The sequence below is a fragment of the Triticum aestivum genome, chromosome 3D, assembly GCF_018294505.1.
Source record: "Triticum aestivum cultivar Chinese Spring chromosome 3D, IWGSC CS RefSeq v2.1, whole genome shotgun sequence".
NCBI classification, from domain to species: Eukaryota; Viridiplantae; Streptophyta; class Magnoliopsida; order Poales; family Poaceae; genus Triticum; species Triticum aestivum.
Window position 1 is genome coordinate 43869457 of NC_057802.1, and position 70794 is coordinate 43940250.

Below are 70794 nucleotides of genomic sequence, written 5' to 3' on the forward strand. Positions count from 1 at the left end.
CGTAGGTAAGAACGGTTCTTGCTAAGCCCGTAGCAGCCACGTAAAACTTGCAACAACAAAGTAGAGGACGTCTAACTTGTTTTTGCAGGGCATGTTGTGATGTGATATGGTCAAGACATGATGTGATATAATTTGTTGTATGAGATGATCATGTTTTGTAACCGAGTTATCGGCAACTGGCAGGAGCCATATGGTTGTCATTTTATTGTATGCAATGCAATCGCCATGTAATGCTTTACTTTATCACTAAGCGGTAGCGATAGTCGTAGAAGCATAAGATTGACGAGACGACAACGATGCTACGATGGAGATCAAGGTGCCGCGCCGGTGACGATGGTGATCATGACGGTGCTTCGGAGATGGAGATCACAAGCACGGTGCTTCGGAGATGGAGATCACAAGCACAAGATGATGATGGCCGTATCATATCACTTATATTGATTGCATGTGATGTTAATCCTTTATGCATCTTATCTTGCTTTGTTTGACGGTAGCATTATAAGATGACCCTTCACTAAATTATCAAAGTATAAGTGTTCTCCCTGAGTATGCACCATTGCGAAAGTTCTTCGTGCTGAGACACCACGTGATGATCGGGTGTGATAGGCTCTACGTTCAAATACAACGGGTGCAAAACAGTTGCACACGCGGAATACTCAGGTTAAACTTGACGAGCCTAGCATATAACAGATATGGCCTCGGAACACGGAGACCGAAAGGTCGAGCGTGAATCATATAGTAGATATGATCAACATAGTGATGTTCACCATTGAAACTACTCCATCTCACGTGATGATCAGACATGGTTTAGTTGATATGGATCACGTGATCACTTAGAGGATTAGAGGATGTCTATCTAAGTGGGAGTTCTTAAGTAATATGATTAATTGAACTTAAATTTATCATGAACTTAGTCCTGATAGTATTTTGCAAATTATGTTGTAGATCAATAGCTCGCGTTGTTACTTCCCTGTGTTTATTTTTGATATGTTCCTAGAGAAAAATTATGTTGAAAAATGTTAGTAGCAAAGATGCGGATTGCATCCGTGATCTGAGGATTATCCTCATTGCTGCACAGAAAAATTATGTCCTTGATGCACCGCTAGGTGACAGACCTATTGCAGGAGCAGATGCAGACGTTATGAACGTTTGGCTAGCTCAATATGATGACTACTTGATAGTTTAGTGCACCATGCTTAACGGCTTAGAAGGGACTTCAAAGACGTTTTGAACGTCATGGACCATATGAGATGTTCCAGGAGTTGAAGTTAATATTTCAAGCAAATACCCGAGTTGAGAGATATGAAGTCTCCAACAAGTTCTATAGCTAAAAGATGGAGGAGAATCGCTCAACTAGTGAGCATGTGCTCAGATTGTCTGGGTACTACAATCGCTTGAATCAAGTGGGAGTTAATCTTCCAGATAAAATAGTGATTGACAGAATTCTCTAGTCACCATCACCAAGTTAGTAGAACTTCGTGATGAACTATAGTATGCAAGGGATGACGAAAGTAATTCCCGAGCTCTTCGTGATGCTGAAATCGACGAAGGTAGAAATCAAGAAAAACATCAAGTGTTGATGGTTGACGAGACCACTAGTTTCAAGAAAAGGGCAAAGGGAAGAAGGGGAACTTCAAAAAGAACGGCAAGTAAGTTGCTACTCAAGTGAAGAAGCCCAAGTCTGTACCTAAGCCTGAGACTAAGTGCTTCTACTGCAAAGGGACTGGTCACTGGAAGCGGAACTGCCCCAAGTATTTGGTGGATAAGAAGGATGGCAAAGTGAACAAAGGTATATTAGATATACATGTTATTGATGTGTACTTACTAGTGTTTATAGCAACCCCTCGGTATTTGATACTGGTTCAGTTGCTAAGAGTAGTAACTCGAAACGGGAGTTGCAGAATAAACAGAGACTAGTAAAAGGAGAGGTGACGATGTGTGTTGGAAGTAGTTCCAAGATTGATATGATCATCATCGCACACTCCCTATACTTTCGGGATTAGTGTTGAAACTAAATAAGTGTTATTTGGTGTTTGCGTTGAGCATGAATATGATTTGATCATGTTTATTGCAATACGGTTATTCATTTAAGTTAGAGAACAATTGTTGTTCTGTTTACATGAATAAAAACCTTCTATGGTCATACACACCAACGAAAATGGTTTGTTGGATCTCGATCATAGTGATACACATAATCATAATATTGAAGCCAAAAGATGCAAAGTTAATAATGATAGTGCAAATTATTTGTGGCACTGCCGTTTAGGTCATATTGGTGTAAAGCGCATGAAGAAACTCCATACTGATGGGATTTTGGAATCACTTGATTATGAATCACTTGATACTTGCGAACCATGCCTCATGGGCAAGATGACTAAAACGCTGTTCTCCGGAACTATGGAGAGAGCAACAGATTTGTTGGAAGTCATACATACAGATGTATGTGGTCCGATGAATATTGAGGCTCGTAGCAGGTATCATTATTTTCTGACCTTCACAGATGATTTGAGCAGATATGGGTATATCTACTTAATGAAACAGAAGTCTGAAACATTTGAAAAGTTCATATAATTTCAGAGTGAAGCGGAAAATCATCGTAACAAGAAAATAAAGTTTCTACGATCTGATCGTGGAGAAGAGTATTTGAGTTACGAGTTTGGCCTTCAGTTAAAACAATGTGAAATAGTTTCACTACTCACGCCACCAGGAACACCACAGTGTAATGGTGTGTCCGAACGTCATAACCGTACTTTATTGGATATAGTGCAATCTATGATGTCTCTTACCAATTTACCACTATCGTTTTGGGGTTATGCATTAGAGATAGCTGCATTCACGTTAAATAGGGCACCATCAAAATCCGTTGAGACGACGCCTTATGAACTGAGGTTTAGCGAAAAACCAAAGTTGTCATTTCTTAAAATTTGGGGTTGCGATGCTTATGTGAAAAGGTTTCATCCTGATAAGCTCAAACCCAGATCGGAGAAATGTATCTTCATAGGATACCCAAAGGAGACAGTTGGGTACACCTTCTATCACAGATCCGAAGGCAAGACATTCGTTGCTAAGAATGGATCCTTTCTAGAGAAGGAGTTTCTCTCGAAAGAAGTGAGTGGGAGGAAAGTAGAACTTGATGAGGTAACTATACCTGCTCCCTTATTGGAAAGTAGTTCATCACAGAAACCAGTTTCTGAGACACCTACACCAATTAGTGAGGAAGTTAATGATGATGATCATGGAACTTCAGAGCAAGTTATTACTGAACCTCGTAGGTCAACCAGAGTAAGATCCGCACCAGAGTGGTACGGTAATCCTGTTCTGGAGGTTATGTTACTAGACCATGACGAACCTACGAACTATGAAGAAGCGATGGTGAGCCCAGATTCCGCAAAATGGCTTGAGGCCATGAAATCTGAGATAAGATCCATGTATGAGAAGAAAGTATGGACTTTGATTGACTTGCCCAATGATCGGCGAGCCATTGAGATTAAATGGATCTTCAAGAGGAAGACGGACGCTGATAGTAGTGTTACTATCTACAAAGCTAGAATTGTCGCAAAAGGTTTTCGACAAGTTCAAGGTGTTGACTACGATGAGAGTTTCTCACTCGTATCTATGCTTAAGTCTGTCTGAATCATGTTAGCAATTGCCGCATTTTATGAAATCTGGCAAATGGATAAACAAAACTGCATTCCTTAATGGATTTATTAAAGAAGAGTTGTATATGATGCAACCAGAAGGTTTTGTCAATCCTAAAGGTGCTAACAAAATATGCAAGCTCCAGCGATCCATCTATGGACTGGTGCAAGCATCTCGGAGTTGGAATATACGCTTTGATAAGTTGATCAAAGGATATAGTTTTATACAGACTTGCGGTGAAGCCTGTATTTACAAGAAAGTGAGTGGGAACACTACAGCATTTCTGATAAGTATATGTGAATGACATATTGTTGATCGGAAATAATGTAGAATTATTCTGCAAAGCATAAAGGAGTGTTTGAAAGGAGTTTTTTAGAAAGACCTCGGTGAAGCTGCTTACATATTGAGCATCAAGATCTATAGAGATAGATCAAGACACTTGATAAGTTTTTTCAATGAGTACATACCTTAACAAGATTTTGAAGTGGTTCAAAATGGAAAAGTCAAAGAAAGAGTTTCTTGCCTGTGTTACAAGGTGTGAAATTGAGTAAGACTCAAAGCCCGACCACGGCAGAAGATAGAAAAAGAATGAAAGTCATTCCCTATGCCTCGGCCATAGGTTCTATAAAGTATGCCATGCTGTGTACCAGATCTATTGTATACCCTACACTGATTTTGGCAAGGGAGTACAATAGTGATCTAGGAGTAGATCACTGGACAACGGTCAAAATTATCCTTAGTGGAATAAGGATTTGTTTCTCGATTATGGAAGTGACAAAAGGTTCATCGTAAAAGGTTACGTCGATGCAAGTTTTGACACTAATCTAGATGACTCTAAGTCTCGGTCTAGATACATATTGAAAGTGGGAGCAATTAGCTAGAGTAGCTCCGTGCAGAGTATTGTAGACATAGAATATTTGCAAAATACATACGGATCTGAATGTGGCAGACCCGTTGACTAAACTTCTCTCACAAGCAAAACATGATCACACCTTAGTACTCTTTGGGTGTTAATCACATAGCAATGTGAACTAGATTATTGACTCTAGTAAACCCTTTGGGTGTTGGTCACATGACGACGTGAACTATGGGTGTTAATCACATGGTGATGTGAACTATTGGTGTTAAATCACATGGCGATGTGAACTAGATTATTGACTCTAGTGCAAGTGGGAGACTGAAGGAAATATGCCCTAGAGGCAATAATAAAGTTATTATTTATTTCCTTATATCATGATAAATGTTTATTATTCATGCTAGAATTGTATTAACCGGAAACATAATACTTGTGTGAATACATAGACAAACAGAGTGTCACTAGTATGCCTCTACTTGACTAGCTCGTTAATCAAAGATGGTTATGTTTCCTAGCCATAGACATAAGTTGTCATTTGATTAACGAGATCACCTCATTAGGAGAATGACGTGATTGACTTGACCCATTCCGTTAGCTTAGCACTCGATCGTTTAGTATGTTGCTATTGCTTTCTTCATGACTTATACATGTTCCTATGACTATGAGATTATGCAACTCCCGTTTACCGGAGGAACACTTTGTGTGCTACCAAACGTCACAACGTAAATGGGTGATTATAAAGGTGCTTTACAGGTGTCTCCAAAGGTACATGTTGGGTTGGCGTATTTCGAGATTAGGATTTGTCACTCCAATTGTCGGAGAGGTATCTCTGGGCCCACTCGGTAATGCACATCACTATAAGCCTTGCAAGCATTGTGACTAATGAGTTAGTTGCGGGATGATGTGTTACGGAACGAGTAAAGAGACTTGCCGGTAACGAGATGGAACTAGGTATCGAGATACCGACGATCAAATCTCGGGCAAGTAACATACCGGTGACAAAGGGAACAACGTATGTTGTTATGCGGTCTGACCGATAAAGATCTTCGTAGAATATGTGGGAGCCAATATGGGCATCCAGGTCCCGCTATTGGTTATTGACCGGAGACGTGTCTCGGTCATGTCTACATAGTTCTCGAACCCGTAGGGTCCGCACGCTTAACGTTACGATGACAGTTTTATTGAGTATTGATGTACCGAAGGAGTTCGGAGTCCTGGATGAGATCGGGGATATGACGAGGAGTCTCGAAATGGTCGAGACGTAAAAATCGATATATTAGACGACTATATTCGGACTTCGGAAAGGTTCCGAGTGATTCGGGTATTTTTCGGAGTACCGGAGAGTTACGGGAATACGTATTGGGCCTTATTGGGCCATACGGGAAAGAAGGAAAAGGGCCTCAAGGGTGGCCGCACCCCTCCCCTTGGTCTGGTCCGAATTGGACTAGGGAAGGGGGGCGCCCCCTTCCTTCCTTCTCTTTTTCCCTTCCTCTTTTCCTATTCCATATGGGAGGTGGAATCCTACTAGGACTAGGGAGTCCTAGTAGGACTCCACACTTGGTGCGCCCCCTCCTAGGGCCGGCCTCCTCCTCCCTTGCTCCTTTATATACGGGGGCAGGGGGCACCCCATAGACACAACAATTGATCCTTGAGATCTCTTAGCCGTGTGCGGTGCCCCCCTCCACCATATTACACCTCGATAATACCGTTGCGGAGCTTAGGCGAAGCCCTGCGTCGGTGGAACATCATCATCGTCACCACGCCGTCGTGCTGACGAAACTCTCCCTCAACACTCGGCTGGATCGGAGTTCGAGGGACGTCATCGAGCTAAAAGTGTGTAGAACTCGGAGGTGCCGTACGTTCGGTACTTGATCGGTCGGATCGTGAAGACGTACGACTACATCAACCGCGTTGTGATAACGCTTCCGCTGTCGGTCTACGAGGGTACGTGGACAACACTCTCCCCTCTCGTTGCTATGCATCACCATGATCTTGCGTGTGCGTAGGAAATTTTTTGAAATTACTACGTTCCCCAACACCGAAGTGGGGCCCACCTGCATGGGGGGACCCACATGAACGTGGGTAGTGGGGGCAAGGCCCCACACCCCTGGTCAAGGCGCACCAAGATCCCACCTTAGAAGGATTAAGATCATATCCCAAAGGGATAAGATCAAGATCCCTAAAAAAGGGGGATAACAATCGGTGGGGAAGGGAAATGATGGGATTTCTTTCCCCCCATCTTTGCCAACGCCCCAATGGACTTGGAGGGCAAGAAACCAGCCCCCTCCACCCCTATATATAGTGGGGAGGCGCATGGGAGCAGCAGCCCAAGCCCTGGCGCCTCCCTCCCTCCCGTGACACCTCTTCCTCCCCGCTTGCGCTTTGGCGAAGCCCTGCCGGGATCCCGCTACTTCCACCACCACGCCGTCGTGCTGCTGGATCTCCATCAACGTCTCCTCCCCCCTTGCTGGATCAAGAAGGAGGAGACGTCCCCGCTCCGTACGTGTGTTGAACACGCAGGTGCCGTCCGTTCGGCGCTAGGATCATCGGTGATTTGGATCACGACGAGTACGACTCCATCAACCCCGTTCTCTTGAACGCTTCCGCGCGCGATTTACAAGGGTATGTAGATGCACTCCCCTCTCTCTCGTTGCTAGATGAGTCCATAGATTGATCTTGGTGATACGTAGAAAATTTTAAATTTCTGCTACGATCCCCAACATCACTCCTCCGCCGCCGAAGACGACGACGAGGAGGAGGAGAACAAATCTCCCCCTGAAGAGGGGAGGAAAAAGAGAGCGGCCTCCACAAATCTGGAGGCGGAGGCGCCCAAGAGGGGGAAGGGCTCCCTCGCGGATAACTCCGCGTGGGATGTCAACAGCAGTCCGAGCGACCTCCCCGGACCAAGCCCCCGGCTGCATCGTAAGTACTAAAAAGCTTGTGCACGTCCATGTGTCCAACCGTATAGTATTAATATGTTGAACTATACTATTACAGCCCGGCCTACGACAGCCTCCAGCGATCCTCATCAGAAGGTTCGCTAGATTCAAAGGAGATGGCCAATGTGTCACCGCCGGCCGCTCACTCTCCCTCGGCCAAGGGAGACGACGAGGTAGTGTCCCAAAGGACCTGCCCCGACCGGGGAGAGGTTCAGGAGGCCGTCAAGGTGGCGCCAAAGGATGACTCCTCGGCCGCCGGACACATGGGGGAACAGATCCCCATGGAAACTGGCGATGGGGGCCATGTTCAGTTCGGCCCCCAGCCGAACACAGCTCCGGAGACCTCTACGGCTCCGGAATCCGGTGAGCGATCTCCTTCGAAAGAAGGAGGTGTGCCTGTTCCGCCGGTGACCTCTGTCCAACCAGAGGCACCGGATAATCTGCTGGAAGCGCTACGAGGCGCTTCCATTGTGGATGAACACCGTATCCTTATGGGTACGGTGATTGAGAAGGTTCAGTCCGCCAAGAGCGGACTGACCGAAGCCTGCAGCAACCTGCTGACAGGTTTTGAGGTACGTGACGCAAGGGAGAAAATTCCAATATAGTCAGTAGCCCCTGAGACACTGTCCGGTGTTCGGAAAGAAAAGCTGGACAGAAGATCAATTAAATTTCGCAGAAAACTAACTAAAAGTGTGTGACATGAATAGGCGTCGTTGCTGGCCGCGACCTCACACACTGCCGAAGTCTCCAGACTAAAGCAGAAACTGGAGTGGGCCGGGGAGGAACTCGGCCAAGCAAGGAAACAGCTAGAGGACCAGCAAGGTATGTAATGATTTGTTATATAAAGTATAAATGATGTGTACTGACCGTAGTGTCATATGCAGGAGCGACGACCGAGGTCGAGGCCCTTAAAAAGGCCTTGGCCGAAGCCGAGGGAAAAGCTGCCAAGGAGCAGGCCGGCCGTAAGAAGCTTAAGGCCAGGCTTAACGAGGTCTAGCAAGAGCTCCAGGACGCTGTAAAAAAGTGCGAGACCTTGGAGTGCGATGCTTCGGCTCGAGAGGCCGAACTCGCTAAGGCGCGCCAAAGAGCGGAAGAGGCCCGGGTTGAAGCCCAGGGTGCCCTCCAGGAGACCCAGGAGGCCAAGAAGATCGCGGCGGGTAAGGCGTTTAGGATGCAAAGCAAGTATGTAAAGAAGAAGTATGTCTTACTAACCCGGATTCGGAGTTCTCTAGGGGCGTTTGCGAACCTGCCGCGCAGTGTGTTAGACGCTGCGGAGTTCTTCCGAGCCGAAGAAGGGAGCTCAACAGAGAAGCTGTTCTAGTCGCAATACCTTGCGCCCGAACATCCGGTGCCCTTCACCAATCAGCTCAAACAGCTGGTCGAGCTGCATAGGGTGGCCGAACTGGCCATGAAGGATTTTATAATCCGGTTGTGGCCTGCCGAAGCTATACCCGGTAGCTACTTCGGTCTCATGAAGCGGCTGGTGAATGCCTGTCCTCGGCTGGACGTCGTCAAGCGATCAGTCTGCATCGAGGGCGCGCGCATGGCCTTCGCCCGGGTCAAGGTGTGGTGGGCGAAGATGGACGCCGTCAAGCTCTCGACCGAGGGGCCGCCCGAGGGCAAGGAGTACCGCACACCCGAGGGATCCCGTATTGTGGCGGACCAATGTGCTGAGGATATTGTTTTTGAATGAATACATTTGTATTATCCCTGCCTTGTATGATAAAATAGAGCCGTTATATAATATAATATAATGCTTGTGTTTATGTTAAGATTTTTTACCTCCTGTGCGGCCGTTTTATTAAATCTGAGAGTTGGCCAGTCATCAGCTTCAACCCCCATGTAGGAAGTACCGGGGTGTTCGGTTGGCGCCAAAACACACTTGATCCAAAGATTTTTGGTCCGTTAAGGAGGTGTTAACGCTGCGAACCAGGCAATCGGACTATACGGCTTTATCACCCTCACTTAGCCATAGGAGTTTGACAAATAAAATAATTTAGGCGCAGCCCCTAGTGCTCGTAAGTCCGAACTTGGGATGTTGTAAACACCTGATCGGGTAAAAACCGATCCTTCGCTAAATGCGGAAAAAACCTCTATCGATTTGAACCTCTCGAACAGCTGACCAACTCACGCCGCATCATGACAGTCAGTTTTCGGCTTTCTCTACTGAGGTGCTCAGCCGGATGAACCAGGGCACAATCGCAGTAGTTCTCCTTTTACTACCCTAGCCGATATAGCGGAACTTAAGGTAGTAAGCACAGGAGCCGGGCAACCCAACTATTGACCAAAGACATGATTCGGAGCCGATGCATATAATGCTAAAGATCGGGGTGCTGAACTATAAAAGTGTTCGAACTCTGTTGCCGTATTATGGGGCATAATGAAGCCCCTGGCAAATGAAAGCGTACCAGAGTGTACAGGTGCAATTGATAAAAAATATCAGGAAAAAGGAAAGGGACAGTAAGCTGATGCCACAGAAATTGGGCCTGCGAACTATTTTCCATTATAGCGTAATTAATACGTCAAAGAGTATTGTACAAGTAGTGCGGCTATTTAACATGCCATAACCAAGGCAAAGCTGCGTGCGGGTACCGAAAACAGGTAGAGTGATCGTTGAAGGGACCGCCTAGAGCTTCCCTTATGCGTCCGAGCTGCTTGCCGCCTTGGTGTATTTATCCTTCGAAAGGGTAATTGATCAGGCCTTCAGGGGAGGCCTGTGGAAAAGAGACCTGAAAAGGAGAAGAAAGGGAAAAGTGAAGGTACGTGTGTATCCTGGATTGGTCGAGCCACATTGTGGATCACGAGCTAGCTATGCCTCCGTCGATGCCCATGGAATTTTGAGTGCGTAGTTATGTACGCGCGGTATGAATGCCGCTATTTGATCAGGACTGGGACGGAGGCCAAATTGCTAGTCGAGCTCTTGACGAGCCGGGCTGTCTTGCTGCAGAATAGTCCAGGCTCTCTTAATGGTGTCCGGGAGCTCGGCCGCCGAATTAAGGTTCTGCTGGAAAAGGCTGCGTTGTACTTCTGCTGCTAAGGCGGCGGTATGCTCCTCGGTACGGAGGGAGCGTTCCGTATTCCATTGACTGTTATGACGCCACGTAGTCCCGGCATCTTGAGCTTGAGATAAGCGTAGTGAGGTACCGCATTGAATCGAGCAAATGCAGTTCGTCCAAGCAGTGCGTGATAGCCACTACGAAAGGGGACGATGTCGAAGATTAACTCCTCGCTTCGGAAGTTGTCCGGAGATCCGAAGACAACCTCTAGTGTGATTGAGCCCGTAGAGCGGGCCTCTACACCTGGTATGACTCCTTTGAAGGTAGTCTTTGTGGGCTTAATCCGTGATGGTTTAATGCCCATTTTGCGCACTGTATCCTGATAGAGCAGATTGAGGCTGCTGCCACCGTCCATGAGGACTCGCGTCAGGTGGAATCCATCAATGATTGGGTCTAGGACTAGTGCGGCTGATCCGCCATGCCGGATACTGGTTGGATGATCCCGACGATCGAAAGTGATCGGGCACGATGACCATGGAATGAATTTTGGGGCGACTGGCTCTATCGCATAGACGTCCCTGAGTGCGCGCTTGCGCTCCCTCTTGGGGATGTGTGTAGCATATATCATGTTCACCGTTTTGACCTGAGGGGGAAACTTCTTCTGTCCCCCTGTGTTTGGCTGCAGGGGCTCCTCGTCATCGTCCTCGCTCTGCGATCCCTTTTCCTTGTTCTCGGCATTTAACTTGTCGGCTTGCTTAAAAACCCAGCAATCTCTGTTGGTATGGTTGGCTAGTTTGTCTGGGGTGCCATGGATTTGGCACGGACGGTCGAGTATGCGGTCCAAACTGGATGGTCCCTGATTGTTTCTTTTATACGGCGTTTTCCGCTCACCGGACTTGGAGCCACTGAATCCGGCGTTGACAGCAGTGTCATGGTGTTGTCGCCATTGCTTCAGCGTTTGTGTCTGCTGCGTCGGAGCTTGCCGTTGCCGTTTTTGGCCTCTAAGGGGCCTGCATCACTGGCCGTATTTTTACTATGAGCCAGCCAGCTATCCTCACTCGCACAAAAGCGGGTCATGAGTGCCGTGAGGGCTGCCATGGATTTCGGCTTTTCCTGGCCGAGGTGGCGGGCGAGCCATTCGTCACGGATGCTATGTTTAAAGGCCGCTAGGGCTTCGGCATCCGGACAGTCGACTATCTGGTTCTTTTTAGTTAGGAACCTAGTCCAGAATTTCCTGGCTGACTCCCTAGGCTGTTGAACTATGTGACTTAAGTCATCGGCGTCTGGTGGCCGGACATATGTACCTTGGAAGTTGTCAAGGAAGGCTTCCTCCAAGTCCTCCCAGCTGCCAATAGAATTTTCTGGCAGACTGTTTAACCAGTGCCGAGCTGGCCCTTTGAGTTTTAGTGGTAGGTATTTAATGGCGTGGAGGTCATCTCCGCGGGCCATATGGATGTGGAGAATAAAATCCTCGATCCATACAGCGGGATCGGTTGTTCCATCGTATGATTCGATATTCACGGGTTTAAACCCTTATGGGAATTCATGATCCATTACTTCGTCAGTGAAGCAAAGAGGGTGTGCGGCGCCTCTATATCGGGCCGCGTCACGACATAGCTCCGACGGAGTCCGTCTGCGGTTTTCGGCCCGGGCGTGACTAGGTTTGTCACGTCCGAATAGATAGCCGGTGTCGCGTGTCAAGGCACGTCCTCGCGATCCGTAGATTGATCTTGTATGTCCTGCTCTGCTGTCCAGGTCATGCCAAAGGTCATATGTGTAACCCCAAGCTGTTTTATCTCTGCCCTTACGGCGAGGTGGGGCAGTCTGGTGTTCGTATTGAGTTGCCGCTTTATCCCGACCACGTGGTGGTCGGTCAGCCGCGTTGCGCAATGATGGCACGGGCTCCGGCGCCTCATCATCGAACCGAGGTAGCAATTTGCGCTTCGGATAACTTTTGGTTGGGCGTTTAAGGCCGTATTCCTCAGCTACCAGAACATCGGTCCATCTGTCATTGAGCAGGTCTTGATCAGCTTGAAGCTGCTGCTGCTTCTTTTTCAGGCTCCTCGCAGTGGCTATTAGCTGAAGCTTAAAGCGCTCCTGCTCGAGAGGTTCCTCAGGCACGATGAAGTCTTCGTTGCCGAGGCTCACCTCCTCCTCGAAGAGCGGATGGTAACTACCGTCCTCCGAGTCTTCTTCTATGGCCTGTTCGTCAGGGCTGACTTGCCCATCTTCCCGATTGTCTCGTTCGGCAATTTGTTCATCGGGTTCCTCTGTGTCTTCGGCATCATCCGGAGTGTTGTCGTTTCCTGTGCCGGTGTTGTTGTCTCTACTGCGGCGCGATTTAGAGCGGCGCCGCTGATGCCGGCGCTTTGGTTGTGTCTTAGGAGGGTCCTCCTTCGCTGGGTTTTCCTTGTCATCGCCGCTATTATTTTTCGGCGTATCTACCATGTATGTGTCATATGAGGAAGTGGTCGTCCATCGTCTAATGTGTGGTCTGAGATTCCGCGCGGTAACGCCTGGACTGTTACCAGAGGAAACTTCTGCTCCCAGTCAACACTCGCGAGGACTCGATCTAGCTTCTCAAACGTCGGGTTTGGCAAGGTATTAGCTCAAGTGAATTTTCTACCCGAAAGCTCTATCTCTGTCAGATCCAAGCTTTCCATAATGGTATTAAACATAAACGACCACCTGCCGTCAAAATTATCATTGTTCTTTTCCTCTCTCCTTCTAACAATATTGAAGTCACCCCCAACTAAGATTGGAAGCTGCTCAGATACGCAGATACGGAGAAGAACCGCCAAAAAAATCTGGTTTGAGTTCTGGCTGCGCGGCCCCATATACTGCCACCAGTGCCCAATTAAACCCATCGGCCTTCGATCTAACCCGAAACTTGACGGCGAAATCTCCCATAACCACACTTCGGACTTCCATCGTCTCGCATCTAACCCCAAGTAAGATCCCACCTGATTTTCCTCTCGGGGGTAGGCAGTGCCAATCAAAATCGACACCTCCCGATAAAGTAGTTAGGAACTGTGGTGAGAAATTGCCCATTCCTGTTTCAGAGAGGGCAATAAAATCCAACCTATGTTCGATAGAGGCAACCGCTAGAAATCTTCTTTTAGCCAAGTCTCTCAAACCTCTGCTATTCCAAAAAATTCCTCTCATAATTCATCATGAATTTTTTTGGTCGTACGGATCCTAGCACTTCTACGCAGCGCCGAAGCTGGATAAACCTTTCGCTTCCACTTGCGTTTGGGCTTGTTTTGATCCTCCACCGGCCGGTCCTCACAACCGGGCTCCGTGGACCTAACATTCCGATCCTCGATGGGTGCAATATCCCCTAGGGATATAGAATCGTCATCCTCCTCTGTCTCAGGGGGGATGGGGCAAGATCTGCACAGAAAGTGTCTAGCACCCTGACTCCCAATGCATCAATGTCGAAATCGTTCATAGGTTTGACCACTGCTAAGTTGCGAATCAGTTCTAAAGCGCGTTCCACTTCAAGATCCAGGAGATCATTAACGGATTTAGAGATTTCACTATCATTACTACCTAGTGAAACTCCTAACTGATTTGCATTATGAATAATCTCATCATTAGAAAAATGCAGAATGGAGTTGGAAGTGTTGACCGACATACCAGTAGTGATCTCAATGTCACGAAGCTTGGCCGCCCGCTTGGCACACCTCAGCTGCATGTCATCAACATCCGGGGGTCCTGGAGACGGCAGCTCATCTGTCGCCCCTTAGAAACAGGATCCGTAATGCCTCCAAAAGCGACGACCTCCTCCCGAGTGGCCCCGTTTGGGGTAAGGCCTCCAGCCCCACCGCCAACGGACGGCTAGGCTGCAACACCCGGAGAGGCTCCAAGATCCGCCGCAAGCACCGGCGGGGTCCCCAACGCCCCCGGCTAGCGCGGGGGAAGAGAGTGCTGGGCCACCTGCCCACGCTCCCCTCCTGACCCGGCCCTCTGACTAGAGGGAGACGCGGCCAGCACAGCCGTCGTCCCACCCAAAAGCGAGCAAGGTGAAGTGAGTGCGGGAGCCGCCTTCCCCCGCTCCCCACCCAACCCGGCCCTCAGGCAGGAAGGCGCCGCGACCACCTCGGTCGGCGTCAGCTGGAGCAGCCCTTGCAGCTGAGAAGGTGACGGCCGGCTCTCGGGGCCCAAGGACGCCGCAGGCTCGGCCGCCCCGACCACCACAGGAGAGGAGGGAGCCGAGGCCACCTGCCCGGGTCCCCCTCCCAAACCGGTCATGTCGCTGGTCGACAACACAGACACCTCCGCCGTCATCCTCATCTGCGGCGAAACATCATAAGGAGTGGGAGAACGAGGGGCCACCTGCCCATGATCCTCCCCCTCCCCCCCTCAACCGAAGTCATCATAGTAACCGTCTCCTCCAGGCACCCATCCAGAGAGCCATCAGCCGCTGCAAAGTCTAGGGGAGCGAGCGTGCGTTCTAGCACGTCCTCAGACTCCACTCGATCGCTCCATAACATAGGAGGAGCAGAAGCTAGCTCAACAGAACCGAATCTCAGAGTGCTCATCGGCACCGTAGCTGAAGAAGTAGCCCCAGTCCCGGGCGTCTGTGAGGTGGAACTCGGGCCGTTGGACAACTCACGCGCAACATCCTCCCCTCGCGCTTCCGTATTACCCGATCCATCATCCTTATCATGCATATCCACATTCGTCCCTGCCAGAGCCTCAGCGAAAAGATCGGTATCCTCAAACTCAATCTCAAGGTTATATACCTGGCCCCTATAAGTCCACTTAACCACATCAGGCACAAACTCGATGTCTAGGACACTCACCAGCAGGCGGGCCACCCCGTTGGCTCGGGTGAAGGCCATATCCACCCTCTCGGTTTTCCCAACCAGTATCCCCAAGCTAGCAGCAACCCGAGCATCCTGAAGCGGCTTCGATGGAGCCCCTGAGAATCGCAACCAGACCTGAGTGAGAGGCTTGCCTTGTGGCTCTACATTCTTCCACTCATGGAACTCGAGGATGCACTCTGTGCCAGGTACTCTGCACAACCCAAAACTCAGAAGACGCTCCAAGTCCTCTGTTGTAGGGAACTCAACCTTATACATATTGGCCTCGAGACGAGTAAGCTCCCACTGAAAATTACCTGGAGCTAACTCAGTGAGCCTGTACATAATCTGCGCCTCAGACACATCACCTTTCGTGACTTTTACAATCCCCGTGGTCGTGCTCTGGGGTTCCTCTGGGATCTCCCTCGCACTAGGAGACTCAAAAAACATCAGCTCAGCACAATATACTCCATAAATGGTAATGCTCGGCACCTGATCACGCAGAATCGGGCACTCCCCTGTGTCATGCGCAGGCTTGAGGCAGGTATCACAAAGCTCAGTCACACATTCAGCTATAAAGTGGCCCCTCTCACCACAACGATAGCACAACATCTTCTCCTTTTTACGAGCCCACTTGGAATCTCTATCCGCATCTGTCTTGTCGGCGGCAGCGACGGCAGTCATCACTAAGGACTCAGTCTCGGGCACCTCCGCATTAGCCAGCGCCGTCACCACGTCCATGGCCTGACCGGACAATTCCAGCGTCTGACCGGAAGCAGCCACCTCCAAGGATGCCATCGGCTCCACCACGACTGGTGGTGGAGGTTAGCGGTAACGGTTCCTGCCACTGCGACCACCACGATAACCTCGATAGCCACCTCGCTGCCGGTGATCCGGGCTAGATGCCCCCTCAACAAAACCTCCCGGGGGGCGTAAAAAGGTCTTTCAGCTGATCCATCACTCTGCCATGCATAGCCACGCCCGCCGCCCGCCGACGATGAGCCACGATGTTGGGCATCCCCATAGGCATTGTAACCGTCGTCACCCCATTGTCCTCGAGGTGGTCCATTACCGCCGCGGTTACCCGGTAAACGAGCAACATCGGCGCCTCCGTCGCCCACATGCACATGTTGGGGTGGCGGTACGTGCGTCTGCATCGGCACAGCTCGTTTTTGTGGCGGACGAGCAACGTAGTGGGGCGGCGGCACAGCCCGCGGCTGCTGCCCAGGCGCCAGCGCCTGCTTGCGAGGGGCCACCATGGCCTCCCCGGGCGGCGGCGGCCTAAGCCCCTGAGTGTTGCCGCGCCCCGCAGCGGCTAGCGCGGGCGCCGGTACAACCGGCCCAGACGCCGGCGGCCTAGGCCCCAGACCACCGCCGCGACCCGCAGCAGCCGGCGCAGACCCAGCAGCCAGCGGAGGCTTCGGACCCGGCGGAGCACCGCCACCACGCCCGGTCTGCACAGCCCCGGCGACCACCGGTTGTTTCGGACCCGTCTGAGCAGGACCACCCCGCCCCGCCATGACCGGAAGCGGAGGGCTTCGAGCCGCGCGCCCGGGACCGCACGCAGCGAAGCCAGGAACCACATAACGTCGTCTAACCCTAGACGGCGGCGTAGACGCGTTCTGTGATCGACGAGCGATCAAAAACATGCACAGGTCAGCACAGTCCACAGCGGTTGAGACCGGTTTAGCCTGGGCCTCATACCCAGCTAAACCCGGCCCACCCTGTAGTGGCAATTGCTGGGCCATAAGCCCATCAGCAAACCGGCCCCCAATCGCTGCCACCACATCGGGCCCAACAGAGCCCAGCAACGAATTCAAACGCTGGATCCGTGCTTCGCGGATCTCAGCCGATCGGCTGGCGGCACCGCCGCCGCCGCCACTAGCTTTTTCTTCTTCTTTCTCTGAACCATCTTCCACGCACCGGCCTTGAAAAAATCTAACAAGGTAGGTTTGGGGAGACTCACCTTGGGTAGAGGACCGCGCCAAGGCCGGATCGCCGATGCCGCCGTGCGACGATGAACGACCCGACGAACAATCTCGACGTTGTCCTCCTCCTTCAATCCTAGGCTAGCCGGATCGTCATGAGGGATCGCCAAGTCGACAAGCAACGCCACCTCGTTCTCGGAGTATCCAACCCGGAACACCTCGCAGATCGCGTCCGACGGCGTCGGAGAACTTGCCGGCGGCTCCTCGCCGTCCGAGTCGCCATCCTCGTCATCCGTGTCTCCGGCGCCGTCCAATAGCACCCAGAACCGGCCCCCGACCCGCCGTTCCCCGGCGGATGAGGCCGCCCGTGGCGTCGGCCGTGGAGTCGCCCGCAACATATATTTTTGTTTCTATTGTTCTTCTTTTCAACACCGTTTTGATCAAAATACAAATCAGTGTATGTTGTCACAGACCAATTCGTTGCTTCCCTGTAAGCCATGTTCTGTACTTCTGTATCGCATATGTTTCCTATGGTATTGAATTTTTTCTCTTTGTATCAGTAGTATATGCTTCCATTGCCTGTCACATATGTTTTGATCATTGAAATAGCTGGTCCATGTAAACTATGGTTCCTACTTTAACGTTTCATATATGTTTCTGTAGCAATGCTTTTCTTTCATCCCAGTTTTCTATGCTTCCAGTACCTCATATATTCTGATAGAAAAAAAAATCTTGGTTCGTGTAATCCATGCTTATTTCTTTCTTGTGTTTCCACTGCATATTATTCATGTTTTGATATTCTTATTTTCTCATGGTGCTTCTATTGTATAGATGTTTTCCGCCAAACGACGCCAACCATGCATCCTCAGTTTCTCAAATGCCTTGCACCGACGTCTCCCCACAATGTCGGCGGCGTCAATCTGAAGGCGGCAGAGGAGGTGGTGGATACATGGGCAGAGATAGCAACCGAGGCCCTCCCTAAGGATGTGCTTGTCGGCGTAGTGTGTGAGCGACCAGGATATCGACATGTTGTGGTTAATAGCTGGCTCTAGCGTCCCTGCTGCTTGTTGCCATCATGCCAGTTTTCCTTCGGCAATACTTTGCCTAAGTGTTCCCTATTGTGCCGCTGCAAGCCTGCAACCCAAGACAATACCCTTGCTTCCCAGCGCCCTTTGATGTGCACCTCGTAACAGTTTTTGTTATAATGTAATTATTTTTTGTTGTTGTAATTATATTAAGCTTTTGTTGCATGGGAGCAAATTTCTTTCTCTTTGGTAAACTTTCATTTGTTAGGAAACAATGTACAATTTATGTTTCGGTGGAAATAAATGTAAATGTTTTCATTAGAAGAAAAATCGCGTTGCAATGGAAACAAATTTTCTAGTCGACAGAAACAAATTATTACTTAACTGGTTGGAGGTGAAACAAACATTTATAATGGACCCAAATTTCTGTTGGATCAAATAAATTTGGTTGTGGTTGAAGCAAATTAGTGAGTCGCTGGAAGCAAACTTAATTGTACAGAGTCTTGTTAGGAAACACACAACAAGGGTGGGATGCACGTTCCACTCAAAAAATGGGTGGGATGCACGTTCAGGATAAACCTGCAGCACACAAGTCTGCTTGGAGGAATAAACGGTAAGGCCTTGTACAATGCTAGGTACTTAGAGAAGTGCTTAGATAAATAAACCGGGTTTTTTTGAAGCACCAGTACCTATTTCTACACGAGAGACGCCTAAGGCCTTGTACAATACAAGGTGCTTAGGAGAGATGCTTCGACAAAATAAACCAGGCTTTCCTTAAGCATCGGTGCTTATTTATACAGGGCAGATGCTTAATTAGGCGTCTCCCGTGTAGTAATAGGCATTGGTGCTTCAGAAAAACCCGGTTTATTTCTCTAAGCACCTAGCATTGTACAAGGCCTAATTAAGCATCTGCCCTGTATAAATAAGCACCGATGCTTAAGAAAAGCCTGGTTTATTTCTCCAAGAACCTCTCCTAAGCACCTTGTATTGTACAAGGCCTAAGAGAGAGGGGGGCTAGCTGGGAAAGTCAGCGAGATTATAGGGAGCAGTTATACGAAGGAAGCAGTCAATTAACAAACCAAGGCAGCAAATCTTGAGCGCTCTGGCTAGCAGATCTGACGATCTCCACGCTTCTCATTGGACGGATAGATGCAAAGTGTCTATAGTCTGATGTCTAGCGGTGCCCCTAGATTAAGCACAAATAAAGGCCATCTAGATCAAATTATGTAGCAAGTTGGTTCTAACAATGGTTTTGATGGCGTCAGACCCCACATGGTTGTTGAAGATCCGTAACCAAACATGGGTAGATTCCGTACACTGTCCGTACTGCTGGACTGAATCAAACATATGGTGGTGAACAAGTAGGCGTAATGGTTGAGAACCATATTGGTTAACTTAATGGAGTAAGTTACTCTGTTCCTACTACTGAAAATAGTATGTGTCGCGTCCCATCCGGCGGCTTTCTTAAAATTTCGTAATTTATTGGATGATGACTTGTACAAATGTACGTATGGCCAAAACAAGTTATCATACGTAGGGCTTGTGCGTATGGGCACAATAATTCACGCTAGTGTGTGCGGCTATAACTGGTTAGCAACGAAAAACTATTAACTCACAAATCAGAACTATAGTATCGAAGAAGTAGACATAACTATATAAGTCTAGGTGGTGAACTTAATGGAGTAACTTATTACGATCCTTTTATGGTAAAAAAATATGCAAGGCGCTCCACCAGGCGGCTTTCTTGAAATTTCATATTTTATTCAAAGAAAACCTATACAAATGTATGTATAACTAAGCAAGTGGACATATCGTGGGGCTAGTACTTATGGCTACAACAAGTCTCAATTAGTACGTATTGCTATAACTGGTTAGTACTTGCAAAAACCGCTTGACTGAATCAAGCCAAAATATAGTATTGAAGTAGGTGTAATTATGTCTAAGGCGGCTACCTTAATGGAATAAGTTATTGCGATCCTACTATTTAAAATGAAATATTCAAGCCATTCAGTCGGCATTCTCGAAATTTCATGACTTATTCTAGGAAGACTTTTACAAATGTACATGTTGATAAGCGAGTGGACATACATGGGGCTATAGTATGTATGGCTACAGTAAGTCGCTATTCTAGTACACATGGCCATAACTGGTTAGCACTTTGAAAAATTGCCTGACCGAATTGAGCCAAAAATATATAGTATTGTTTTCGGGAACAAAAATATATACTCTCTCCTATTCATATTACTTGTCGCTTAAATGGATGTATCTAGACGTATTTTAGTGATAGATACATCCGTTTGAGTGACAAGTAATATGGATCGGAAGGAGTAGTTGAACAGGTAGACATAACGACAGTGGTTTATATGGTAGCGAATTTAATGGGGTAAACTGCTATGATCTGGCTACTGTAAAAATGAATGTGAGGCATTCCATCAAGCGGCTTTCTTCAAACGTCATGACTTTGTTGGAGATGAAGATTTCCACAAGAGAAATGTCTAACAGCTCCCAGGTGCCCCTACACCCTCATGAACAGTAAATTCATATTAAATTGAAAACAAAATCAAAAAAATCTGAAACTTTCAGGGATCAAAGATTATCAAAGGTTTGATGTTCATGCAAAGTTTTAGAAACAAATAACCTTCGTGAAGCCCTCACCCAAAAAAACAAAATCACTGCTCAAAAATGTACATAAACTTTGAACAATGATTTTGTTTTTTTATTTGAGTGCTCTTCGAATGTTATTTTTAGCTAAAACTTTGCAAGATCATCAAAAGTTTCATGATGTTCGATGTCCCAAAGTTTCAGATTTTTTTTATTTGTTTTGAATTTACTGTTCATAGAGGGTGTAGGGGCACCCGGGTGCTGAAAATCCTATCTCTTTCCACAAATGTATCATATGGCTAAACAAGTGGACAAAAGTGGGGTGTGGCTACAACAAGTGGCGCAAGTATGTATGGCCATAACTGGTAGGTACTTGGATTACTAGTGTATGGCTACAATATGTGGTACTAGTACGTATGGCTATAAGCCTACTTGGAATGCATTCCATGCAAAACAAAACAAAACAAAAATGGATTACAGGCACTTAGCCGGTTCTTCTTAAGTTCATACTCACTTTTTCCATTTGCATGATTTGACAACTTGCAAACAATATGGATTGTTTATGTTTCTTTTTACCAACAGAAGGACTAGAGTATAAATTGGCTTGAGTAGTATCTCTATATATACCAGCACTTCCGTACTTCAAGTACACCTCTCCTGTGCTCCGACGAAACAGACAGTTCAATGGCAGCAATTCAAGAAGACTGCTCTGGCGAAGAGACGAGGACAACTTTTCACCCGACTCTGTGGGGTGATTACTTCCTTAAATACAAGCCACAATCTTCAGCGCAGGTTAATACTCATACTTGTACTTCAACGTTGTCTAAGATCCTCGTATCTTTAAGCTTCCGTGTAAACAGTGAAATAACGCCTGCGTTACATATTTCTAGATGATGTTGTTCATCAGCTGTTTTAAATCAAGACGAAGTTGAACAACGGAGTGTGTAATTAATTGCATAGTATTATCTGCACATGGGGTACCTCCCCATCTATTGTTTCTATAATCTCAACATGTCGAGGTAGAAGTTTAATTTCTGCATAATATCCAAGCTCCACTTCTCCGAAACTCCATTCATGAAGCACCGTCCGGTTAGTGTATGCAGTGGTTCTACAAATGATGTGGACACAAGATAATCAGCACATAACTGAAAGAAAGGTAAACAAGGAAATAAAACTGAATGAAAGATAAATGAGGAAATAAATTAGTTAACCGGAACTGGAGGTCCAGCGTAACGCATCAACATCAAACTGCAGTACCCTTAAGTGATACTCCCTCCATTCACAAATATAAGATGTTTTGGATATTTCAACATGAACCACATACAAACTTAAATGAGTGAACAAACCCACAAAAATGTGTATATATCCATTTACAAAAAAGTTGGAACATCTTATAGTTGTGAATGGAGGGATAGAGTACCTTTTTGAAACCTCATAATGAAACCTGATGTAATAATCATGCAGCAAACTGTTAGAATTAGAAGCACGGCATAGAATTTTAGATACTAACATGTCGTACACTAACTATATATATTTAGGTAGAAGCATCACATCTAGTGTGCAGCCTGAAATTGGTATGATGCTTCAAATCTTGTGCAGTATTTCCTGGAAGACTCACCTACAAATACCCACTTGTCACACTCCACAAAATAGGCGTGTTGAATAAATTCTATAGAGATATAACACTTAAAACAAGAACAGTACTAGTCATGTCCTGGCTTTGCTTGGAGGACTCGTAACCTCTATAGGAAGGAAGCAGGGACCTAAAGCACATGTCAGTAGCCATATGCGCCTTCTGGTTTATGAGGCATGTACGTATTTCTGGATCATCAATTTGACTAACAAAATATGAAGTATATTTCATAAAAATTAAATCATTAGAAACTTTTTTCAAATATGCAATTAATGGTATATTTTCATTAGCCATATAAACGGGAAATACAATATATCATAGCATATAACTAGTGTATGTCATAATTATAAGGATGTGTAATAAAACTTATATCATCAATAGTGTCATAATTATAAGGTACGTGTAATAAAACTTATCATCAATAGCATATATATAACTCTCTTATTTTGTTGGTCAAATTGGAGATCTAGAAATACATGTCGACCTTATAAACTGGAAGAGAGTGAGTATTAATCTTGGTCCATAATAAAATCATTCGACATCGGACATCCTTTGCGGAAACATTTTTGCATGACATGTGCATTTATAAAAAAACGAATAAAATAAATGTGTCAAACCAATACGACAACCACATGCATGTATGCACATGTCAACCTAATTTAAAATAACTACTTGGGTTATACTTTAGTCAAACACATGATTTAGCTCTTTTGTGGAAACATGACAATACAGCATGCCACCATTGTACACATACAACATAATATTTGTGATATGCAACACTATATTATGATTTACTTTTTCCATGTGAAAATCCGCACTACTGTGGCGATCAAATATCACAAGCAGTTTCCACCTAAGAACTGCCAAAACACTCCGGATTTTTTTAATGCTATGAAACATTTTCATGTGGTGGAAACCAATTTTTAACTAAATGGAACATCTTTACTTTTGTAGGAGTCGCATTTACTTTTATGTGAAATAGAAATATTTTATGGTGGAAATATGTTTACCATAATATGTTTTGTACACCATATTATGTATGCATTAATTTCACCATTATTTGTACTAATGAGTATTTGTCTTCTTCTTATGGGATTGTTATATATCAGTTGTATGAGAGCAATTAGTATTTCTAAATTGACCAAATAGCATATCATAAAACGTAGTGTTCTACATAAATTTGTGTGGTTTTTATTTGTAAAACCATACATTTGCCTCATTGCATATTTCTAGAAGTAAAGTGGTATATAAAATATGTAGCTATAAAAATTTCATTACATAAGATTAAATGGTTAAGACCATCAACTTAAACATAAGATTCATCCAACTTAGAATAGATGGACTTCTACTCTTCTTTGCTTAATCAGGTATGCTATTGTCATCTTATATTCATAGCAGTTGGTGGACTGTAGCATTATGGCTAATATGACACAATCACACGAACCATTAAGGGTCCACATGGTTAACTAATATATAATGGCCGTTATGTCCTTGCAGCAAGCTCACATGAGAGAAAGGATGGAAATACTATTGGAGCAAGTAAGAACAGTGATGAAGGAGGCAAATGAAATCCCCAAAATACTAGAGCTTGTAATCACGATTGAGAGACTTGGTTTGGGCTACCATTATGAGAATGAGATTGCACAACTACTAGATGTTGTTTTGAACTCTGATTATGATGATAATAATCTACACTTGGTTTCCCTTCGATTTCATCTTCTACGAAAAAATAGATATGATGTTTCATCTGGTAAGACCTTATAGATTGATGCAACCTATATAGCAATTGTTTATCTTTTACTAATGAAATGGAAATTGTCGGTATCCATTCCCAATCAAATTTGCAGATGTATTCCATAAATTTGAAGACAAACAAGGAGGTTTTGTTCAGTCAGATACAAATAGTTTGTTGAGCTTATATAATGCAGCACATCTGAGTATCAAGGGGGAGGATGTATTTGACATGGCAGTCTCTTTCACGAGAAGACACCTCCTCGGGGCATTAGAAAATTTGGAATCACCATTTGCAGGGGAAGTTTCCTCTTCCCTTCTTACACCTCCTTTTAGAAGGGTTGGGATATTAGAAGCAAGAAACTACCTACCGTGTTACACAAACAAGGCTACACGAAATGAAGCCATATTGGAGCTTGGCAAATTGAATTTCAATATTCTGCAACTTCATTTTTGTGAGGAGTTGAAAGACGTCACAATGTAAGTTTTATTATTAATTCATTTTGAAATTAATCTAGGTTGCTCTTCATTTTTCTAATAAAAAACTTCACTGGCTTATTTTTATGCACATGCAAGGTGGTGGAATAAGATCAAAATGAAGTCAAGGTTGAGTTTCGTAAGAGACAGAATTGTAGAAACTTATTTTTGGATAAATGGGACTAGCTACAACCTTGAATATTCTTATTCCCGAATCATAGCTACAAAGGTCACCGCTTTCATGACTATAATAGATGACATATTTGACACATATAGCAGCACTGAAGACAGCATGCAACTTGCGGAAGCAATTAATAGGTCAAATCCTCCTTCCCTTCCCGAGTTGATTTTGTAATAGTTGTAATATATAATGGTTTTATAATAATTCCAATACATGAAAATTGACTTGTTTTCTATCAAAGAACAAAGTGGCAAATATTACTAACGATTTATACATTGGAATTAAGCATGAAGCCACAAATATTAGTAACGATTTATACAAACTAAAAAGGAACAAAGTGAAGTGTTGCATTAAGAGGAATTCATTGCATTAATTGTTTCTATGCTCATGATGTCCATGATTCTTTTGGGCGGTGTATTAGCAATGTTAATACATTTGATGTGCCTTATATGTATCACAACAATGGTTTCACTTCACAAAAGAAGTACTAATAAATGTACTAGGATGTAAAGTATGTAATAAATGTTGTAGATCACACACTAATTACACTATAGCATAGATACTATACAAAACTATAAATAAGTCTATAATGGAAAGCATACATAAAAATGTATGTCTTTAAATTATTATGTTCTAGTATGGGAAACGGTTTATCAATATATGTGGTAATATTAGAGTGAAAGTTAGGACTACGTCATGGATCTACTGTGTCATATGTGAAAGTACCATTATGGATTATGGAAGTAACCATATTAAAATTTTGTAGAAACACAAATTGATTGGAATCTGAAGTTTCAAAAAACATAATTGCAGCTTAAATATTTCTCTACTATAAGCATTATGTTCTGACATGGTTAAACGCAGGTGGGACGAAGATGCAGTAAATGTGCTTCCAGAATACATGAAGGATATCTACTTATATTTGTTGGAAACATTTCATTCTTTTGAGGACCATTTAGGACCTGAGAATAGCTACCGTGTGGTTTATCTAAAAGAAGCGGTAAGTATTACTCTATTTTATTTTTTCATACAAAGTTGGTCGTGTAGAAATCACACCTAGTTTATTTTGATGTATATTCCTTTTTAAATATCTCCCAGTTGAGCCTCTTCAAGACAGAATAACATCGCTCTAGCTAACTACATAAATGTTATAAAAAATAGTAGTATACTTTAAGTAAAGAACTTAGAAATAGATTAAACTATTTGCATGTCTACATGAGAATATAATTATTATTTTCCTTGAATAGTGGTTTTACAATGTGTAGGACTACGTTGGACGAGTGAGTATATTGTAATGCCTCTTGTTTCTTAGCATTAGGGGTGGTTATAAATAGTCTTCAGTTAAAAGCTAACCACACAATTATATTTGAAAAGTATGCACCTTGGGTGAGAGTGCCGGAGATAAAAAAACTCCAACGGGCACTTAAGCATACATGGCAATCTCATAAAGTCCCTCACCACTAAACTACTTAGAGCCACCAAACTTGAGCCAATACTAATAGAAGGTATGAAAAAAGTAGCATACATGCTGAAATTCTGGCCCGTACACTTTGGACAGTCGAGAGGAAAGTCCTAGCTAGACAATTTGGAGTTTAAAATAAATACTATGGAAAATATTAAGAGAGAGTTGTTTCCACTAAAGTATTTGACTCGGAGCTTCTAGTAAATTTTAAGCTTCCATTCTAGATTTTAATATGGTTAAGTAGTGGCATCCCACTCCATAAGGTAATCTTATGAGGCTTTGTACAACGCAGTTTAAGCGTTAGCACGTAAGCTTTCTCCTGCTATATGATGCACCTGTTTTGGTACGATTTTCCTATAATCAATATAATTACTCAAATCAGTCAAGAAACTTTGTAATGGGATTTTATAATCAACAACTCTTGTTGTCTTCTTCTCCAATTCATTTGGCAATTGTCAGTTGGTGTTTAACATGACCGTGTGCTTGGAGCACATATTTGTTAGTCATTAATCCCTGAACCATTGTCATCAGTCCTCAATGTCAATTTAGGGACCTACATGCACTTCAATTTAGGTCATGAGTTGAACCTAGCTAGTTTGTAGTACGCATGTTTTTATTTCTTCGAAATGGAATCAAGGGAGGTCCTCCAATTGAAAATAGACCGGACACATCTTTTTGAACATGTTATGAATGACATTGTCGGTGACTCAACTACATGCGACTCGTTTGTAGATATTTTGTAGTAGTCACTATATCATTTTCACCATATGTTCTTTGCAGAAGAAAAATCATCATATGTTGTTTTACAAATTGTATGTATGATTTAATCAACAATGCTTAAAATATATATATATTGCAATTTGTTATTTTAACATGTAGATGTTGAACTTTCCATGAAAAGCCTTATTCTCTGGTAATGTTTTCTTATTTCTCTTCCCCAAAATGTAATCAATGGAATTTCAATTCTACAATAATTACACTTTATTGACTCATAATTGTCACATCAAGGCGATACAAGAAACACGAATTCACATTCGGCTTCTGCATGACTAGGATACACACGGCCAGAACAACCACACACACACACACACTAAAAGAGAATGCACGCAAAATGCTTGCAAAATCAAGTTATAAAGAACCAAGGAAATGCCGATGGCGAGATGGCAGGGGCGCCGCTCCATAGACTATGCCGCCAACCATATAGAAACACAATCGATATTTTAACCTTGAATGTCTTCATTTAAACCAATTTTAATGTATTGGCACTTTAGCAATATTACAACATTTTGAGTGATTTTTTTGTGGGGTGAGTGATTATTTTTTATCAAATGCAGTTCAAGAAATTGGTTCAAGCATACAGTGATGAACTAAAATGGCGTGATGAAAATTATGTACCAAAAACACTTAATGAACACCTTCAAGTTTCATCGGTAAGTATTGGAACCTCTGTGGTAGCATGTGCTATATTTGTTGGCATGGATGACACAACAGTGGAAACTCTCAATTGGGTGTCGAGCGACCAGAAACTTCTGAAGTCTTTTGCTATATATACACGTTTCACGAATGACATGGCATCAGCAAAGGTATTTATATATACTTGGAGATGTGATCACCTTCCGATGATTAGTTTGCATGCATGCATCTTCGCAAAGTGACGAAGTAATCTGAACATATATAAGTGTAAACATGTATTTTTAAAATAGATAGCTATACATAATGAATATTGATTATACTCACGAAGGCACATATTGTGTTATTTTGTATGCTTACATCATGATAACTGCATGTTTCTATTGTATACCTAGCCTATGCGAACTTGAACATACAAGTTTAATTTTAAAGTTTTAGGTTATAGTCATTTACATCCTCTCGTAACTCATGCATGCTTTGAAGTGAAGCTGGATTAATCATGGCCCGACCCGGGTAAGGGCGATGATTGTAGGACGTACACAGGTTGAATAGGGGCGCATAACATGTACATCATGTGTAGTATAATATCTAGCATACTGAAATACAACATACAAGTCTAGTTCAAAGTGTCGTTGGCCTATGTACCTTGATTAATTAATGGTAGCGATAAAAGCACTAAAGGAACATGAGGAGAGACTGGGCGGAAGCAACAAATAATGTCTTTTAAATTTCATCTAGGGGCCTTCCGAACAATAAGGCCATCCCCGAGATTAACCAAATGAATGTACCAAAATTAGTAACTGATATTTTGTACCATATACATTCTTGTAGCGTGAGCAAGCAGGGGGGCACTGTGCCTCTACTATCCAATCGTACATGAAGGAGCATGGGACGACAAATGATGATGCATGTGAAAAGATAAAAGAACTTATCGAGAACTCATGGAAGGATATGTTACACCATTATCTCGCATTGACAGATCAACCAATGGTCGTGCCCCAAATGATACTTAACCTTTCAAGGACTGTGGATAACATGTACAAGCATACCGATGCATACACTAATTCAGAGATACTTAAAGATACAATAAGGATGCTTTTTGCTGAGCCAGTGGAATAGATATACAGGTCTCGCAACCACAAGGGATGCATACGTCGAAGATGGTCATCGGAAGTGGTCTTTCTGGAGTACCTCGATATCAATGTATCTCGTTAGTTAAATAAACATGTTGTGCTCATTATTCAGGAATGTAACACTTTTAATAGACGTTGTTTTCAGTATTGATCATTTTCAAATAAAAATGCATTGTTGAGCTCAAGAATGTAAATAGTTTAGAATAAATTATTGATTTCATTGCAGTTACACGGTCATCATTCATTCATTTGCTCATCTACGGGCATGCACTCGTCGACCATGCTAACCTAGACGTTTTGTCATGCACATGGTATAATGCACTAGGAAAAATAATCGTCGAAACATATAAGTTACACTTCAAAAGCAAAAAAGTTATGTCATCTTATCCTCTATGTTAGGATTAGCATTTGGTTTACCACTAGTAGCAATTGACATGGATATGATGCTTTTTCTTATATTCTCAATTGAATACTAGCTTCCACAATCTGTTGCCTATTTTGGTTATCATAGCTATCATGTTATCTACTGTTTTTTGGATTAAACTTAAAGGGAAAATGCTCAATTGTTCAACAAGAGAAAGAGAGAGAGAGAGAGAGAGAGAGAGAGAGAGAGAGAGAGAGAGAGAGAGAGAGAGAGAAAGGCCCGTCTTGTCTTAGCTAAGAGAAAGATGGTCTTTAAATAAAAGACAAGGCAGCCGTTGTATGGGATGTCTTCCCTTATTCAAGGGCTTTCTAGTTTGATTTTTTTAAGATCCTGTAAACATTAATTGCTAGAGATCACACTTTGGAGATAATCCATCATATATAATGGTTGTTCGGCTTCTCTCAATGACGTCAAATACATAGGAGAAAAACACCTTATCGACTATTGACATGCCATAAGCATCATTTTCCGTAAGTTAATTTTATCGTGATAAAACTGAAAAAGGCTTACTGCTTCTCTAGAGAAACATTAGTCTCGTGTTCCCGCAAAAAGAATGCAGACTCATCTTATACTTGTTTATTTTCTTGGCGGAAAAAAGACAACTTATAGTAAAGTAATTCTTAGTTGATGATGTCGTCTGCATGACTTGACTATGCTTTGGTTGATGTGTGAATGGCAAAAAAAAAGAGTTTTGTTCTTGCATTAGTGTCATCTTCTACGTCTCCTTGGATTGGATGGTGAACGGTAACAAAAAAAAGGAAATGTGGCTAATCCTTCATTGCATCTGCTAGCTGCTTGTAAACCAAGCACGAAAGAATTCTTCAGAAATGATAAGATTATTTCGTCGAGGCGTTGGAGGCGTGACTGGCAGTCAACGGGAGCGAGTTGTACCAGTTTGACCATGGCGAAGCCCACGCTGGTGGTGGACAACCTCAGGCCCAGCAACATCGCTTGGCGGCTTTGCTGTTGCAAGGAGCTGAACCCTGCATTCTCTAACAAGACCATTTGAAGACCAGAGTGCAGTTGTGCCAAATCTCATTGTGCAGCTCTCTTACGATGTGGGCTTGTCAATGGGCAATGGCTCAAATTTCACTGAGATATATGAGATATCGCAACAATGCCATTTCTATCTTTTCGTGTATTGAAGTTATGTACTCTACTGTATTGTGCTCTAAAATTTACATTGAGAACCCTAGACCATTCAGCGACAATTACCGTTGCCATAACGATCCGTTAACGATATTAAAGTTATGTAAGACAATTAGTATTATTATGCAAAACCAAAGCAAATACAAACTTTTGTAGCGGAGTTCATGAGTTTCAGTTTTAAAATTTTCTTGAGTACGAGTAGTTTTTTCTTTAAAGTGTGTGCGCGTGTGTATGCGTGTGGGTGCGCACGTGCATGCGTGAGAGAGAGAGAGAGAGAGAGATGAGCGTAGTGTAATAAAAAAGTCACCAAGTGTGCTTAGTCATAAGAAGACAAATACAGTAAATTTGAAGAAAAAAATAGTGAAAATCTGAAACTTTGTGGCATTGATTGTGACAAACTTTGTGTAATTAAAAAGTCACCAAGTTTTTGTGGACAAATAATATTCTAGGCGCTCATACATAAAATAACAAAATTGGTGCTCAAACTTGTGTGCACTGTTGAGTGTTGAGTAGAACTTTTTTTTTGTCTTGAGCTCGTGGGACGTCATATGGGCACCAAATTTTGGAAGCACGAAAGTCATTTTGTCATAATCAATGCCACGAAATTTCAGATTGTTTTTTATTTTGTTACTTTTTTTACTGTTCTTGGAGGTACGATGGAGCCGAGCCACATTACAAATCTCTGAAAAGATTATTTGTTATTCTGACTCGCTATTTATTATTTATTTTCTTCCGCCAGACCACATATGAATGAACTTTTTCAAAGATATTTTTTGGAATATAACTCATCTAATATGTACACATGATATTTTGTTTGGATTTTTTAAAATTATATCCAACTCAATTTGAAATTTCTAAAATAAAAAAAGAGTGTTTTTTTAGGTAAATAAAAAAAGAGTGTGTGCCCCTCCCCCTCAGAGCATAAAGTCCTTTGTTGGGCTGGCGAACAGCAGATGGGCCGGGTTCTGGGGGAAAGCAGAACGAAGCATCTTCCTGCTTTTGCGCCCAAAAGAAAAGAGAAAAAAACCTGCTTTTCCGGCCCCTTCCTTCCCCCATCTTCCTCTGTTCGCTCCCCACTCCAGTACTCCACTCTGAGGTCTGAGCAGGGGGCAGCAATGGCGCTCCTCCACCTCCTCTCCCTGCTCCTGCTCCTACTCTGCGCGGAGCCGGCGCTGGCGGGGGACCCCTTCGCCTACTTCGACTGGGAGGTCGCCTACCAGTCGGCCCGCCCGCTGGGCGTCGCGCAGAAGGTCATCGCCATCAACGGCCAGTTCCCGGGGCCGCCGTTGAACGTGACCACCAACTGGAACGTGGTGGTCAACGTCCGCAACGCCCTCGACGAGCCGCTCCTCCTCACCTGGCACGGCCTCCAGCACCGCAAGAACTCATGGCAGGACGGCGTCACCGGCACCAACTGCCCCATCCCCGCCGGCTGGAACTGGACCTACCAATTCCAGGTCAAGGACCAGGTCGGCAGCTTCTTCTACTCCCCCTCCGCCTTGCCGCTCCACCGCGCCGCCGGCGGCTACGGCGGCATCGTCGTCAACAACCGCGACGTCGTCCCCATCCCCTTCCCCTTCCCCGACGGCGGCGACCTCACGCTCTTCATCGGCGACTGGTACCTCAGGTCCCACAAGGATCTCCGGAGGTCCCTCGACGCCGGCACGCCCCTGGGGGCCCCCGACGGCGTGCTCATCAACGGGCTCGGCCCCTACCGCTACAACGACTCCCTCGTGCCGCCGGCGATCGCCTACGAGCGGATCAATGTGGAGCCCGGGAGGACCTACAGGCTGCGGGTGCACAACGTGGGGGTCTCCACCAGCCTGAATTTCAGGATCCAGGGACACAGCCTGCTGCTCGTGGAAACCGAGGGCTCCTACACCTCGCAGCAGAACTACAGCAACATGGATATTCATGTTGGACAGTCATACTCCTTCCTGGTCACCATGGATCAGAATGCCAGCACCGACTACTATGTCGTCGCCAGTGCCCGATTCGTCACCGACCCCGGCGCCGTCGATAAGCTCACCGGCGTCGCCATTCTACATTACTCCAACTCCCAGGGTCCGGCCTCTGGCCCTCTCCCTGCTGCCCCTGATGACCAGTATGACACTGCATTCTCCATAAACCAAGCCAGGTCCATCAGGTACTTACTTACTGCTTCCTCCACGCCACATTTTCGTTTGTACTATTCATCATATCCTGATGCTGTAAAGTAAAACACACAATTGTTTGTTTCAGGTAGGTGGAATGTCACTGATGATGCTACATTTTGGTTTGTTTTTGTTTGGAATGTTACTACTGATGTGCTGCTGTAAAACACACAATTGTTTTGTTTCAGGTGGAATGTTACCGCCAGCGGTGCCCGCCCCAACCCGCAGGGTTCATTCCATTATGGTGACATTACCGTGACCGATGTGTATCTGTTGCAGAGTCAGCCGCCCGAGCTCATAGACGGGCAACTGCGTTCTACTATCAATGGGATCTCTTACATTGCTCCATCCACTCCATTGATACTTGCACAATTATTCAATGTCCCCGGAGTGTTCAAACTGGATTTCCCAAATCATCCGATGAACAGACTGCCAAAAGTCGACACCTCGGTTATAAATGGAACCTACAAAGGCTTTATGGAGATCATATTCCAAAACAACGCCACAACAGTGCAGAGCTATCACTTGGATGGATATGCATTCTTTGTCGTTGGGTAATTATCTTGCAACACCTTTCATTTCCTCTTCTTCATCCAGATCTTCTTTGCTTAACTATGGTTGGTTATTCTCATTTTCAGGATGGACTATGGATTGTGGACTGACAACAGTCGAGGTACCTACAACAAATGGGATGGTGTTGCACGGTCAACAATCCAGGTGCTGAAATTCATGCCTTATTGTCCTTATGGATATCTACTTTACTTTGTGGATTATGTCTATTATACATAGTAGTAGTCAACAGAAACCCGAGAAATTATACCATATCTGTTTTAGAATGACAGTTTATAGAAGGTAGTTGTAACCTGGGGGGAACCATTTTTGTTAGTAGTAAAAGTATGAGCTTTTAGTAAGCTTGCTAGAATTAAAAAACTATGTTTTGGTCCTTCTAATATTTTCTAGGAGATTCGCGGAATGGCAGATAAAAGCTATGGCGTGAGTCTATTCGCAGAGTTGTTTATGTGTGCCTGACTGAAGAAAATGTGTCATGTATAGAGTAATCACATTAAGCAAAATTCTTAGGCACATCATTTGAAATAATATGTGGATGGCTAAACACATTCAAACAATCCTTTTTGGCTTAGTAATTTTCATGGCATTGAAAAATCTGTAAGTGATGAACTGAAAACATTAACAGACAGTTGCATTGCTTCCAGCCAGGGAACTGCTATATCTGAACTTTGATGTATTATTTTTTTATGGGATCCGTTGATTGATTTGGGAGGTTTGTGGATGAGAATGCAGGTATTCCCGGGCGCTTGGACTGCTGTGCTTGTGTTCCTTGACAATGCAGGGATATGGAATTTGCGCGTGGAGAACCTGGACAGCTGGTACATGGGGCAAGAACTGTACATAAGCGTGGTGAACCCGGAGGAGGACCACAGCGACAAGACGCCGCTTCCTCTACCAGATAACACAATTTTCTGCGGCGCGCTCTCGAGCCTACAGAAGTGAGCTTAATTTACTCTCTCTGTTTCCTTTTTTGTTTGTGGCAAGGAATGGATGCAGAGGAGAGCAATATAACGGTAGGATGTTGTATTGCTTGCAGAGAACAATCTCATAGGTTCCAGTACTCTGGAGCTTCGCAGGTTGGGAAGACGGTGTCCACAGCGATGATCTCGATGACATGGTTGGCTGCTACCTGGTTGCTATATAGATAGACGAAGACACTGCATGGACCTGTTTTGTGGAAATGAGGAAAGGAGGAGAGAAAATCATACAGTGGCAGTGCAGAGACAGGAGGATGTTTTTTTTTGGGTTAGTTTAAAGCAATGGATGCCCCCAATTGTAGAGTAGATGGAGTAGGAGGAAATTAATCATCCCATTCAAGATGTGTAGTGCTACTAGCTAGTTTTTGTGTGTATGTGTTTACTGCTTCAAATTCATCGCAGTCGTTGCCAGCTTGGATTTGGACCGGAAGTCGGTCCCGGGCACGGGCACGCATATGGGTACCAACTTGGTCTCCTGAATGTAGAGGGGAGGAAGTTGTCATGTGTTTGAAATTGGACTGAAAAGGAGTATCTTGCATTTTGTGATTATATATGCAAGCAGGCACTAACGACAACTGGAAGACTGGTTGTTGTCGTTCTTCTCCTGATGTCTGTTCAGTTTGGTTCTTGGCTGGCAGGTAGCTCTTGGTTTCTTAGCAGACTTGCCCACGTTCAAGCAGGAGATCAATCTCGGTACAATCTTCTTTATTAAAACCTCTGTGGTTATATTAAAATGAGGAGGGTATCAACACCCATACAGCCATACTTTTTATAACAAATGAAGAGTTGGCCTGAATCAGTTAGACCTTGCAAATTAAGTATCTCATAATCGCATACATTTACAAGGAAGCTAATAGGTGGAGAGAAAATAATTTGTCTTGTTTGATTTGACGCGCTTCCTGAAGTTTAGTCGCCAGGAAATATTTGAAAATCTCACTCACTACACATGACTAAGCCTAAAGTTGAGTTGCCCTTTTTTAGTTGTGCCTTTTTGTTGCAAATATTAGTGCAATTTCTTGTTCATGGATTATATATGAAGCGACGATGGTTCATGTAGCACCCCGATGACCGACACTATGCAAGAGGGAGAGGGCCTTGCCATGTCACGTATAGGCGGTAGGCCCAAACCAACGAACCATTTTTTTTGAGGGGAAACCAACGAACCATTGAACGGTAAATTAGACTCACTCGGTGTTCTAGACGTGCCCAGTGTTGGGTGTTGCATTCTAACCAGCATCGAAACTTATGGGGTAATTTAGACCATATGGTTAGCTAGGCTGTAACATATATTTCTCTCTTTGGTTGGATGCTGATCCAAAAGCCGAGAAATGTTGCCGATATTTCGAAAAAAGATCAGGTAACACACCTCCAAATTTTAGCCCCCACAAATTAGGCATGTCAATGACCACTAAAGACCAAGTGTCTGGTGGTTGATATGGACAGGGCATGGTTTGGTCTTATATGTCAATGACCACTAAAGAAAACATGCATTGTAGTTGGTGTGGCTAGGTCTCAGTCGGCTAAGACTTTTAACCAAGTCTCAGTCAAGTGTTTTAATATATAAGAAGAAGAAAAGGAAAAATTGAAAGAAAAAATTATATAGAATCCCCATGCGAGATCAAACAAATATAGCATCGGCTGAGACATAACCAAGTCTAAGTCGATTGAGACTTAGTTTTGCTCAATTATGCATTTGCTAAAATGATGGATTATTGCTGCTCAATTATAGCACAAAGCAAGTCTAAAGGGAGAGATGGGTAATACAGTATCCTAGGCTTCTTTTAAGTTTTAACCCACCACTGACCAGCATTCCTTTTCACTTTCGCTTTTGTTGAGTCAGCCAAGGCAGGCAGCCAACCAATCCTAGCTCAGCCCAGCTCTGCTAAGCTGCCTCCCCATCCTCCTCCTTCCTCCTGGAGGATTCTTCCCCTCCTCCGCCTTTCTCCGTCCAGCAGAGATTGCATCCGATTCCAGTTCCAGACCCAGCTCCATCCCCCTCTCCCCCCTTCCAAACCCTAGACCCAAGCTATCAAGCAGCCCGTCGCGCTCACCTCGTCCCCCTCCTCCCCCTTCTTGCTGTCTCCGTCCATGTGATTGACTTTCTTGACCCAAGCAGCAGAGCCGGGGCGGAGCAGCAGCCATGGCGGCGGCGTGCGCGGCGGCGCGGATGTTCGCCTACAACGCGACCCTCTGCGCGTGCGACCCGGGGTACTACCTCTCGCCCAACGGCACCGGCACGGCCTGCGTCTCCCTCCCCGCCTCGGGCGACGGCAACACCTTCGCCGACTGGCAGGTCGGGGCCGTCGGGGCCGGCTCCCGCAACCAGACGCTCTACTTCCTCGCCCCCGTCCTCTCCCTCGACGCCGTCCGCCGCCTCACCCAGTCCCAGGCCGTGCTCCTCTTCACCGCGCTCGTCACCCTCCTCTCCTGGCTCGCCTTCTGCGCCGCCGCCAGGCTCGCCGGCCGCGACCCCACCGGCAACAAGAGGCTCTTCCGCGCCCGCTTCTGGATCAGCCGCCTCGACTGCATCTTCGACACCCAGCACTGGGCGGTCAGTACTACTCACTAACATCCATCCATTCATCCATTGATTTCCTTTTTCGTTGCACACATTATCTCCAGTGGCCAAAGCATCCACTCGTTCATCGATTGCTTTCCCTTCTTGTGCCACACATCCAATAATTAATGAGGAATTCCGAATAAATAAATAAAATTACTGTTACAGCTTCGTTTGCTTCGCCTAGGCGTCTTGGATTGCTTCGCCTTCCCCCAAGCGTTTCCTCCTACTTTTCCTCTTGGTCGGCTGCTTGCTTCCGTGTGGCGAACTGGGATTGCCTTTTGAAAAATTTACCATTCTTTGCCTGCTGTGGAACACACGTGTACTCTTGTCGCAATCAGCATGTCATAATATATCCTTCTGATCTGAAAGTGGGTTGCAATTGCTGTCCAAATGTAGGCTGACCAGCAAGTGCTCAAGAAAAGGAAGACAGAGCTGGGTGGAATGTGCTCGGTTGCTGCCCTCATACTCTTCATTGGATTAGTCACTGTGTAAGTCAGCTTCACAAAATTCATCTAGTACACTCAAAATTCTCACACTTGGAAAGTTGGGTACTCAATCCAAATGTGTCGATGCAGGCTGTTGTACCAAGCTATCAACAGGCGCAACATCGAGGTGCATCGAGTCAAGCCAGCCAACGCTCCTGATCTCTTGGCTTTCGTCAACGACATCGAGTTCCACATCACCACCATCTCGAGCATGTCCTGCTCTCAGGTGACCGCGCCTTCGACGATCGCGATGGGGACGCCCGGGTTCATGGACTTCAGGGTGTTGCCTCTCTCGACGCTCTTGACCTACAGTTGCCAGAACACGAGCCAGGGGCCGTCTATCACGCTCAAGTGCAGCGGCTGCAGAATGCCTCCAAGAGACCACTACGTGTCCTGGCAGTTTGTCGACCTGCCGAGGCGACCGGCGCTAGCTGTTGGCTTCCAGTTTAACCTGACTACCAAGCAAACCGGGGACAATGAGCACGTGAGCTTTGTCAGTGGGACCATAAACTCTGACAACTATGGTGATGAGAAGCTCAAGACATTCAGGGGGACAGACTCCAACGTGCTCAAGATTCAGCTGTTTCCCCAGATATACAACAAACTTAACAACCTGAAGCTCTTGCAGCCACTGCTTCAGGACTTCACTCCAGGGTCTACCTTTTCGGATGTCAGCAGCTTGAACGCTTCCCTGCAGAACCCCACAGATGGAGTATTAAACACTACGCTCTACATAAGTTATCTTTCAGACTACATTGTTGAGATTAGTAACGAAAGTGTCATAGGCCCAGGTGAGTCTCTTATGATGACAAGGCTGAGCATTTCTGTTTGATTTTCCAGTTTATTTAGTGGCCAAACTATTTCCTAGTAACCAACTACTTAAGGATTATGGGCTATTATAGCAATATTACTTCAGATCCAACTAATAACTACCATATGAGTTGTCCCAAACATTTTCCTCCATGATAGGCTTTCCAATCCTAGAGGACCTGGATTAGTGTGTGGTTAACTAAATTCGATCTTGATATAGCTGTTTGATTTGCTTAAACTTTAAAATTAGCTCACAGCTATACTGGTTTAAACTGATCATGTTACTGCAGATATGAATATATGGTTACAGAAAGCTTTCTACTTGTAACACACAGGGAATTTGTTTCCAGCTCACAATGGGTTTCACTTAGTAGAACCATGCTACATTGCTACTTCCTGAGACTGAAAGTAGCTTAAGCCTGAATTCCTGGCATGGTAACGAATCCTGCATTTCTTCTCCAGATATGAAAGTACTTAATCCACAAGCAACTTTTAGGTTGCAATATTTCTCAAGATGATTTTCTACATGCCTGCACACCAAAGCAACCAAATAGGCCATAATTAATAACCTTGTGCGCCACATAGCTACATACTTTTGTGGTTATAATGAGGACCCACTTGTGAGAAAGTTGGCCCAAGTGTCGGACAAAACTCGCTGGCAGTTATATGAGTTGTGAATTTGAACTTTGGCTAATTTGTGCAGTTTACTTTTCTATCATCTAATCTAATAGTGATTGTTTCCTGCAGTCAGTATAATTGCGAGTATTGGTGGCCTTTATGCCTTCAGTATAGCGATATTTCTCTGCCTCATGGCTCAAGTAAGTTCATGGAAATTTACTGTATTTTTTTACTTGGTGACACTGAAAAAAGGAATAAGCGTGCGACGACGTGTAAACTGATTTGGTATGCAACTGACTATTATTTGGACTCTTCAGTGTGAAGCTAGGATAAAGAAGCTCCGTAATGAGGATACAAGAATGCTGAAAATTCTGAGCAAACGGCGAGCTCAACAGAATTGGGATAAGGTGAAGCATGTCTTGGTCCAACGATAAACATTATATATGGCATCCGTGGGGCTGCGTCGCTGATTAATAAAGGATACTGATTTTGTTGTTTATAGGTGAGAAAGTTTGTGATGTATACCTGGGGCCCTAGCAACTTGGATCCAACTGACAGAAGTGGCAAGTGGCCTGAAGCTTCAATGATGGATTCTCTCCATGAATCCTTCCACAAGAAAAGAAAACCGACTAGACGAGCTACCTCGATTGCTACCAGAACGATGAGAGATCATCCTGATGTGGTAAATTAAATGTCCCTTTTCAATAGTTTCTGCGGATAAATTTGTGCATTATAGTACTATATCTAGTTTTGGAAGTTTGTGGTCAATTCCATTCGGTTGAATCCTACTTTTACTTTTTCCTTGATTTTTTTTTCTTAACTTCTGTGCACAATACCGCGTGCAGGGATCAATTGACATCGAAAGAGCTGGGTAGATGCAGGGATCAATTGACATCGAAAGAGCTGGGTAGATGCAGCATTAGACAACCTTGATGCGCCTGTATGGGCGAATCCTGCAGGAAGAAGTTTGTATTGGTTGAGGCACGCGACCAACCATACTGAAGATTCTTTTGTTTTTGTCAATATGATCTATGTCCAGGCAAAAAGTGTACAGCGGTAGGTAGTTTGTAATTGTAAACTTGCGACAGCTTGATTTCATTGGACAAGCACGATTATTTCTTGAGCATATGATGGATGGATTATGGATGTGTGATTGGATCTCCTTTTCTTTTCAGCAATTCCAACCATCCATGTGAACTTGCAATGGCCTGGAAGTGGAAGATCCCTTTTGTGTAGTGGATGACTTTACGATAATTCATCCTGGAGCCCGGGCTCAGCTGCTCCCGGTCAGTAAAAAATTCAAAACAAATACTAGAAAAATTCAAAAAATTCCAATTTTTTTGTGTGGTAGATAATTTGATGCGTGAGGTCCGCACCAAATTTCAACTCATTTGGATATTTGAGTAGGTCTCGGCAAAAAAGACAAATCGGGTCAAAACAGTTCATGAACAGTAAACTTTTTTACAGACCCCGATTTTGTCTTTTTTGCACAGACTTGCTCAAATGTCCAAACGAGTTGAATTTTTCAGCGAACCTCACGCATCTAATTATCTACCACACAAAAAAAATTGGAATTTTTTGAATTTTTTTTGTATTTGTTTTGATTTTTTCCGTGAGCGTGGGTGCAGCTGAGCCCGGGTGCAGATTCGCCGCACTCATGATTTTATGTTTTTTTTAGAAGGGGGTAGCTTTTCTGTCTTCCTTCCATTTATGCCACCACTGAGAGGTGGGGCTGGACCAGTTTTGCCAAGCCATTTAGCTGGGAATTTGAAAGTAAACTAATACTCCCTTTTTGTTCCTTTATTAGCACGCAAATGCGCACTACAATTCGGAACTTCAGCAATAAAGAAAAAAATGCACTATAAAGAGGAATGGAGGGAGTATTGAGTTGCATCGCTGACCAAATCCTCCAATAAATTCCACAAGTAATTCCCTGGGATGGTGCGCAACAAAGTAAATTCATAGATTTCAGAGGAATGAAGACAGTGAGTAGAGAGAAGGTCCATTGAAGTTCTCAAAGGAACAAAATTCAAACACTCGTTAGATTCCCTATAAGATGGAGGTCAAAATTAAAAACACTTGTTAGATTCCCTGATGCTCTTGCCAATTATCTCTTTCTCCTGTTTTTTCCTTATGCTCTTGCCAAAATACAGTAGGGAAAGGATCATAGTGTTAAGTTTTATAAATTAAAAAAATATGTACATAGGGAATATTTACAGGTATGCAGAGAGTACAGGAGGTGTTATAAATTATGTTGTATCCAACCTTTGAAGTTATTCGAGTGCTTTGTACTCTATGGATAACCAGAGTAAGATCCTCTCTGAAATTTCTGAGCCAAGATAAAGCAGGGAGCACAAACCGGCCCGCTTGCCCAGCATGTACCCTGGGGACGACCTCAAGTATGTTGCACGTCGAGGAGTGCCACAATGCCGCCGAAGGGCATCACACCTTCGATGTCATGTCGCGATATCAAGAGCCGCTGGCGCCAAATGCTAAGCACCACACCTCCTGTCACGAGCTTACCCGACAGACCACAGCCAACACCTCAAAAGCAACTCTAAGCACCTTGCGAGGCATCACCGCCGACACGGAAAAAAAAGCCTGGAAGGTTCATCCTTCAGTTGCAAAATGCGGTAGCAAGGGGCCCCAGTTCCTAAACAGTATCCAGCGCTTGATACTTTCATCATCCCAGACTAAATCGTTCCACCATTGCGTTTCTCCTATTATCGTTGCGAAGAACGGGTTATTTTCGGTGACACCGATGGGGACTCCCTTCAGTTTCCCACAGCCCTTCACCTTCAAGTCCTTGAGAGACGGCAGGACCCCTCTGCAGATGCAGCTAAGCTCTGGAAGCTCCCACAGCTGCAGCGACTGTAACCGTGGAAGAGCCTGTTCCGCGGAGACCGATTTGTCGAACACTCTCTCCAAGTTGTCACAGAACCTTATTTGTAGGCTACGAAGATTTGGCAGGCGCAGGGATGAAGGAAAGAGGAAGTTCAGTTTTGGACAGCAATCGAGGAGCAAGTGCATCAGACAACTGAAACTAGTCAAAGCTTCCATCCCTTGGCAGAAGTATGCTAAATTGTCCATGTTAGAGATCCATATATTCTGCAATTTGACCATTGTAGCCACTTCTTCCAGTAAGAAAATATTCTCCAGTTGGTGACAGTCCTCTACCCAAAGTTCTTGTGCCGCTGTCACTCTTCCGGTATTCAGGGTCCATACCAGATTTGTCAGTGTTATACTTTTTGATGATATTAGCTCAGCGTGTCTAAGAATCCCTTTGAGATCATCAGGATTGCTGACACAGTTTATCTCCAAAACCCTATTGAAATCACAGGACTGCGCATCCACCGCAGAGAATTTTGTCCTCCATACTCCAAAGCCATTGTTCATGGTTTCATCGTACTTTAAAGGGGAGATAACTATGTGAAACTTCTGAAGGCAGTTTGACCACAGTGGAGAGTCTTTATCCAAAGACTGAACGAACTTGGCATGGCTTGCATAAATGTATGTTTTTCTGTCCTGGTTTACATCTTGAGAGACCCGCATACCAAATCTGTCAGAAAATTCAAAAGTCAGTCCACAAGGTAACCAAAGCATGGCCATCCAATTCACCAGATCCTTACTTGTCCCTATCTGTAGGTTACTGACAGCACCTGTCTTTGAAACTCCATAAGGGAACCTGATAAATTCTGTATCATAGGACTTGTGGTCTGTTTCCATAGTTTGCTCAGACTTGAGAAATGCGCAATCTTGTAGCGCAAGTTGGTTAAGTGCCATGCACGCAGCCAGGGATGGCAAGCATTCGATAGAGGTTCCCGAAAGGTCGAGGATCTCGAGCAACCTCATACGGTCAAATGATCCGCATTCTACCCTTTTTAGGGAGCCACAACCTGATGCACTCAGTGCCTCCAGCATCCCCAGCGAGCCTATGTGCTGAATTTCCTCCAGGTATTCACATCCAACCAGTAGCAGCAACCGGAGGTAATAAAGACCAGAAATGGACTGTGGCAGGATTCTGATTGCAGTGAAGGACAGGTCTAGCACTCTCAGCATTCCCAGACGGCAGAAAAATATTTCTGATATGGTTCTCATACGGCGGTTCCCTCTTAAAAGTAGCGTCCAAGTTGAAAAGAACTCATGGCTTGGACTTGCACGGAGTTGTTCCTTCACTGTGTTGTTCATCAAGGAAATCCTTCTGCCGAACTTGGCAAGAAGATACTCAAATGGAATGTCATTGTCAAAGTACTTTTCAGGCTGCTCCACATAGCCATTGTCGCGTCCAAGTTGTGATACCGTCTCTCTGATGACATCATGCATGCGGATATGATGGTCACCCTCAAAATGAATCAAACCATGCTTTAAAAGCACATGAAGAATTTCCTCACCGTAACAGTTAGCCTGATGAGAATGTCTTGCTTCTTGAATGATACCATCTAGCTTCCATAAAATGATCAGGTCTTTGACAGGAATTGCTTCATCGTCAGGGAAGAGTAGGCAGTACAGGAAGCAGTGCCTGGCAGTATCGCTAGGAAGCCGGCGGTAACAAAGCTTTACAAGGCGAATCATTGTAGCGAACACTGATATCTTGGGTCCTAGAGCCACATAAGCTTCACTTATTAACTTGCTCGACTTCTGTTCAGGCACATCACACAGCGCCCCAGCCAGTAAGATAATCGACAATGGCATGCCAAAACAGTTGTCAACTAACCCCAGATCAATATCTCTGCCGATCTTCTCGCGCAGTAGGTCATATGAGGCCTGATCTGTGAGAGGTTGTGGCGATATAAGTATAGCTGGATCCATGACTGACACTGTCCTCCCGGTTCTTGTGGTCACAATGACCTTTGAACCTAAACTCTGCTCTCGAGGACATGGAATCCCCAAGATCCGTAAGATGTTTTCCTCAACAAAATAAGCGTTGTCGAGGACCAACAAGAACTTCCGTCTCACGAGATGCTCCTTGATCATCACCCTGATTCTTGATGATAACAGTTCCTCACCAATGTCAATCGAAAGAACTATGGCAATCTTCTCAATGCACCGTCTCACACTACAACTTGTAGACAACGAAACCCAGATATAGGTATCAAAGCGGTTTGAGTTCCTCGCGGTTTCAAACGCAGCTTTTGCCACCCATGTCTTTCCCAAGCCACCAGTTCCCTCGATGGCAACCACTTCGCCTTCTCGACGAAGAATCAGGCAAAGCATATCATGGAGCGTTATCAACCGATACCGTGGCACAGTAAAGCTTGGCAAACGTGTCCTTGGTTTCCTAAAACAGCAGTAGGATGCCATGGCCGGCACTGGCACACCTCCTGTTTTGTCAGCCCTTGTGCTTCGGTTGAGCCTGGACAAGAGATCAGCTCGTGTACCTGCGTGGCGGACAAGTTCTTACATTGTTAACTAGTCAATGGTGTTGGCTAATGCGTGAACTTGTTGCCAAATAGTACGAAATTCCAGCTCTTGATAATCTTGGTGTAAATGATGCCCTTTGGGCAAATTTCCTTTTTCAAGTTTGCACTCAATGCAGCGTCCCGATTAACTGAAAATAGTTACAATTTTTTCCCATGAAAAAAGAGAGCTGAAAGCCTTCACATATGAGAGAATTCACCTCTTGTGTGCACAAAGTTTGATTCCAAGATAATACAGCTGTATATTAAAGTTGTACTAAATCGGCGACAAGTAATATGGATCGGAGGGAGTGGATAATTCCTTGTTGAGATTGATGAAATAGGGTGCTAGCTTGTAAACAAAATAGGCGCACCGGATCGGGTTCCTAGCTTAGGCCCGTTTGACAACATGCATAGCTAGCAGCCTACAAGCAAACATGGGGAGCACGAATTGATAAGGATAACAAATGCAAAGGTTGTTGCACGCCATTGCTCCATGTTGGTCTTGCAGAGAAACAATGCCTGAACTGCAGGAGCGGCGTGCTGTTACAGTACATGGTATAGGGTTGTTATTCAGTAAGTCTGATTCAGCCAATCTTTCCTGGAAATCGGCAAGAGTCTGCGACCAAGGGCGGGCAGAGGACAGAGGGTTCCCCGTGAATCGCCCCGGATCGGGTTCTCCCTCGCCTCGGAGGCTCGGACGGACGGACAGCTGAAATCCAAGGAAGAACAGGGCTCACCTTCGGCTGAATGGAGGCGAGCACCCAGCGCTGATGCGATTAGTACGGCCTTTCTCCAGTAGCCGGACGCGACCCTGATGATCCGCTGCCGCAGAGCTTGCTCATGTCAGGGATTCAGGGGGGTTGGGGGAAGCAAGGTGGGCGCCGGCGGTCGGGATGGCCACCGCCGGCGGCGGGTTGGAGCGGGCCCTGGTCCACGGGCAGTCAAAGCAACCCCGTGTGATTGGAGCGCGTTATCTTTTGAGATTTTTTTCTGTGAAAAAACTTCTAAGCAATTTAATCACCCATTTTTTTAGTCTAAATCTAAACACATTCACTTTATTGATCAATGTCCAAAGAGATGAGAATACAATTTAAGTCCGGGGATTAAAGGAGCCACAAATAGCATGTGAGAAAACTTCTGATCTAACATGGAGAGCAAGACTTGATAAGGATAACAAACGCAGACATACACTATTGATACACTATTTGTAATTGATGCTCTTTGCTCTTGGTCGAAAATAAAAATAAAAATCAAGTTTGCACCCAAAGCAGAGTCCCAGTTAACTGAAAAGAAATAATTTTTTTTTCTGAAACAAACTCTGAACTGAAGAAGCGGCGTACTGTTACATGGTGGAGTGGCATAGGGGGATTATTCAGTAAGTCCGGTCTTATTTCAATCAACCAATCTTTCCTGGAAATTAGCAAGAGACTGCGACCAAGGGCGGGCGGGCAGACCACAGATGGTTCCGCGAAAATCGCCCCGGATCGGACCGGGTTCTCCCTCACCTTGGAATGGATGGACGGCTGAAAGCGAAGGGAAAACAGGGCTCGCCAGAAGCCGAGCGCGACCCTGAGGATCCGCTAGCGCAGAGCCTGTGTCAGGGGGGGGGGGGGGGGGGGGGAGTCGGGGGAAGCAAGGTGGACGCCGGCGGGCGGTCAGGATGGCCACCGGCGGCGGCGGGTTGGAGCGGACCCTGGTCAATGCGTAGTCAAAGCAACCCTGCGACTGGAGCGCGTTATCCTTTGAGCAAATAATAATAATAATAATTTGTTTTATGTGTGTTTTTCTTCTTGTGGAAACTTCTCCTAATTTCTATGTGCTTTATTTATATCATCAGTGTCTAAGCAGCTGGGACTGGCTAGACCCATCATGTCAAGCCATTTTAGTGCCATGTACATATGATTTTTTTTTCTAAAAACATATGCAAAATAAATAGCAGTACATTTCTACACAAAATTGGGACTTCAAATTTTGTAACATGAGCATCCAAATATTTAGCTCCACACATCGTCTGGTTCACACGAAAACCCTAAGCCGTTGAGAGAAATTGTTGCCGATGTATTTCAACACTAAACATGCTCTTGTAGGGAAATCATACTCAGAACATGGATACATATGAACTCATACTTTTGGAACTTGGTAAGAAAATGTAGTTAGGTTTAAATTAAACAAATGTTTTAGATAATTTAGAATAGTTGACGCACACCGCACATGAAGGATTGGTGGAAACCTATCCTAAAAACTTTTGGTAAAGCAGTGTGATCATTTATGAGCGAGGGGAAATACTCTAGAGGGACAAACTTTTTCGGCCGGAGGAAGTACGAAACAAACTCATATAGAGCAATATAAACAGTGTGGAGATCCACTTTTGCGGGTTTTCCACATATAACGGATCATTTATTTTTTCACAACAGTTTACAATGTTTTTTTTTCTTGAGGAACAGTTTACATTGTTAATGTAGTAGGAGTACTATCTAGTCTGTATCCCTTACTTCTATTTTTGCTGATTCTTTTCATGAAAACTCGCAATTTTGGCCAGGTTTCAAAAGTTGAGTTCATGTAACATACGGGGTACAAACTAAATAAATCCGGTGCACATCGTGCCCGTACATTGTTCATCTGACGGTCGGGTAGGAAGATAGGTATCCTCTGCGGCTCTGCCTGGCTCTCCCCTCCTCCCGGTTTCAATCCTGTCTCTGAAGACTCCTCCCAAATTCTCAACTGCTGCTGCTGCCGCCGCTGCTTCTTCCTCCTCCTCCCCGCGATTCCTCCCCGCAATTCCTCCCCCCTCTTCTTCGGCGCCGGCGGGGACGACGGGACACAGCCGAGAACCCAGGCTGCCAGGACCAGCGGCCACTTCAAGCTTGCTTCTTGGTAAGGATAGAGGAACCCTAGCTTGCTCCACCGATTGATTGATTCGATTCGATTCGCCAGGCGGTTCCTTTGTTGGTCTCATCCTCCGCTCAGTTCATAATTCGATTCGATTCGAGTAGGTGCTTCTTCTGCCTCAGCGCAGCGCGAGATCCATCTGAGCGGAGCCAAGCTGAGCTGATCCCATTGGCGAGATGGACAACACCCAATTCGCCATGGTATCCTATTTACACAAGTTGCGCAGAGAAATCTAATTATGTTTCTACCTGCTGTGTGTGATAGAGTATCCTTACCTACCTGCTTTTTTTTCTTTGCTTCTGGTGGAGCAGATTGAGGAGCTGGCCTCGCTCATCAAGGACAACCTCTACAGCAAGCACCTCGTCCTCTCCATCGAGGAGGCTCTTGTCACTCTCCTGCAGCAACGGTACCACGATGACGACGACGAGGAGGAACATGACCGCGCCGCGACCGGAGCGCGTCACGGGCCAGCTGGGAATACCATAGAGCTCCAGCCCACCAGCTCATACAACCGCCTCCTTTTGCATCGTCTCGCCGACATTTATGGGTATAAAAAATCTCCCTATTGCATTCATCCCATCTGTGCTGACATGCTAAAGTCACTGCAGCAAGCGCTCCCTTGCTAATTTTATCTGCTTTTGTGTCGCTGCTAGGTTTGCTCATGAATCTGTTGGCGAGGGCGAGGATCGGCATTTGGTTCTCCAGCGCTGCCCTGAAACAGCCATGTATGTCGCCGAATGTGCTCACGAGCTCCCTTCTTGAAACCATTCTTGTTTGGCTCGATTCAGTAACGTCGTACATGTCTACACCATACCAAAATACTAGTGTGTTCCAAGCAGGGTGTCTCACTACCAGTGCCAATGTTCTCTTTTTCACTGCTACACATTTAACTCGCCACACATCGGTGGTTGGCTAAATTTCAGAGCTGTTATTATGTTTGCCCTGTTTTGAATTTAGTTATGTTATTTGTTTGCAGCCCTCCTGTCCTTGTCAGCGATGTGTTATGGAATTATGACGACAGTGATGGCCCTTCAGCCTCTCTTATGCTAGCGAGAAATGAGACAGGTGAGTCATTCTTCATGTGTTTATTGTTCTATCATGTAATGACCAGGCAGAAGCTTGTTTGAAACAAATAGTTTGAGGCTACTTCCTGAGAAGAAAAGCGGGCTTTACTTAGGAAGTAAAGAGTGGCCAGTCCTTTGCTATGGTCAAATAGTCAAATCTATTCGTAGTGTTACCTTCAGAAACTCTAAACGCATCATTAGCAAAAAGAATTTTCCTACATGTATGAATATGATCTCATCTCATGCAATCCTCTGTTTTATAAGTTTATGCTTACTGCGTCTGAAATTTGTGAAGATATTCGAGGGTAGGACTGAGCAATGCAAAGCTTCTAGCAGTTCCAGTTTATTTTTCAGCTCTTGCACAGTGTAGCTTGTAACCTGCATTTAGCTATTTTTGGGTCAGCCCTTCTGCTGGCCACTAGCTGTACATAACTTGTTTTCCTTCATTAAGTAATTAGGCAGACCTCATGCATGCCTGTTTAAAACACTAGCTTGCAGTAATTGCTAATTGATACTATCTTCTAACAGATCTTCAGAAAACTCATGAGCCAGAAGATGTCCAAAACGCTATTTCTCTTGAAAGCTTGCATCTGAAAACTGATACACCAGTTTCGAAGCCTTTGCAGCAGTCGGTGCCACCTTCAGCAGCATCACTCAAAGAGAGGGAAGCTGCTTATCGGGCTGCACGTGAGCGAATCTTCTCTTCGCATGAAGCCAAGGGAAACGACACATCAGCAGCAAAATCTAGGCATGTTCCTGCTGTTGCTCAACGGATGATCGCACATGCACTTGGTAAGAGAGTTGAAGATCCAACAGAGAGAGCTGCCTTGGTCAAAGGGAAGGAACTGGTAAATGGACGAACTAGTCCGACGAGTAAAGAAGCAGTTAAACACAACTCAAGCTCACCTGATGGTGGTCCGTATCGGAACCCATCTACTCGAAGCCGTCCTACACCTACTGTTAGCGCCGAGACGCTGAAGAAAGAACAGACTGGAGCGGCTAAAAGGATGTTTGCACATGCATTGCGGCTCCCTGGCGTTGAAATACCCAATGGCGCAGCACGAAAACCCAAGTAAGAAGAGCTGGAGATGAATGAAATTCCGAGAATGCATGGGCTGGGGCTGCCTTGACTGCCGTGCCCCGTGCGATGGAGCTGGAAGCCCTCGCTGTGCCAGCCTGCTCTTATGGAGTGCCACTTGTGATGCATGTTAGAAGCAGATGAAAGGATTGGCTGTTGAACTCAGCCGGTGTGAGACAACAGACAATGCACCGTAACCTTTTGCCTCCCTTGACTGGAGTTGAGTCGAAGAAAAACCTGAGGGCACGCGGCGAGAAGGCTGAATCCAAAGTGGCTGTTCCCTGTTAGAATTGTGCTAGTAAGTACGTAGTAGTGTTGGTTGCTAGCCAACAGAAAAAATGTTGTTGTTAGCGCCTACCCCAGTCTAGTGAGTGTTTTTGGCTCTCCAACCTGCTGTATCGTGCTTAGGCCTTGTATAATGAAAGATGCTTAGGGGAGGTGCTTAGAGAAATAAACCAGGCTTTTCTTAAGCACCGGTGCTTATTTGTATAAGATAGACGCTTAACTATGCGTCTCTCCTGTAGAAATAAGCATCGGTGCTTCAGAAAATCCCGGTTTATTTTTCTAAGCACCACCCTAAGCATCTAGCATTCGACAGGGCCTTAGCTTATATACTACACTTTCGTGTATCTTACTATCTTGGTTTGGTTTTGAAAGGCTTGGTTCCCACAAAGTTTTATAGGTGGTGCATGAAATTCGTTCTTTTTCCAGAAAAAACACATTGAAAATAGAGTTTAGGTTATATATTCCTCCTAAGATGTACTCCCTCCGTTCCCATAGTATAAGTTCTAATTACATAAGTTACAAGCAGGGAACACAGACTAATGCAAATCCCAGGTCGTCAGTAGAACAGCTCTACGCCCGGTGGCCCCAGCCCTAGCCCATAGCCTGGCCTCATTTTTGATTCTACAGTTGCACATGCAGTCATTTCGGTGCTTCCAAGCGTCGCGGAGGCAAGCCCTTTGCGCATCAACTTGGTTGTCTTTTTTCATTCATTCTCCTTTAATTTTTTTCTCTATCTAAAAGTGGAAGTGCTCTGCCTTCATCCAACAGAGATCCAAACCGGTGAGCCAACGGAAGAACTTCACTCCTGGCGTAGCCAAGCTCTTCCATATGAGCTTCCAGGTGCTGCAGGATTTGGGCGTGGGTTCGCGTCATGCAAACGCCATTAAATTTGTATTAACTTTTTCTTAAAACAAAAAATTGTACTAGCTTAAATTTACCTCTATGATTGCTAATAAGATAAAAACATGTAGTAAGTTGATCAAAATAGATCTTAGCTGCTAATCATCTCACATTTTACTTTGAGAACTCAAAGCAACATTCTTAAAAAAGGAAATCATCTTTTATGGTGTTTGGCGGTGCTTTTCTCTTCATAGCTGCTAAATTACAAGTCTTAGAATTAGGACCGGTTCTTTTGGGGCTTATGGTTGGCTGTAGAAATAAGCTGCCCCTCCCAGCTTATTCTAAAAGCCTAACCTAAAATTTTATTTTAGAAGCGTCTCTTGTATTGTTTGACTAAGTCTTTGTGGCAAAGCCACTTTTGTAGTGGATTCATTTCTTCAAGGCCTGCCGAGTATTGTAGAACAAATTTTCTTAAGGAATTTCTTGACATTTAGATGGACACATTTGATTTGAGAATGTAGCATGTCTGGCTCTATGTATAACTGACAAAAATATAATATGACCGCATTCATGAATGTCTATACGTGGTGGCCCGACGGCCTGCCTGCCTCCGCAGCCGTCCTCGACGCCGTGCTCCATGTCCTGCCATTCTCGAGCATTGAGCCAGGGCCAGGCCCGACAACGGCGTCCTTCATGGTGTCGCATACAACGCCCCTACGCAAGGGCACACGGATGCATACACCCATCTTGAACTCCTCCACCGGATAAGAAAAAAATATGTTATTTATTGTTATATTAGGAAAGTTATGATTGTCATTTAATATGTGCACCGGATTAGCGATTTGTTATTGAGGAAAATCAGATTTTGTTTTGAAAGGTTATCAAAAAAAATCTTATGTCTGTCTTTTAGGGAGGTGATCTCACATATATGGTGCGATATCTGAATTCTTAATTACTTATTATATACGTGATTGAATTGAATCAGAACTTACCAAAGCAAGCACGAAACAAGATCTCCCTATTTAATGGGATTTGGTTTTTAATGGGAGGGAGGGTGGTGGGTGGTGATGCGAAAATAAACCAGAGGAAATATATGGTGATAGGTGAGGCGGAAAAAAACTGTGGAAGGGAAGCTACCAACTCCCTTTTTCCAGCTTAGAGATTTATGTAGAATATATTGAAAATTAATGCAAAATATACAGAATCTTAATGTTTTAATACCACATTATTCATTAAATCAAATCAACTAATGCTACAAATAGTGCCAACGATGTGTATATATACTTGCACACGTAAAGAGATATCTCCCCACGAAGAGAGAGAGAGAGAGAGAGAGAGAGAGAGAGAGAGAGAGAGAGAGAGAGAGAAGCACGCACTCTCTATGACTATGTCAAATATCGTTCTCCTCCTCCTCGTCCTGGCACCCCTTCGCATGGCGGCCGCAAGCTCGGACTGTATCCCCGGGGGGCAGCACATGGAGGCGTCTTTTGCTTGTAGCATGATGTGGTTGTCGAAGCCACAACAAGATCTCTGCGTCCGCATCATGATCTGGGGCGGCATCGACATGTCCGTGTCGCACAAGGAGGACCAAACCGGGTACGTGACCCTTGCTGCATGGTTCGCCGTGGAATCTTTTGAAGTCACGCGGATCGCCGCGAGGAACCAGCTCAGCCATAACACATCGCTCTCCGGACAGGAGAGGCACGCCTACGAGGGGTGCATGAAGGACTACGCGCTAGCGGGCAGATCCATCACCCGCGTCGCCAACGAGATGCTACCCAGCTGCCGCTTCACGCACCTCAGCTACGAGTACAACCATGCGCTAAATAGCATAGTTAGTTGTATGAATCGGCTGTCGGCGCTGACTCAGGTGAACACACCGTTGTACCCCATGGTGTTGGCTGACCAGGACAAAGCAGTGCTGGCGTACCATCTTGCTACTCTGATAGGTGTAGTGTGATAGATGAAGAGGCAGTACGTACGCCAAAGAGCAAACAGTAAAATAAACATTGGGTACACCGCTACATAGTTTTACATGTGTGATGTATTGTCAGAGTTGGATCCATGATTTGGTGCCAGGTCTGGCTAATCTATCTATCAAGTTACTATAAGCTCCCTCAAATTCGAGGCTGCTGATGTGTCATAGTGTTAGGGCATTCCAACGGCAACCCGCAAAAATTCTCCCGTATCCGTCCGTGGACAGGGGACGGGTAGTTCTTCAGAGTGATTGGTGTAGAGTAGTAGGTTCAATCTTGCGGTGATCCATCTCAATGACAGAAAGGGAACGGGCATGTATTGTATTGTTGCCACTAAGGATAAAACGATGATTTCCTTATCACACTTGGATTGTAGTTCCATTAAGATAGAATTCTTTGCGATAAAACAACCTAGGGTGATGTAACGGAGGTAAATAGTAAAAGGTAACAGATATATAGCAACGGAAGATGAGAGAGTATGAAAGCATGTAAACCTAGAGCAATAGCATGATGAGCCAAGAAATCCCCGTGCCTTGTTCCATCTGTGAAAAAGAAGGCTCCTAAGTTTCTAGATTTTGTATTGGAAAATCATGTATTGCACGGCACCATACTATAAAAATGGAATACGTACTCTCCTCTGGCTCAATAAAAAATTGTTGCACGACACCAAAATACACGTGCTAGCATCACGCCACTTGTACTAGAACAAACATTTATGCACTACTATCATTTATGTATAACTAGATGATCTATTGCATCAATTGGCGCAGAGACCAACTTGTCGACACAGTCCGAAAGTAAAACGAACTATTTAAATGATTTTTCCCTCAATTTTTTGCAAATGATTATGTTCATACTGAGTTTCTATTTGCCTCAACGACAACATGATAGAAAGGCAATGTGAACGATGGGCTTCTGTTGCTTGTGTTCTATTAGGCAAGTTTTTGTACGGTGTCATGACTTCTCGCCGATGTGTCCCCTTGAACGGAAGACGTGTTCTTGGATCTGGGTGTGGTTTTTGAGCGCTGGCTAGACATTGAGACCCTTGTGGGTGGAAGGATCATGTCATGTTGGCCGGCGTTGGACCACTATGGTTGATCGGATGACGTGTTCTGCCATCTCTCCCGACCTTTTACCCCTGCCGCCTGGCCGACTAGCGTATATACTTCACATGCTCGTTGATCCCACTCATAACTTGCCTTCCCGGTGTCCTACCGTCTCGGAGGGATTGTGTGCTTCTTTTCTAAGCGGAGGGCCTGATGAGCACGTTGCGCGGTGCTACCACCCATTGCCTCCATTCGGATGCAGAGGCCTGTAGCCTTCCCGAACCCTGGCCATTGCAAGCCCTACTCGGACAACACCCATTCGATGCTTTCAACTGTTGTCCTCGATCTCATGTAGAGGTGCTCTTTCGCACCCAGTCTCTTGTCACCATGGATCTTGGCTTGCTAGCTTATTTGGCATGCTTACCCGGCTTCTGAACGCCTCATGGTCTATAGGCCCAGCAAACGTGTGTCGTGTGGTTGCTCTCGGGCACGCGCTCTTTCAAACAGACGACCAAGGCATGTCCGTGCACAGCTAATTGGTCCGGGTAGACAACCGGGACGTGATGGGGATCACACTTGATAAGGTTGGCGAGTAGGATATTTGAGTTATAACTGGAACACAAACTTATTTTCTCTATCGTCTCCTTTCGTTATCCGTTGCGCCAATTGGCGCACGGACCAAACAATTACTTTCATCGTCCATAGCTTTCTTTGGAAGTTTGTTTTTAATAGATGACTCGATGTGCCAATTGTTGCATAGGCGAAAAGCGGACAAAAAATGAAGCAAACTATTTAAAGGATTTTTCCTCAACTGTTTGCAAATAATTATATCCACTATGCATTTTATTTGCCTTGACAACGATCATTGATGATTGCTTTCTTTAGGGATTTATTTTTATCAAAGAACAACCTTTAGGATGTGACGCCCGGATAATTAAGCTACAGTAATCCTCTACTAATGATGTCACGTCACCTCGATTTCTATTAATAAACTCGCGTTAGTTCAAAATGATTCAAATTCAAATTTTAATTAAAGGCAATCAATAAAAGTTTTCAAATATTAAAACTAAAATGTTCGGAGTGAGTCAAATAATGCATAGGTAATTATGGCGGAGAAACCACATTTTTATAAAATGTTTAAATACTCTAAAATAATTTAAACCGTAGCAAAAACAATTATATAAATGCCTTTGGTATTTTATAAATTGCTAAACTATTTTAATTCGGGGTAAAACTTTTTATGACAGTGGGTTATTCTGGAACATTATTTTAGGGGCTATTGTTATATTTTACTGAACTAAAATTAATGTGTAACTAAAATGAAAACAGAAAAGAAAAAATGAATAAAAAAAGGAAATAAATAAAATAGATTTTTTTTAAAGGTCTATTCTACTAGGCACTATGGCCCAACTAGCAAACTGGCCGGCCTAGCCCACCTTGCTCCATCCCCTCCTCATGCTACAGAGGACAATGGAGGGCGTGGCGGCCATCCGCCGGCCATGGCCGTGCCAGGTCGTGCGTGGCGCCATCCCTGACCTCCCCGACACCTTCAAGGCATCCCCCGCGGCCTCGCAAACCCTAGCAACCCCACTCTCCCACTCTCTCCCCAGATCCTCCTCCCCGCACACACACCCGAACGCCCCCATCGCCATGGCCCTCGTCGATCCCGTGGTCACTGCTCTCCCCGTCGCCTAGGACTGTGCCAGGAGCTTCTCCCGCCTCCGCTGCTTCCTCTACGCTGAAGGACGCGAGCCGAGTGCCTCTGCTTCGATCGGATCGAGGTCATCTTCAACCTCCGCCCCGCCGCTCGCCGTCTTCGATTCGGCCTCACTGGAGCCTCCCCAAGCCCGCTTTGCTCACCTACAGGTTCGATGTGAGCCCCTCCCCCGATTCCCCTTCTTTCCCCCTTCGATCCGTGCCCGTAGTGGTCACCCCGTGAGCTCCGTCCGCCATGCCCGATGGAGCTCAGCGTCCGCGCACGCCCGCGTACTGCTGCTGCTGCTCCTGGCTACGCCCTCCGTGGCTCTCCACCGTGCCACCCGCCCAGCCCGCGCGCCCGTGCCGCGCCCTGCTACTGTCATTGCTGCTGCGCTGCTTCTACTTGACGTTGATGCTCCTGCTGTGCCGCTACAGCTGCTCAGCTTGCTACTGCTGCTGCTATGCGCTGTCGCTGCTCTCTGCTCCGCTACCCTTGCTAGCTGCCGATGTTGCTGCCTCCTCTTCCCTGCTGCTCACGTCGCGCGCCGTGCTCGCGCACCGCTGCCGGCTGCGACCCAGCCGCCCTGGCCTCGCCTGGCCCGCGCCCGCGCTCCCCCTGCTGCTCGCCGTAGTTGCCGCTGTAGCCATTGCCGCTTCTGCTATCGTGGCCGGCCCTTGCCTCGAGCAGGCAGGCCCCCAGGTCGGCTGTGTCCCTGCTAGATCGGGCCGGCCCATAATGATTGGGGATTAGCCCCCTGTTAAGTTATTTTTTAGTTTGTGTTTAGTTAAACTGCTTAACTAAAATATTTTCAATAGATGTACACTGACACGTGGGCCACCCTCTAATAACCCATAAATTAGGAATTAACTAAGCACGGTTAGAAAACCACAAAGTATGACAACTAGGCCCCACCTGCCTTATTTGACCAGTCAACAGTCAAACCAGTTGACTGTTGACCGAGCTGTTGACTTGGTCAACTTGGCCCTCTGGACCACTAGTCAGTCTCTCGGTGGGTTTACTTTTGGGTACGCTTAGCAAATTCTGTTTTTAATTTCGAATTAATAATAAATTCAGGAATTTTAGAAAAACTTTAAAACTTTAGAAAATCATAGAAAATAATCCGTAACTCGGATGAAAATACTTTGTACATGAAAGTTGCTCAGAACGACGAGATGAATCCGGATACGCAGCCCGTTCGTCCGCCACACGTCCCTAGCATAGCGAACATGCAACCTTCCCCCTCTGGTTCGTCTGTCCGAATATGCCAAACACCGGGAATACTTTCCCGAATGTTTCCCCCCTTCACCGGTATCACCTATCCCTACGTTGGGTCACCCCTAGCACAACGTAGTGCCACGTCTTGCTTTGTGTTACATTTGATTGCTCTGTTATTTATTGTGTTCCCCCTCCGTTACCTCTTTTCGGTAGACTCCGAGACCGCTGCTGATGTCCGTGTGTACGACTACATCACCGACGACCCTTCTTCCTGTGCAACAGAGCTTCCAGGCAAGCCCCCCCTTGATCACCAGATATCGCCTATTCCTTCTCTACTGCTTGCATTAGAGTAGTGTAGAATGTTACTGCTTTCGGTTTAATCCTATTCTGCTGCATAGCCTGTCATTGTTGCTACAATTGCTGATACCTTTACCTGCAATCCTACATGCTTAGTATAGGTTGCTAGTACTTCATTAGTGGCCCTACATTCTTGTCCGTCTGCCATGCTATACTATCGGGCCGTGATCACTCGGGAGGTGATCACGGGTATATACTTACATACATATTATACACGATACATGTGGTGACTAAAGTCGGGTCGGCTCGTAGATACCCGCAAGTGGTTTCGATGAGGGGGCTGGAAGGACAGGTGGCTCCATCCCGGTAGAGGTGGGCCTAGGTTCCCGACGGCCCCGACTGTTACTTTGTGGCGGAGCGACAGAGCAGGTTGTGGCCACCTAGGTGAGAGGTGGGCCTGGCCCTGGTCGGCGTCTGCGGTTACTTCATAATAACACGCTTAACGAGATCTTGGTATTTGATCTGAGTTGGGTCATTGACCTTATACGCACTAACCGCCACGTGGGACAAGATATGGGCAACCAGCATCGTGGTATTAGCCGAAGCCTTCGTGACGTCAGTGACTGAGCGGCGCGCGCCGGATTGGACTGGAACGCCTGCTCTTGTATTAGGGAGGCTAGGTCTACTTCCGGCCGACCACGCAACGTGCATGTGTGCAATGGGCGATGGGCCCAGACCCCTGCGCGCATAGGATTTAGACCGGCGTGCTGACCTCTCTGTTGTGCCTAGGTGGGGCTGCGACGTGTTGATCTTTCGAGGCCGGGCATGACCCAGGAAAGTGTGTCCGGCCAAAGGGGATCGAGTGTGTCGGTTAATGTGGTTTACCCCTGCAGGGAAGTTGATCTATTCGAATAGCTGTGTCCACGGTAACAGGCGACCCGGAGTTGTACCTTGACCTTATGACAACTAGAACCGGATACTTAATAAAACACACCCTTCCAAGTGCCAGATATAACCCGGTGATCGCTCTCTCACACGGCGACGAGGAGGGGATCGCCGGGTAGGATTATGCTATACGACGCTACTTGATGAATACCATCTACTCTCTTCTACATGTTGCCAGATGGAGGCTGCCAGAAGCGTAGTCTTCGACAGGACTAGCTATCCCCCTCTTATTCTGGCATTCTGCAGTTCAGTCCATCGATATTGCCCCTTTACACAGATACCCATGCATATGTAGTGTAGATCCTTACTTGCGAGTATTTTGGATGAGTACTCATGGTTGCTTTTCTCCCTTTTTCCCTCCTTTCCATTCTACCTGGTTGTCGCAACCAGATGCTGGAGCCCAGGAGCTTGACGCCACCGTCGACGACGACTCCTACTACATCGGAGGTGCCTACTACTATGTGCAGGCCGCTGACGACGACCATGAGTAGTTTAGGAGGATCCCAGGCAGGAGGCCTGCGTCTCTTTCGATCTGTATCCCAGTTTGTGCTAGCCATCTTATGGCACCTTGTTTAACTTATGTCTGTACTCAGATATTGTTGCTTCCGCTCGTCTATGATCGAGCACTTGTATTCAAGCCCTCGAGGCCCCTGGCTTGTATTATGATGCTTGTATGACTTATTTATGTTTTTAGAGTTGTGTTGTGATATCTTCCCGTGAGTCCCTGATCTTGATCGTACACGTTTGCGTGCATGATTAGTGTACGATTGAATCGGGGGCGTCACATAGGAGGTAGCATTGGAGGTTAGTTCCCCCGTCGTGCTACTACTCGAGCGATGTAAGTTGGGATTACCTGACTCGGCCCATCCTTTTGTGCTCGTCACGTCATCAAGCTCTGTTCAAGCTCCCGGGAACACGCTTTTTTGAGCAACTATGGCTCAACCACCCATTCTTAGGTCCAGGTAGTCCTTTCGGTCTCGCAGTGGCCTAATCGCCCTTGCCAGTCAGACAATATTTGGTCGTCTATATCAATACATGACCCATTGCGTCAATTGGCGCAAAAACCAACTGCAGCCCGCAAGTTATAAGCAAACTATGTGAAACATAACATGTAATTTAAGTGAACTATTTGAAGAGACTAACTACAACCATCGGTGCATTAGGCGAACCATTTGAAGAATGTTTATCAGGAAAAGCCTATAGGTGAATATGATCGTATTGCATTTGTATATGCCCTCTATATATACCAACGATAGACAATGAAACTGACCACACACCAGTACGGTACGACACATTACGACATTGGCGTAGAGCCCAGCTGCATCAGATAAGTTATGTAAACTATTTGAAGCATAAATCTCTGTATTGCGTCTGTATTTGCCCTGTATGTATACCAATGACAGACAACGATGATCGTTGCCCATATCCTTCTTTTGCTGACTAGGGCAACCCAACAACTGGATCAATAGAAAGGTCGACCACACAATATGCTACATGACGTGAACCGTCAGAACCGGGGACTCCTACTCGAAACAACTAACACAACCTGAGATCACCGGGTAGACGAGTAAGTCCAAATACCAGGCTGACATCCGAAAGCACAACATCCGGCCAAGGGGGTGCTTTGGCAAGAAGCCGTATCGCATCCCGACGGGGTGTTTTGTGATGTCTTCCTGGACCCTCAAAAAGAACTTTGATAAGTAATCAACACTAAGGAAACAAACATGAAATTTTCTCTAGCTCCATAGTGCTACTTGTGAGATGCATTAGGATTTCCTCGAAGAGGAGAGGATGAAGCAGTACAGTAGAGATAAGTATTTCCCTCAGTTAAGAACCAAGGTTATCAATCCAATAGGAGAACCACGTGAAAAACAAATACTTGCACCCAAAAGCAAATACTTGCACCCTACACACACAAAAGCAAATACTTGCACACAACGCAAACAGGGGGATTGTCAATCCCCTCGGCGGTTAATTGCAAGGATAGAATCTCGTAGTGATAAATAGATAAAATAAAACACAAAAATAATGGTAAATAAATTGCAACAAGGTATTTTTGGATTTTATATATGATAAAGGTAGACCCGGCCATAGTTTTCACTAGAGGCTTCTCTCTCGAACAAAAAGCATATGATGGGTAAACAAATTATTATTAGGCAATTTATAGAAAGACGCATAGTTATGACGATATCCAAGGCAATGATCATGTATATATGCATCACGTCCGAGACAAGTAGACCAAATCCTGCCCGCATCTACTACTATTACTCCACCCATCACTACTAGAAAAAGGGCTATAGATGGGATTGACACTAATGGCGCACCAGACAAGCCGTGCGCCATTAGTATATACTAATGGCGCACCACCTTCTGATACGCCATTAGAGATGAAACTACTAATGGCGCACCTGGCCCAGGGTGCGCCATTAGTATCAATTTTTTTTAACTAGTGCGTCTGTCCAAACATACTAATGGCGCATCCAGACACAGTGCGCCATTAGTAGTTGAAACTACTAATGGCGCACCTGGCCTAGGGTGCGCCATTAGTATCAATTTTTTTTAACTAGTGCGCCTGTCCAAACATACTAATGGCGCATCCAGAGACAGTGCGCCATTAGTAGTTCAAACTACTAATGGCGCACCTGTCCCAGGGTGCGCCATTAGTATCAATTTTTTTTAAACTAGTGCGCCTGTCCAAACATACTAATGGCGCATCCAGAGACAGTGCGCCATTAGTAGTTGAAACTACTAATGGCGCACCTGGACCGGGGTGCGCCATTAGTATCAATTTTTTTTAACTAGTGCGGCTGTCCAAACATACTAATGGCGCATCCTGCCCACGATGCGCCATTACTAGTTGTAACTAGTAATGGCGCACCTGGCCCAGGGTGCGCCATTAGTATAAAAAGTTTTTTTTTACTAGTGCGCCTGTACAAACATACTAATGGCGCACCACCAGGAGGTGCGCCATTAGTAACCTGGATTACTAATGGCGCATCTAGAGTTGGTGCGCCATTAGTAAGTGGGCAGCAACAAGATATTTTGGACAGCCTCTCCTACCCACACTCACTTTCTCCCCACTTCATTCTCTCCACCTCCTCCTTGTCTCGGGTGCCTCCTCTTTTTCACCTCATTTCCACCATAGATTCATTCAATTTAAGTGGTTAAATTACCTTGTTTTGATAGGTAAGTAAGGGGGGAAGCTATATTTATGTTGTTCTCCCTACAACAATGTGCACATGCACTTTTTATGGCCTAGCTAGATCTATGTATGTTCGTGGTGTTGCATATGTTTGTGGTGTTGCATATGTGTTTGTGTTTGGAGGTGTACCGGTATTTGAAATGCGATAGTTGCCAATATTTTGCCGGAATGTTGATTCATTTCCGTTTCGGCGAGAATTTTGGCATTAAGCATTCTTTTTGGTCCTATTTTTAGGGAAAGTCATGCCAAATTTTTTCTTGGTTCTAAAATATCGTTTTGCTCTACCCCGCAGGCGACCATGGTCCGCATGATGACCGAAGGCATCGTGAATAGGTTTTTGAGGTCCGCGAAGGCCGAGATGCTTGAAAAGAACGAGACGGAGATAAGATGTCCGTGTCGAAGATGCAAGCTGAAGAGCCTTATTGCGGACCCGGAATCCTGGCAGGTGCGGGACCACCTGCTCTTGCGTGGTTTCATGGATGGCTATCGGTGGCAAGGTGATGAAGATGACTACGAAGTCGTCCATGGGGGCCGGGCAAGAAATGAGGAAGGGCAGCAAGACAACCACTGCGGCTCGGGCGGGCGAGAAGACGAAGAATCCCCAGGAGATGATCACGACGGTGATGCTGTACACAGTCATCATGTAGAAGATGCAGGACATGATGATGAGGAAGATGCCGGAGCAGACGACGGGCATGATCATGAAGATGATGATGCCGGCGGAGCAGACGACGCTGGACCATCGATGGGCTGGGTGCAGGACCCTCATATTCAAGAGCTGCTTCTCAAGCAGACGGATAACGCAAGAGCTGCCGCCCGAGAGAAAGCCAAGATGGATCAACTTGAGTTAGACGCGGTTACTCCATTGTATGAAGGATGCAGGCCCGAGGATACCCGCCTGAAAGTAACGCTCATGGCTCTGGAGATGAAGGTAAAACACAAAATGACCGACGCATGCTTCGACGAGAACATGTCATTCTGGCATGAACGTCTTCCCAAGGGGAACAAGCGCCCGACCTGTCTGGAGGAGGCGAAGAAAATCGTGTGTCCTCTGGATTTACCGCACGTGAAATACCATGTGTGCATGAACAATTGCATTATTTATCGGGACGAGCACGCGGAGTCTACCATATGTCCGGTGTGCGGCGTCACTCGATACAAGAAGAGGAAGAAAGCTCCTCGAAAAGTGGTGTGGTACTTTCCGATCACTCCTCGTCTGCAGCGATATTTTGCGGACCCTAAGGTAGCAAAGCTCCTGCGTTGGCACGCGGATAGGGAGGAGAAGAAGCGAGAAGATGACGCAAATGATCCGGAGATAGATAAAAAAGACAAGATGCTGAGTCACCCTAAGGATGCGAGCCAGTGGCAAGCGTTGAACTTCGAAGACCTAGAATTTGGGAACGATCCAAGGAACATCGTGCTGGGCGCGAGCACCGATGGAGTCAATCCGTTTGGCAGCCAGAGAAGCACACATAGCACCTGGCCTGTGTTTGTGTGGATGTACAACCTTCCCCCCTGGTTGTGCATGAAGAGGAAGTACATTCACATGAGTATGCTAATCCAGGGAACGACATCAATCTATATCTGGGGCTGCTGAAAGAGGAGCTAGACACGCTGTGGAAAACGCCAGCCAATACGTGGGACGCCGCAGAGAAAGAATATTTCCCTATGAGAGCCGCGCTGCTCACGACGGTGCACGACTATCTCGGTTACGGATATCTCGCAGGGCAGGTGGTCCACGGATTTTCTGGATGCGTCAGGTGCATGGATGACACAACGTATCGCCAGCTAGATAGAGATCCCGGGTCTTCGAAAACCGTGTTCATGGGACATCGAAGGTGGCTTCGCGACGATGACCCGTGGAGAAAACGCAAGGATCTATTCAATGGTGAAACCGAACCCCGAGGACGCCCGCGTACGAGGAGCGGCGAGGAAATAGACGAGCTGTTGAAAAATTGGAAAGACTGTCCACTGCCGGGAAAGAAGCAAAAGGCGCCAGAGCCGGGAAAGAAGCGAAAGGCGCCAGAGCCGCTGCTGAAGGTATGGAAAACGAGGTCTGTTTTCTGGGACTTGCCGTACTGGAAGATCCACCGTGTGCCTCACAGCCTTGATGTCATGCATATCACGAAGAACGTGTGCGACAGTCTGCTTGGTACCCTGCTCAACATGCCAGAGAGGACCAAAGATGGGCCGAAAGCAAGGGCAGACTTGAAATCAATGGGCATCAGGCAGGAGCTTCAAGCTATATATGATGATGATGATGATGATGAGGCGAAGCAGGACACGGAAAGTCGTCGCAAAGGCAAAAAGGCCAAGAAGACCGGAAATGACTACCCTCCCGCGTGCTTCACTCTAAGTCAGGAGGAGATCGAGCAGTTTTTCACCTGCCTCGTAGGAGTAAAACTTCCTTACGGTTACGCGGGGAAGATAAGCAGATACCTAGACCTAGCGAAGCTGAAGTTCAGCGGGATGAAGTCTCACGACTGTCACGTGCTGATGACGCAGATACTTCCAGTTGCAATCCGTGGGATCATGGACGCGCACGTCCGTGAAACGCTATTTGGCCTATGCAACTTTTTCGACGTCATCTCTCGGAAGTCTGTTGGCGTGAGGCAACTCAGAAGGCTACAGGAAGAGATCGTGGTGATACTATGCGAGCTTGAGATGTACTTCCCGCCCGCATTCTTCGACGTTATGGTGCATCTGCTGGTCCATATCGTGGACGATATCATCCAACTCGGGCCGACGTTCCTGCACAGCATGATGCCGTTCGAAAGGATGAATGGTGTCATCAAAGGATACGTTCGCAACATGTCACGTCCAGAGGGAAGCATAGCCAGGGGCTTTCTGACCGAAGAGTGCATCTCCTACTGCACGAATTATCTAGGCATCGAGAACCCCGTTGGTCTGCCCGTCAACAGGCACCTCGGCAGGCTCGCTGGATGGGGTCACCGTGAGGGTCGCCGCGAAATGCATGTCGACTTCGAGGGTCGACTCGCCGACTTTGAAAGAGCAAACCTAGTCGCGCTACAACACATAGACGTGGTCGATCCTTGGGTGGTAGAGCACAAAACCTTTATTAAGAAGACGTACAATGACCGAGGCCAACAGAGGACGGACGGAGATATACTCAAAGAGCACAACTCATGTTTCACGCGTTGGTTCAAGCAGAAGCTTCTGTCGTACCCTTTACATGAGGATTCTTCCGCGGAAGAACAACTCATATTCGCCTTGTCACAGGGCGCCGAGCACAACCTGATGACCTATGAGGCGTACGATATCAACGGCTACACATTCTACACCGAGGCCAAGGACATGAAGAGCGATGGTTATCAGAACTCCGGGGTAACGATGGAATCCTACACCGGTAACGACAAGGACAGATACTACGGAAGGATCGAGGAGATCTGGGAGCTGAGCTACGCTGGAGAGAAGGTCCCGATGTTCCGTGTCAGATGGGCCAAGAGCGTCCTAAAAGAAGACCGGTATTTCACCACCATGGTTATACCCGAAGCCAAATCCAAGACCGCAGGCGCAAACGTCACCGCGAAAAATGAGCCATGGGTACTGGCTTCCCAAGTGGACCAATGCTTCTTCATTACCGACCCGTCAAAGCCCAGTCGTGTTGTCGTGAGGAGAGGCAAAAGGAAGATCATCGGAATGGATGGAGTAGCCAATGAGCAAGACTTCGACAAGTACGGCGACCCGAGAATCGAACATGACGACGATGATGAAGTACCAGCATACACCACAAGAAGAAGCAGGACCACCCTACCTAAAGGACGTCCGTTCCACAGAAGAACTCCATTTGCGAAAAAGAAGGGCAAGAAGATTGTGAACAGATAGCTAGCTAAGAGATCGATTGTATTTAAATCGTAGCCTTCATTTCTCGATTGTATTTCATGGGCACTTTTTGAACTATCATGAATATTTTTAAATTTCATGGACACTCGATCTCGATCCCCCTCCATCTCGATCGCTATCCCACCTCGCCAGATCCGGTCCCCCTCGCCGCCGAGCACCCCCCGGTCCACCGGCCCCCCGCACCCCGCGCACCCTCCCCCGCTCCACCGGCATTACTGTTTGATGATATTTTTAAAAAAAATTATTACTGTCTTATAAAAAATATTACTGTTATGATTTAAACAAGTTTGAACATATTTAAACACAAATAAATATGAAACAGCATTTTAAATGCACAAAAAAAATTGTGGAGCCTAGGAATCGAACCCAGGACCTCCTGGTGTGAGAACTAGCTGTTGACCAGTCGAGCTAGTAGAGGGAACTTGGTGTGGACCAGGTCAGGTGGAAGATAACCTGTTGGCTCGAGCAGAAATAAAAAAACAATACTAATGGCGCACCAGGGTGAGGTGCGCCATTAGTGTGGATGTACTTATGGCGCACCGAGGGGTGGTGCGCCATTAGTATTCTGCCCTCGCCCCCGCCTATCCCCGGCCCAAACCTATCCCCTCTCTCTCCCTCGCCCTCGCCCTCGATCCCCTTCCCCTCTCCTCTCCCGACGCCGCTGCCCCGCCGCCTCGACGCTGCCCCGTCGTCCTCGTCTCCGCCCCGACGCCCCGACGCCCTGTCGTCCTCGTCTCCTCGTCTCCGCCCCGACGCCGGTGTCTCGCATAGCCGCCGCCGTCGCCGCCTTCTTCGTCCGGCCGCCCACATCTCGTCGCCCCAACCACTGCTCTTGCCCGTCCCCGGCCTCGTCGAGCTCTCCTCCGACCCTTCCCGTGGTGAGCCTCCTCCACCCCCCCGTTCCCCCCTCTGTCCCATGCACCCGTCGCCCCCGTCGGCCGCCCCCTCCCCGTGCACACAATACTGCTTTGAAGAACTGAATTGCAGTTCAGTACTGAAACTTGTGGCATCATCTAGCTCACTTCTCATTTTTCTCATTTTTCTTCAAGGTTGCCTGTAGGATTTGATCTCCTTGTGCGATGATACGTGCTTTTTAATGCCAAAATGTTACTGCTGCTTGTCATTTTAGCAATCTTGCTTGTTGTTCTAGAGCCAGAGAGGAAACATGGTAAATGTATAACACGAACAAAATGCTGATTTAGAGCAGACATGTTACCAAGGATAACTACTGGGCAACATGCACACAAAGAAAGATTGCAGCATCTAATTTGATCGATCACTTCTTCTGGATCCTTATCACTGTAGGCCCCTGTAGTTTGTACTACTCTCGGGTCATCAAGAACGTCCGGTGCCGGTAGCTCAAGTAACCTGAACTCCTCACAGCAGAGTTTCTCCATATGTAAGCTTGCTGCATATATGTCATTTCAGGGAGAAAAATACAAAGATGAACACACTGCATTAGATTTGTTTAAAGAATACCACTACAGCAACAAGAAGAAAGGGTACAACAACACCATACAATCTGCAGTTGTAAGTCAGGGTTTGAAGAGTGCTAACCATGTCACAATGCTTACTTTTTTCAGTAGATCCTGTAGTACAATAATCAGTCATTATAAAGTCATACTAAAGAGAGGTAGAAGAATAATGTGACTTTGAAACAATTGAGCACATATCACTTGGCAACAGTTGGATGATTTATGACACTTCCATATCATATCTTGCTACATGGGTTCAATTTATTTTATCCATTTTGGGCAGTTTTCATGATGGTGTATTGTGTATGCCCTTGCTATATTTGATTCCATTATTTCTTAGAAGATTACTTGAACCTAATCTTTTGCATAATTAGATGTCTTCATCTGTACATCATATACATACATGTGATCAAACCAAGGGAGATCACCTATTTGTCTTCATGTCTTGTGGCAAAGCTGTCTCATAACCATGTTTGTTTGTTGCTTGCATTGCTAAAAAACAGTAGCTACAATTTGTAAAAAGCATGTTATAGAAACTTTGCCATGTTATAGAAACTTTCAGAAATTGCCATGGCAATTGCTCCAGAAATTCGCCATGACAAGTACTCATAGCAATATTCTACTTGTATCACTGTATCATTGTAGCAAAAGTACTGAGTTTCTGCTTGTGTATCACTGTATCTACTTGTATCACTGTATCACTTGGGCATGAATGCCTTCTCTGTGTTTTTGTGTAATGCCTAATGCCTTCTCTGTTCCTTTTGTTGTAATGCCTAATGCCTTCATATTCTACTTGTATCACTGTATCATTGTAGCAAAAGTACTGAGTTTCTGCTTGTGTATCACTGTATCTACTTGTATCACTGTATCACTGTATCACTTGGGCATGAATGCCTTCTCTGTGTTTTTGTGTAATGCCTAATGCCTTCTCTGTGTTTTTGTGCATAGATTTTAGGGCAAATCTAGCACAGTACAGTTAGCAAAGTTAGAAATATTTTAGGAAATTTTAAAAACAGTAGCAAAAAAATTAGGTATAAAAACAGTAGCAAATAAAAAAAGAGTAGCAAATATAGCTAGGGAAATTTTGTTTAGGTATAAAATCAGTAGCAAATAAAAAAAGCAGTAGCAAATTAAAAAAACAGTAGCAAAAAATTAGGTATAAAAACAGTAGCAAATATAGCTAGGGCAATTTTGTTTAGGTATAAAAAACAGTAGCTACAATTTGTAAAAAGCATGAGCAACTGAAAAATCATCCTGAAATATAGCTAGGACAAACTTCAGTCTTTTTTTTTGTTTGTAACAGAAACTACAGTAGTAAATATTTCCTGAAGTAAATATTTTCAGTCATTACAAATATGATACTGCTTGGAGATGATACTGCTTGGAGATGATACTGCTTGGAGATGATACTGCTTGGTGTATTTTCCATGTTGTGATGGAGGCCTTTTTTGCCTTGTCCACCCGAGAGGCCCTTGAGTTTGCCGGAATGTCGATTAACTTCCGGTCCGGCAAATTCGGGTACTCCATATGTCCTATTTTCAGCAAAGGTCATGCTGAAATTTTCCGTGAATTTTAGCATGACTTTGCTAAAAATAGGACATATGGGGTACTTGTGACTAATGCATGGGCCGGGGTATCTTAGTAGTTAATTAAGTAGGATCAAGTGCCCCGGCGTACTTGTGACTAATGCATGGCTTTTAGGGTGCCTCGGTGTCGATAAAAATCAAAATGATGAAAGCTTAGGCTTTTAGGGTGCCTCGGCGTCGAAAAACCCTCAATGATAAAAGCTTAGCTTTTAGGATGCCTCGGTGTCGACAAACCCTAAATGATGAGACCATGATCTTGTTCCTTGACAATAACCAACTTTTTGACCAAACTTTGTTCCTATTTAGAGAGAAACATGGCCAACAACGATGAGGCCGGGGGTTCGAGCGTCAAGCCATTCTGGATGCTGTCCCAGGAGATGGAGGAACAACCTCACTTGTATGAGGACGCCGCCTTCCCCACCGATCCTGAGACCACTGATGGTACCGCCGAGGATGACCCCACTGATGCCACCACTGATGGTGCCGCCGAGGATGCCACCACTGATGATGGCGGCGCACGCACAGATGGCAGCCAACCGAAGAGGCAACGGAAGGACCGGCGCCCGACCGTGCTCCGCACCCTCAAGGAGGAAGTTACTGAAGTGGACTCCGACGGGAATCCAACGGCGCCCGAACGAATAGTCAAGGGGTACTCGCTTCAGCTCGGGTGCATTCTCCGGAGCACCGTCTCGATCAACACCGAGAACCTGAGGCATCCTGACCGAGGGAACTTGCGCAACCTCCTCTTCACGAAGCCGCACGAACGATACAAGTTCCCCGCTGAATTTGAAAACACAAGCCTCAAAGGGAATAAAGTGAACAATGCTACCCTCACGAAGATGAGCAAGGCCCTGTCTACTTGGAAAAGCAATGTGAAGAGAATGATCGAGAAAGGTGAGATTATGAGAAGATCAAGGAGAAAAATCCTTCGATCACCGAAGATGACTACAACGAGTTCAAGATCAATTGCTCGAGCACCGCAAACTCCGAATCAAGTAAGTGGGGGCAAGAAATGCGGGAGCTGAACTTAGGGGAACACACACTCGGTCCCGGCGGTTACAGAGTGGCGGAGCCTATATGGGACAAGGAGGAGGCGGACCGTGCCGAGCAAGGCCTACCGCCCCTCTTCGATAAATACGGTGACAAGCAGACCAGGAACTTTGTCAGGGCCCGGTACAAGAAGGACCCGAAAACAAAGGAGCTTACCACGGATCCGAAGACCAGGGCGCTTGAGCTTGTTCTGGTAAGGAATACACCCCCTCGTAATTAGCTCCATATGGTTGCATTCTAATTAATGAAGCCAAATTTCTAAATGGTTCACATTCCTTCCGCAGGCGACTGAAAGCAGTAGCGCGGGGTCGACTAAGAGCAACCCTTGGGACACCACTCTAAATAGGGCGTTGAATGTAATGAAGAACAAGGATAAGCTCAGTAAGCCGACATCAGCTGGTCGTGTGGCCGACAAAGGCTTGTCGACAAAATGGTCGTCATACTATGACACTGCTGGGCGAAAGGAGAAAAAGACCAGCTCGGAAAGCCAGGCGCGCGAGGTTCAAGAACTCAGGGCACAGGTGGCGCGGATTCCATAGATTGTCCAAGAGCAAGTGCAACAACAACTCGGAGCGATGATCACCGCCATTGTGCCTACCTTGATCTAGGGGATTAGTGCGTGGATTGCGGGCGGCCAACAGGGGCCGCCCCCTATTCCTAGCTTCACGGCCAGCAACTCGCTGAACGCGATGGCGGGGCCATTGGTGTCTCCGGCGGAGGCGGCATTGGTGTCTCCGACACCGGCACGGGAGCTTAATGCACCCGGGTGTACGCCGGCCGGCACCTCTGCAGCAAGCGGCCCCTCCGTCAACTGCACGCCCGCCGTTGGCGGTGCCTCGACAGTAGCCGAGCTCGACGCCATCATCACGGTAACTAATTAAGCCTCTCTCGGCCGAGGACTTCATCTCCTTGCCTTTGACTGGGCATCCCTAACGCCCTACATGTTTTCGCAGGGCGCCGCCGACGTTTCGTGCACTCTCCTGCACTTCGTGAACAACGAGTTGGTCGATGTCGCCAAGGGCAAAATCGTTCAACCGGGCAACCCCTTGTTCCACGGTACCCAGATGCCACCCAACTTGTTTAGGGTTCAACTGGTTCGGGTGCTGCCAGGCTGCGACGACCTGTTACCTCCGATTCGACCCATGGGGGCCGACGATGATGACGTGATGAACCTCACCGCCTGCCTGAGCTGGCCCCTGCTTTGGCCGAAGAGCCAGATTCGTTTGGGGGCGGGGGACACCACCCCAAAGACAACACCTCCAGTCGTGCCGGCGCCAAGTCGGCCCCATGGCAAGACCGCCTTAAGGTGCCGGACATCCCTATGCCACTGGATCCAAACATGCATATGGCACAGGATCAGAACGACGACGACGACGATACATTTGCCAACGTCGATCAGTACTTTGCCGATCATGGGGATGGTGGCGACTTCATGGGGCCTCCTTCTCAAGAACCCAACCCAACAAAAGACGTGTGCGATCTAGTTGGTACCGCGGAGAAGCCAAGTTGCAACAGGCGTCGTCTGCAGTTCAGCTCTCAGGAGACGCCTCCAGCTGCCGACTTCACCGAGCCTCAGATAGGCGAGGTGCCAAATATGATCAGCCCCAACACACTCAAGAAGGTGGTCTGTGAGCAGAACTCGGTCCCATTACAGGAGATCAAGAAGAAGGCATGCAAAAGAAAGACTAACAAGGGTGCGGGCCAGCCAGCACCGAGTACGATCCGTGCTCAGGACGGGCCACCTTCAACTGCGGATATCTCGAGGAGGGTGCATGTGGCGGGTAGGCCGATGCTACCGAGAAATATGCTCGATGCTGCAACCGGTGCTATGCGGAGTCTGCATGACAGTGTTCTTTCTTTGGAGAAGCGGCGTCTCCGAGAGAAGGATGTGGCATACCCGGTTTTCGCGGCCAAGGTGCCAGAGGGCAAGGGCTTTGTGGATAACTCCATCGGGGGTACGATCGTCCTGCGGTTTGATGACATCCACGCTATGTTGAACCTTCATCCGCTGCACTACACCTTCGTTCGGCTATTTTCGCTGAGTATGGAGATGCGGATCATTCGCGACAAGACCCCGGACATCGTGATAGTCGACCCCTTCTACATGCGTGCCAAGATCTTGGGCAGCGCTGGGGACCGGCAAGTCGCGAGTTCTTACCTCGAAGGCGTCATTCTGGCAAACCAAGATAAGGACAACTTCCTCGTGCCTTACTTTCCCGAGTAAGTCCTCCCCTCAACTGCTCCGTAACATATGAATTCTTAGATTTCGATCGTTTTTCTTTTAACATTCCGTGTTTTCTGCAGTGACACACATTGCAC

General features: G+C 46.0%; 5 protein-coding genes across 8 annotated transcripts; 4 read left to right on the top strand and 1 right to left on the bottom strand.

Moving 5' to 3' along the window:
- Window positions 1–23762: 23762 nt before the first annotated feature.
- LOC123074030 (7-epi-sesquithujene synthase-like) lies at window positions 23763–28805 on the top strand. The gene is made up of 6 exons (XM_044496984.1): window positions 23763–23792; window positions 23923–24175; window positions 24273–24636; window positions 25679–25814; window positions 27611–27706; window positions 28518–28805. Exons 1-6 carry the CDS (start codon window positions 23763–23765, stop codon window positions 28803–28805), a joined length of 1167 nt encoding a protein of 388 aa, XP_044352919.1.
- Window positions 28806–31450: 2645 nt separating this feature from the next.
- LOC123077240 (monocopper oxidase-like protein SKU5) lies at window positions 31451–40364 on the top strand. Of its 3 annotated transcripts, XM_044499473.1 has the most exons (12): window positions 31451–32538; window positions 32734–33099; window positions 33184–33262; window positions 33848–34053; window positions 34152–34166; window positions 36451–36643; window positions 37049–37140; window positions 37228–37928; window positions 38695–38765; window positions 38883–38972; window positions 39068–39247; window positions 39411–39737. In XM_044499473.1, the coding sequence occupies exons 1-12, from the start codon at window positions 31508–31510 to the stop codon at window positions 39438–39440; spliced, it is 3054 nt and encodes a 1017-aa protein (XP_044355408.1). In that variant the 5' UTR covers window positions 31451–31507; the 3' UTR covers window positions 39441–39737. The 3 variants fall into 3 exon arrangements, 2 of the variants coding, with proteins under 2 accessions (XP_044355408.1, XP_044355407.1); XR_006436502.1 differs by lacking the exons at window positions 31451–32538; window positions 32734–33099; window positions 33184–33262; window positions 33848–34053; window positions 34152–34166 and adding an exon at window positions 39741–40364 and having other exon boundaries at window positions 35922–36643; window positions 39411–39621; XM_044499472.1 differs by lacking the exons at window positions 36451–36643; window positions 37049–37140; window positions 37228–37928; ... (2 more) ...; window positions 39068–39247; window positions 39411–39737 and having other exon boundaries at window positions 34133–34809.
- A 368-nt stretch (window positions 40365–40732) lies between these two features.
- On the bottom strand, window positions 40733–45570 carry LOC123077239 (probable disease resistance protein At4g27220). Of its 2 annotated transcripts, XM_044499471.1 has the most exons (3): window positions 44702–45570; window positions 42195–43943; window positions 41872–42124 (listed from the first exon to the last, which is right to left on the bottom strand). In XM_044499471.1, the coding sequence occupies exons 2-3, from the start codon at window positions 43864–43866 to the stop codon at window positions 42096–42098; spliced, it is 1701 nt and encodes a 566-aa protein (XP_044355406.1). In that variant the 5' UTR covers window positions 43867–43943; window positions 44702–45570; the 3' UTR covers window positions 41872–42095. The 2 variants fall into 2 exon arrangements, with proteins under 2 accessions (XP_044355405.1, XP_044355406.1); XM_044499470.1 differs by having other exon boundaries at window positions 40733–43943; window positions 44702–45568.
- Window positions 45571–46579: 1009 nt separating this feature from the next.
- LOC123077241 (uncharacterized) lies at window positions 46580–49668 on the top strand. The gene is made up of 6 exons (XM_044499474.1): window positions 46580–46838; window positions 46958–47053; window positions 47165–47400; window positions 47507–47578; window positions 47830–47918; window positions 48446–49668. Exons 2-6 carry the CDS (start codon window positions 47030–47032, stop codon window positions 48991–48993), a joined length of 969 nt encoding a protein of 322 aa, XP_044355409.1. The 5' UTR covers window positions 46580–46838; window positions 46958–47029; the 3' UTR covers window positions 48994–49668.
- A 1779-nt stretch (window positions 49669–51447) lies between these two features.
- Window positions 51448–52200, top strand: LOC123074031 (uncharacterized). The gene has a single exon (XM_044496985.1). The coding sequence runs from the start codon at window positions 51502–51504 to the stop codon at window positions 52078–52080; it is 579 nt and encodes a 192-aa protein (XP_044352920.1). The 5' UTR covers window positions 51448–51501; the 3' UTR covers window positions 52081–52200.
- Window positions 52201–70794: the final 18594 nt, after the last annotated feature.

What these genes read in the sequence shown, in the direction of transcription:
- LOC123074031 (XM_044496985.1), top strand. Translation starts at nt 51,502, where the DNA reads ATGACTATGTCAAATATCGTTCTCCTCCTCCTCGTCCTGGCACCCCTT.
- LOC123077240 (XM_044499473.1), top strand. Translation starts at nt 31,508, where the DNA reads ATGGCGCTCCTCCACCTCCTCTCCCTGCTCCTGCTCCTACTCTGCGCG. An exon ending in TTGCACGGTCAACAATCCAG is followed by an intron (nt 33,263 to 33,847) that starts GTGCTGAAATTC and finishes ATGAGAATGCAG; the next exon opens with GTATTCCCGGGCGCTTGGAC. An exon ending in TCGACACCCAGCACTGGGCG is followed by an intron (nt 36,644 to 37,048) that starts GTCAGTACTACT and finishes GTCCAAATGTAG; the next exon opens with GCTGACCAGCAAGTGCTCAA.
- LOC123077239 (XM_044499470.1), bottom strand. Translation starts at nt 43,866, where the DNA reads ATGGCATCCTACTGCTGTTTTAGGAAACCAAGGACACGTTTGCCAAGC.
- LOC123077241 (XM_044499474.1), top strand. Translation starts at nt 47,030, where the DNA reads ATGGACAACACCCAATTCGCCATG. An exon ending in CGTCTCGCCGACATTTATGG is followed by an intron (nt 47,401 to 47,506) that starts GTATAAAAAATC and finishes TGTCGCTGCTAG; the next exon opens with GTTTGCTCATGAATCTGTTG. An exon ending in CGCTGCCCTGAAACAGCCAT is followed by an intron (nt 47,579 to 47,829) that starts GTATGTCGCCGA and finishes ATTTGTTTGCAG; the next exon opens with CCCTCCTGTCCTTGTCAGCG.
- LOC123074030 (XM_044496984.1), top strand. Translation starts at nt 23,763, where the DNA reads ATGGACTTCTACTCTTCTTTGCTTAATCAG. An exon ending in ACTCTTCTTTGCTTAATCAG is followed by an intron (nt 23,793 to 23,922) that starts GTATGCTATTGT and finishes ATGTCCTTGCAG; the next exon opens with CAAGCTCACATGAGAGAAAG. An exon ending in TGGTTTATCTAAAAGAAGCG is followed by an intron (nt 25,815 to 27,610) that starts GTAAGTATTACT and finishes TATCAAATGCAG; the next exon opens with TTCAAGAAATTGGTTCAAGC.